The 72,089-nt window shown below is 35.7% G+C and overlaps 1 pseudogene; it reads left to right on the top strand.

The window, feature by feature from the left end:
* The first annotated feature begins 29,246 nt into the window (after positions 1-29,246).
* LOC125931387 (28S ribosomal protein S25, mitochondrial-like) lies at positions 29,247-35,035 on the top strand (annotated as a pseudogene).
* The last annotated feature ends 37,054 nt before the right edge of the window (positions 35,036-72,089 follow it).

Genomic DNA, 72,089 nt, shown 5'->3' with positions numbered 1-72,089 from the left:
AAAATGCCTGTGGCACAAGGGAGAGAGAGAGATTTACTCATCTCAGAGACAAAGGAATCACAGGGAGACCCCTCCAGGAAGGAAGTAGCTGTTATATGCCATTTCCTTCCTCCACCCCTCCGCATGCACAAGGTCACCTACAGGAACCAGGATACAGCCCTCACTCCCTACCTCATTTGCTTATACTAAGCCCTGCCCACTTTTCAGGGGAATCTGCCATTTCCAGTAATATTTGCCCCAGTCCCAGGACTGTGGGCCTTCCATCAGAAGATCAGTGCAAATAGGACCAACATTGCTTCTCCTGACCCATGTGTTTTGTAGGGCATTGGTTCCAGTGGTGGCAGTGGTGGTAGGTGTCATTTCATAAGCAGACCAATGCATAGCTTGTTAAAATGCACCCCACTCATCCAGGGACTAAACATGGCCCACAACAGGAAAAGAGAGCTTTTGCAGACAACTAGACTGAAAGGAAAAGAATCCAGGACTCATCGGCAGGGCACAAGCAATACCCATAGCAGATACTCCCTGAAGCACCAGGTCCTGGGCAAAAGGGGACACTGCACTGTAGGGCACTACAGGACCGCTTCTTCATAAGGCCATTATCTTCAAAAGCAAGAGATGTAGCTGACTTTCCTAACACACAGAAACTGACACAAAATAGTTGGACAAAATTAGACAAGGGAATATATCCCAAATGAAAGAATAGGACAAAGCCACAGCAAGAGACCTAAGTAAAATGGTTATAAGAAATATACTTGATAGAGAATTTAAACTAATGTTCGTAAAGATACTCACTGGACTGGGGAAAAGAGTTGAGGACATTAGTAAGACCATTAACAAAGAGATAAAAAAGAAACAAGAAGATAAAGAACACAATGGATGAAATTAAAACTACACTTGATGGAATAAATAGCATGCAAAAGGAAGCAGAGGAATGAATTAATGTCCTGGAAGATAGAGTAATGGAAAGTAATCAAGTTGAACAAGTAAGAGAAAAAAATATGCAAAATGACAACAGACTTAGTGAACTAAGTGACTCCAACAAGTATAATAACATTCACATTATAAGGATCCCAGAAAAAGAGAGACAAAAGGGGCAGAAATTATATTTGAAGAAATAACTGAAAACTCCCTACTCTGGGGAAGAAAACAGATATCTAGATCCAGGAGGCACAGAGATTCCCCCTGGAAATTCAACTCAAAGAGTTCCATATTAAGGGTGCCTGGGTGGCTCAGTTGGTTAAGGGTCCAACTTGATTTTGGCTCAGTTCATGATTTCACTGTTTGTGAGATTGAGCACCATGTTGAGCTCTGCACTAACAGTACTGGCCCTGCTTGGGATTCTCTCTCTCTGCCCCTCCCCCACTTGCTCACTTGTGCATGCTCTCTCTCTCTCTCTTTCTCTCCCTCTCTCTCAAAATATATAAACATTAAAAAAGAACATCCATATTACAAAACATACTAATTAAAATGGCTGCCACATAAGGGAAGGGAAACAAAAATAATATAAAAACAGGGAGGGGGACAAAGCATAAGAGACTCATAAATATGGAGAACGAACAGAGGGTTACTGGAGGGGTGTGGGAGGGGGGGATGGGCTAAATGGGTAGGAATCTACTCTTGAAATCATTGTTGCACTATATGCTACCTAATTTGGATGTAAATTTAAAAAAATAAATTTAAAAAAATAAATTTAAAAAATAAAAAATAAATAAATAAATAAAATTGAGATAGCCATTTGTTGTCTTTAATGGTCAAAAAAAATGGCAATAAGTAGGGGATGAGAGAAGACCGTAGAGGAGTAGGAGGACCCTAGGTTCATCTCATCCCTTGAACACAAGTAGATAACTATCAAATCATTCTAAATACCCCAGAAATCAACCTGAAGACTGACAGAACAAACTCCACAACTGAAGGGAGAGAGAAGCCACATCAAAGAAGGTAGGAAGTGCAGATGTGGTTTAGGGAGAAACGGAGAGCAGGTGCTGTGGAGGGGAGGGAGCTCTGGTCACAGGGAAAGATGAGAGAGAAAAGAGCATGCAGGGCACAAACAGAACATTTCCCCAAAGCCGTTGGCTGGGAAAATGAGAGAGGCTGATTTTCCTGAGTTCTTGCAACCAGCTGGGTTTAAAGACTAGAGTTTTAAAAGTCAGTAGGCTTGGTTGGGATAGGGCCCTGAGAGCAGTGCCCTACTCCTGGACAGAGGGCAGGAAACAACCCAGGGGAAGATGGCATGGTAACTGGTAATAGCAATCTGAGGAACTCCTGGGGCACACAAGGGGGAGATTATTCCCTCTTCTTGGAGCATGTCCCTGAGAGGCAGCATGTTCTCTCTGGGGACAAAGGATCTGTCTGCAGGATTTCCCTCCCCTGCCCTCAGCATAAACAAAGCCACCAGCAGGAAGCAGCACAGCCTGGACACTGGCTGCCTAACTTGCTTACACCCCTCCCCCCCAACTGCACTCTGAGCAACTGCTCTTCTCAGTCAAGCTTGGCTCAGTCTCAGTGAGGTGGGCCCCTCCCCCAGAAGACCAGCACAAGCCCCTGCCCACACCGCATCTCTAAAGCCTGGAGTTTATCAAGTCAGTAGGCACAGCTGGGATAGAGCCAAGGCACTGTGCTGCTCCTGGAGAGAAGGCAGAAAAACAACCCATGGTCAGACAGTGTGGAAACAGTGATCCGAAAAAAACACCTAGATCACACAGTGGGGAGATTATTCACTCTTCTCAGAGTGCTTCCTTGAGAGGCAACTTTTACGAAGACATCTCTCCTGGAACAAAGGAGCTGGCTGGTGCCATTTCCCTTTCCCTCCCCTGCCCCTCACCATAAACACAGAGACACCTGCAGTAAGCAGTGCATGGCCCAACCTAACCTGCTGCCTAACCTGCTACAACAAGTCCCACACCTGAGCACTCTGGCAGGATAGCCACTCTTGGGAAAACTTGCCTCAGTCCCAGTGGGGCAGGCCCCTTCCCTAGGAGACCAGCACAAACCCCTGCCTACACCAAGTCTCCAATCAGAGAGTTCTGCATGATGTCAGTTTAGTGGAAGTAATATCAGGTCTCTTTTCACAAACAGAACAAAGCACACTTAGTTAAAACTCACATTCTGGCCATGGACCAAACACTGCCCACTGCAGGCAAGGAGAACTTCCACAGATGACTGGCCTGAAGGATACAGCAGCCAAAACAGCAGCAGAGTGCACACAGCATAAACCAGAGACACTCCCTGAAACACCAGGCCTTGGATATTATATGAGCTCTTTTTTTTAATCTTTTTTTTACTTTATTTATTTATTTTGACAGAGAGAGAGAAAGCACGAGCAGGGTAAGGTCAGAGAGAGAGGGACGGAGAGAGGATCCCAAGCAGGCTCTGCACTGCCAGTGCAGAGCCCAATGCAGGGCTCAAACTCACAAACCATGAGATCATGACCTGAGTCAAAGTCAGACACTTAACAGACTGAGCCACCCAGGAACCCCTGAACTCTTCTTCATAAAGCCATTACTCTCAGAAGTAGGAAACATAACAGACTTTTGTAACACAGAGAAGAAGACAGAGACTTAGAGAAAATGCCAAAACAGAAGAATTTATCCCAAGTGAAAGAACAAGATAAGGTCATGGCTAGAGATCTAAGTGAAACAGATATAAATAATATGTTTGGTGAAGAATTAAAAACAATAATCCTAAGGGTACTCACTTGCCTTGAGAAAAAAATGGAAAACATCAGGGAGACTTTATCCACAGAGGTGAAAGAGTTAAAAAAAGAATCAGACAGAAATGAAGAATGAAGTAACTGAGATTGGAAACTGATTTGATGCAATAAACAGCAGTCTGGAAGAAGCAGAGAAACAAATTAGTGACCTAGAAGGGAAAATAATGAAGCTGGACAAAAGAGAAAGAATTATGCAACACAAGAATGTACTTGGAAACTCAGTGACTCCACCAAATAGAATAACATTCGTATTATAGGAGTCCCAGAAGAAAATGGAAAAAAGAGGGAACAGAAAATTTATTTGAGGAAATAATAGCTAAAATTTCCATAAACAGGGGAAGGAAACAGACATCCAGATCATGGAGGCACAGAGAACTCTTATCAAAATCAACAAAAGCAGGCCAACACCAACACATATTGTAATTAAATTTGCAAAATATAGTGATAAAGGAAAAAAAACTAAAAGCAGCCAAAGAAATCCTTAACTTACAAGGGAAGACCCATAAGTCTAGCTGCAGATTTCTCAAAAGAAACTTGGCAAGCCAGAAGAGAATGGCATGATATATTCAATATTCTGAATAGGAAAGAAATTCAGCCAAGAATACTCTATTCACCAAGGATATTATTCAGAATAGAAGGAGAGATAAAGAGTTTCCCAAACAAAACCTAAAGTGCTTTGTGACCACGAAACCAGCCCTGCAAGAAATATTAAAGGAGACTCTTTTAGTGGAAAGGAAAGACCAAAAGTGACAAAGACAAGAAAAAAAAAAAAAAAAAAACAGAGAAAATCTCCAAAAACAACAAGTAATAAAATGGCACTAAAACATATCTATAATTACTCTGAATGTAAACAGATTAAATGCTCCAATCAAAAGACATAGGGTATCATAATGGATAAAAAAATAAGACTCATCCATATGCTACCAATAAGAGACTAATTTTAGACCTAAAAACACCTGCAGATTGAAAATGAGGGGATGGAGAAACATTTATAATGCAAGTGTATATCAAAAGAAAGCCAGAGTAGCAATACTTACATAGGGCAAAATAGACTTTAAACCAAAACTGTAACAAGAGATGAAGGACACTATATTGTAATAAAGGGGAAATTCCAACAATAAGATATAAAATTCTAAATATTTGTGTACCCAGCCAGGAGGTAGCCAAATATATAAAAAAATTAATTACAAACATAAAGAACTCATTGAGAATAATACAATATTAGGAGACTTTAACATCCCACTTACATCAAGAGAGAGATCATCTAAACAGAAAATCAACAAGGAAACAATGGCTTTGAATGACACACTGGACCAAATGGATTTAACAGATATAGTCAGAACATTCTATTTTAGAACAAAAGAATACACGTTCTTTTCAAGTGCACACAGGACATTCTCCAGAATATTTCACATAGTAGGTCACAAATCAAACCTCAACAAGTACAAAAAGATTGAGATCATACTATACATATTTTCTGACCACAGTGATAGGAAACAAAGTCAACCACAAGAAAAAAAAATTGGAAAGAAGATAAATACACATTGGTTAACAATAAGCTACTAAACAACGAATAGATCAACCAGGAAATCAACGTGAAATACAAAATACATGGAAACAAATGAAAATGAAAACACGATGGTCCAAAACCTTTAGAATGCAGCAAAAGCAGTTCTCAGAGGGAAGTATATAGCAATACAGGCCTATATCAAGAAGAAAGAAAAATCTCAAATAACCTAACCTTACCCCTAACGGAGCTAAAAAATAGAAAAAAAAATGAAGCCTAAAGCCAGCAGAAGGAAGGGATTAATAAAGATTAAAGCAGAAATAAATGATATAGGAACTGAAAAAAAAAAAAACAACAATAGAACAGATCAATGAATCCAGGAGCTGGTTTTTTGAAAAAATTAATAAACTTTATAAACCCCTATCCAGACTTATCAAAAAGAAAAGAGAAAGAACCCAAATAAATAAAATCACAAATGAGAGAGGAGAAATAACAATTAACAGCACAGAAATGCAAACAATTATAAGAGAATAATATGAAAAATTATATGCCAACAAATTGGGCAATCTGGAAGAAATGTATAAATTCCTAGAAACATATAAACCATCAAAACTGAAACAGAAAAAAATAGACACCTTGAACAGACCAATAACCAGCAATGAAATTAAATCAGTAATAAAAAAAAAGTCTCCTAACAAAGAAAAATCCAGGGCCACAAGGCTTTACAGGGAAATTCTACCAAACTCTTAAAGAAGAGTTAATACCTATTCTTCTCAAACTATTCCAAAAATTACAAAAGAAAGGAAAACTTCCAAATTCATTTTATGAGGTATTACCTTATTACCAAAATCAGATAAAGACTCTACTAAAAAAGAGAACTATAGGCCAATATCCCTGATGAACATAGATGCAATAAAATATTAGCAAATTAATCAAACAATACATTGAGTGAATCATTCACCACAATCAAGTCAGATTTATTCTTGGGTTGCAAGGGTAGTTCAATATTTGCAAATAAATGTGATAACCACACTAATAAAAGAAAGGATAAGAACCATATGATCATTTCAGTAGATGCAGAAGAAGCACTTGACAAAGTACAACATCCATTCATGATAAAAAAAAAAAAAACCTCAAAAAAGTAGGTTTAGAGGGAATATATCTCAACATAATAAAGGCAATATATGTGAAAACCCCACAGATAATATCATTTTCAATAAAGAAAAACTTAGAGATTTTTCTCTCTGATCAGGAACAATACAGAGATGTCCACTTCCACCACTGTTATTTAACATAGTACTGGAAGTCCTAGCCACCACAATCAGATATCAAGAAGAAATAAAAAGTAAACAATCTAGTAAGGAAGAAGTAAAACTATTTGCTGATGACATTATACTCTATACAGAAAACCTAAAATATTCCACTAGAAAATTGCTAGAACTGATACACGGATTCATTAATGTTGCAGGATACAAACTCAACATACAGAAATCTGTTGCATTTCTGTACACAAAAAATGAAGCAGCAGAAAGAAATCAAGGAATTGATCCCATTTACAATTTCACCAAAAACAATGATACCTAGAAAAAACCTAACCAAGGAGGTTAAAGACCTATACTCTGAAACTATAAAAAACCGATGAAAGAAATTGAAGATGACACAAAGAAATGGTATGACCTTCTATGCTCATAGATTGGAAGGACAAATATTGTTAAAATATCTGTAATAACCAAAGCAATCCACACATTTAGTGTAATGTCTATCAAAACACCAACATCATTTTTCACAGAATGAGAACAAACAATTCTAATATTTCTATAGAACTACAAAAGACCCTGAATGGCCAAATCACTCTTGAAAAAGAAAAGCAAAGATGGAAGCATCACAATTACAGACTTCAAGTTGTATTACAAAGCTGTAGTGATCAAAACAGTATGGTGTTAGCACAAAACAGATACATAGATCAGTAATAAAAATTAGAATAGAAAACCCAGAAATTAATCCACAAATATATGGGTCAATTAGTCTTTGACAAAGCAGGAAAGAATATCCAATGGGAAAAAGACAGTCTCTTCAACTAAGTGGTGTTGGGAAAACTAGACAGTAATATGCATAAGAATGAAACTGAACCACTTTCTTACACCAGAGACAAAAATAAATTCAAAATGGATTAAAAGGCTAAATGTGAGACATGAAACCATTAAAATCCTAGAGGAGAACACAGGCAGTAATCTCTTTGACATCAGCCATAGCAACTTATTACTAGATAGGTCTCCTGAGGCAAGGGAAAGAAAAGCAAAAATAAACTATTGAGGCCATATCAAAATAAAAATATTCTGCACAGCCAAAGAAATAAACAAGGCTAAAAGGCAATCTATGGAATGGGAAAAGATATTTGCAAGTAACTTATCTGAGAAAGGATTAGTATCCAAAACATATAAAGAACTTATAAAAGTCAACACTCAAAAAGCAAATAACCATATTAAAAAATGGGCAGAAGACATGAATAGACATATTTCCAAAGAATACATACAGATGACCAAAAGACACATGAAAAGATGCTCAACATCGCATATTATCAGGGAAATTCAGATCAAAACTACAATGAAGTATCACCCCATACCTGTCAGCATCCTAAAATCAGCAACACAAAAAATAACAGGTGTTGGCAAGGATGTAGAGAAAGGAAATTCCTCCTGCATTGCTAGTGGGAATGAATACTGGTGCAGCTACTGTGGTAAATAGTGTGGAAGTCCCTTCAAAAACTTAAAAATAGAACAACCCTGCACTCCAACTACTGTACTACCATATATTTACCAAATAATACAAAAATACTAATTCAAAGGGATACATGCACCCCAATGTTTACAGGAGCATTATCTACAATAGCCAAATTTGGACACAGCCCAAATGTCCACTGACTGATGATTGGATACAGATAGAATATTACTCAGCCATAAAAAATGAATAGAATCTTGCTATTTGCAATGATATGGATGGAGCTAGAGAGTATTATACTAAGCAAAATAAGTCAGTCAGAGAAAGACAAATGCCATATGAGTTCACTCATGTGTGGTATTTAAGAAACAAAACAAAGGAGCAAAGGGTAAAAAAAGAGAAAGAAAGAGGGGCAAACCAAGAAACAGACTCTTAACTATCAATAACAAACTGATGGTTACCAGAGGGGAAGTGGATGGGGAGGAATGGGTTAAATAGGTGATGGTGATTAAGGAGTGAAGTTGTTGTGATGAGCACTGGGTGTTATATGAAAGTGTTGAATTACTATATTGTATACCTGAAACTAATATTACACTTATATGTTAACTGGAATTTAAATAAAAACTAAAAAAATTATATGAATACTAGCAATGCTATAGGTAATTTTTATGAGAAACTCCATCATAGTAGGAATTTGGGATATATTCCTTGAGATTAATGTATTAAAATAAACCTACAACTTCCAGTTTTGGTCAAGATTAAATAAACCCACTACATCCTATTTTTCCCATTGATAACAACTGAAAACTGGAAAAAAATGCAGAAAACCACATGTGTACTCTGATAAGTAAAAACAAAAATATACAGCAGGTCAAGAGAAGGGTCAAAAGAAGAGTGATGTTTCAGCTATGATGTGTTTCCTGAATATTTTCCTGTCTCCCAGCTGTGGAACAGGACATGTATCAACCATAGATAGTAAAAAGTATGAGAGAAACTCTATCCTTCTAAAGAGGACCAGGAAATAGGCCTTTGTAAACTGCAGTGTGTGTGGGAATTCCCTTCTTTTTATTTTATCTCTCTTAGTCTTTCTGAGGCAGCTAAAATCAAACTGCAGTGGTGGCACATGGGCCCCCTAAGACTCTAAAGAGAAAACCCATTCCTTTGGCTAGAGAAACTTGGAAAGAATGTTGTCTTTGTTTTCCTCACTTCAAGTTCAGGCTTAGTGTTGCAAAAATGTATGGCTGGACAAGGGGATAAATGTGTCAGAGAAGTCTCAGAATTCTAGCCAGAGAGCGAAAAAATGATCCTCTGGAAACTGGAAAGTATGACAAAAATCTTGGGAAGGGGAAAGTTGGCTAGAGGGTTTCTCTAATTTTGTATATGAACTGATACATGTCCCAAACTCATTCCCAAGTTGTGCATATGTAGAAAAAACCCACATAAATAAAGGAAAGACACTGATAACCAAAGTACAATATTAACTACCACCCAAATCTCATATGACCCCTCGAGTGGTTCATGTGAGAGGCTGGCCCAAAGAATATGGCAAATGCTTATACACTGAATTGATATTAAATCTACCACCCACTGAAGTCAAGAGAGAGAAACTTCATCTCTAACTGGATTGACTCTCTCCTAAAACAAACAAAAAAACAAAACCCAACATTCTCTAAAGGATATTAACATAACCCAGAGTGTCATAACATAATTTTCAAAATGTTCAAGATACAGTCCAAAATTACTCAACATACAAAGAACCGGGAAAGCAAAACCAATTCTTAAGGTGAAATCTAAATGCAAATCACAAGACGACCAAGGTATTGGAATTACAAAATATTTTAAAACAGCTATTTTAGCCATATTTCATGAGATAAATATGACACTCTTGAAATAATTAGAAATAGGAGTTTTCAGTCGACATACAGAAATTATTTTAAAAATAGCCAAATATAAATAATAGAACTGAAAAATACAATGTCTGTAATAAAAAATTAACTGTATGGCCTGTATGGCCTGTATGGCAGAATGGAGAGGCAAGGCTGAAATCAGTGAACCTGAAGACAAATCAATAAAAATCTGAAAAAACTGAGAGATAATGAATGAAAAAATAGAGACTCAGGAACCTGTGGAGGCATAACAAAATATCTAACACTTGCGCCATTGAATTTCCTGAAGGAGGTGAGAAAGAGGTTAATGCAAAGAAAATATTTGGAGAAATAATGGCTGACAACTTCCCAAATCTGGGGTTTTTCTGTTGTCTGCATTCTACTTGCCTTCAGGATTATTTTCCGTTTCTTAGAAGGAAAACTCACTTCTACACTGCCTGATAGGCAACTTTTTATGTATTATATACACTAATTCCATTATTATGATTATTTGTAAAAACAAACCTAAATAAGAAGAGATTCCTGTTCATCTTGTTTCCATTCCAGCAAGTACAAATTTGGAATTTTGGGGAAAAGGTCTTAAAGGTAGAAACCTTTTTAGGTGAATCCAGAATAATTTGAAGCTTTCTCTAGAGTTATATGTTTAGTCCCTCAATTCTTATGCCTATATCTCAGTGTCTCACATCACTGACAGGGCATTAATACACATAACTTGATTTAGAGTGTACACACCTTTGAGCAATATGCTAAAAATACATTAATTTGATATTTCCATAAAACAATGAGTTATGGAGAGTCAGGTAACAGAACTGGGTTTTAGAATACATGGGGTTAGATTATATTTACAGGGCCTAAGTTTTGCACTAAGGTTTTAATCCTAAATTGTATACCTTTATGCTGTAAACTAGATAAATTAATAACAAAGCAATCAATTCCAGCTTGCCAATTTGTTCAAAGCAGTGAATACCAACCGCAAATTAGCTAGCTGTGTTGGAGGACAATGATGGATCATCAAGGTCAGACAGAACTGATATAAATATGACAAAACAGTCACACAAGTGAACAACAGCACGTGTGCAGTGAGGGTCAAGGCAATAATTCCTAATTACAGGGCTTTCTCAAGCAGGATGATAACATGCAAATAGCTAATAAGCCTTGACTTAATTTTGGAAGCATAGGGAAGTGAGCAGGTACTTTTCAGAAAAGAAAGTGATATAATTAATCTGATATCCTGTTTTATATAATTAATCTGGTATGCTAATAAAACTAAATTAATAAAATAAATGCATCCAGAATGTCGGAACAATGAATTTAATAATAATGGTGTCAATTTTGTTCCTAACTGCATGGATACTTTATAGCTGTGGTTTCCCAGCTATCCACGGCTATGCTATATTATTCAATTGCTGGAAAACTATACCTAAAAATATTTTTTAGCCAGAATCTTTGGCCCTATCTTTAGCATTATATTCTGTAGGTTGCACTACATGCCAGAATCCACATAAGTCAGAAACCAGTGGAAGGAGCCAATGTAATTGAGGTATTTAGTGCATTTGCCTAGCCTGCCCCTATTGCTTGTGAGGCCCAAAGCCAAAGTACACACGGAAGCTCATATAACATATGCATAGATATTTAAAATGTACAAAGCAAGACACTGAAATATCAAATTTTAAATAAAATTTTACCTACTGTCTTGTGTTAATATACCTGCATAAAGATCTGGAAGGACAGGCTTAAATAAGAATTTCTGGACTCCCTGGAATTCCATACAAGAATGCAGTAGTGTGAGTGAGAAGTTTTCAAGTTCATCTTCCCACTACCAACTACATTCAGCAGTTGAGGGACTTCATGTGTGAGAGACTAAATATATACAGTATATGGAAATGGCCAGAATATACATGACAATAGGACACTAATCCACAGCCTTTGCAGCAACCAACCTGGGAAACCAAACCATAACCTCTGCAACAATCAGCCTCAAATGGTTAGTACTTGATTAATAACTGCCAGTTTCCTTAAGTTTTACCCCTGCTCCCACTTTTTATATAGAACAAATCAGAGAAAGCAAAATATGCTCCCCAAACCAATCATTTAGGATGCCCTGATTCTAATTAACACATAGAAAAACTTCCTCATACCAACAACCTCCCATCAGACCACACTAGGAACCTTCCCTTTTTTCACTATAAAGTTTTACCACTCCTCTGCTTACCTTTGAGTCACTGCAAACAGAAGTGAAGGTAACTGACTCCTCTGCTAAAGCAAGCTGTGAATAAATGGGCTCTGTCTGTTCTCACTTATTTTATTTATTTTCACATGTGTGTATGAGTGTGGATACTCTAGCCTGTAAAACAAAGTTTTATCCATACATGCCACAAACAGTCAAGAGGCCTGATTAGACTATGGAAGTAGACTGAGTACCATTTAAGCAACGAATTCTAGGGTCTTGAGTAACTTGAGCAGCCTAGAAGGAGATGGCACATATTCCAAGTAAACACACAGTTGGTTCTGTAGGTTCTGCAACTCACTCACCCCTTGGGAAGAGCTGCAGCTACAGTAGGGCTAGGGCAGGGTCCTGAATCTGGGGCAGAGGGCTCCTTTTGTCTAGGTGTAAGGGTGATACTGGCATTATCCCCAACCATTGTGAGCCAAGTCCTCAACTTAAAATCTATCTAAACTTTTAAAAATATGACCTCTCCCTCTCCCTTCCCCAATGGGAATTGGAAAACCTCCTCAATGTTTTTTTGGTGTCCTGTGCTACTCCCTATCATAGCATTTATGCTCTTTTGTAATGTGTGTTTGCTTGCCCTGTATGCCTGTAGGGCAGGCATCTTATTTTGTGTTCTGAAGGCTAACATAGAGTCAGAAATCAATGGAATATTATTGTTCATGAAAAATTGTCAACTATATGTAAAAACACAATACTTTTTTCATGTAAAAAGAACAAGATAGTTAAATATCAACTTGGCTTTCTTTGCTAGGTTCAAAGTCTTACTCCCTGTGTAGGGGAGAAACTGACGATTTTATACTACCCCTTTACTGCCATCGATTATAATATTCGAAGCTCGTTGCAAAATATGTTTGTGTTTTGAGGGGAAAAATGATTTCCATTATTTTTCTCTGGCAGGAGAATTAGGAGAAAGTCTGAGAGTTTTGAAAGGGGTAATATAATCACAGTTCTGAAGACTTTTTACTTTAGTTGTTAGATTTAAATTGTTTTTCTCCATAAGGCTCCTAGGGAGGCATTGGCCTGATAGGTGCAATATAAATGAGAAATATTTCTTAAATGTGGTTCTGGAGACTGATAACATGATTTCTACTATTTTGTTGTTATTGTTTTATTTTGTATTATTATGTTGTTCTCATTGTTTTCATTAGTGATTATCTTCCAAGACAATTTATATTTATTTTTTCTTGGGGCACTAAGTACACCAAAATCTCTTTTTCAGACCCACTGATTAAAAATTAATTTTAGATTTTCCTAGAAAGTAGGGCAGGTACCTCCTAAGGAATAACAGCAGGTTTTCACTTTAATCACTTGTGAGCACTTCCTGAGGCTCCACGTGTAACTTTATATAGAATTAGAAGAGTCCTGCAATGATATTCCCATGGGAAGAGAAAAGGATGAAACCACTCGTGTCAATTTTAGTCCTGGCTGGAGCTAAGACAGTAGCATTTGGAATCAATGGCATAGCATGAAGGAGAAAAAATGCCTGATAAGCGGCTTCCCATTGTTCCAGAATCATTTTGAGCAGAAAGTACAGAAAGTTCCAATTGAATAAATTAGAATCTTCTGGTGGAAATAATGTTGCTGTGGGTCGTTTCCTTTTTTGAAAACTGTCAAAAATGTACCTGGCCTTTGTTGATTAGGAAAGAACCTCCACAGACAGAAAAAGCATCTCCTTTATGTTCTTTAAAATATGCGTGCTATGTCTTTATATACTTTGAAAAATAACTCCTCTCTTCTTAATTGGTAAGGAAAATGTAGCATTGATTCCTTCCTTTTTTTGAATTGAAAGTAAGCCTAGCATTTTACAACTACAATATACAATCTCAAATGGTCATTAAGTGTAAAGGATAATTGTAACTTCATAAAAATAGTTATTTACTGAGTTGTATAATAAGATATTATAGAAATGCTTATAAAAAGGAAAGGTTTATTCATCTTTCTTTTCCCTAGTATCTCGCTCTTTCTATAGCTGAAACATTTGTCATTAAGAAAATATGTAATTTCCTTAATATTGAATTTCCAGATTTTAGCCCTCAACGTGATTGCTAGATACTCCTTGAAATCAGGTTAAAATATTCATTGTAATAAAAAAACTTCTTTAATAATTAAAAAAAAGATTATAAGTGATCTTTAAGAAAACAGAACCATGTTGGCACATTGGTTTGTTTTTTAAAAAAATACAAGATTCGAATAAACAGATCTGGCTTTTTGTCCTACCTCTGATGACACATAGCTATGTGTCCCTGAAAAAAAAAAATCATTCTCTGTTTCTCAGTTCCTCTCTCTTTCAAATCTTACAATAAAAAATTGTCCTTCCTAATTTATGGTGTAGTTATGAGGAGATATGAATTAAAATTATTATTGTTGTTTGCTTTCCATACAAGAAAACACTATGTAAATCCAAAGAATCAGTAGACTATAAAGAATGATGCAATGAATCAAACCAAAAATCTCTGTAATGAATCTCAACAGTACCAAGAGTTATTCTTTTCCTATACAACTGATAAGAAAATCAACACCTTGTATCCTACATATCATTTTTGCATTAATAGCTCATTATAAATGCCATTCAATATTCTTTTTTATTTTTTAATATGAAATTTATTGTCAAATTGGTTTCCATACAACATCCAGTGCTCATCCCAACAGGTGCCCTCCTCAATGCCCATCACCCACTTTCCCCTCCCTCCCATACCCCATCAACCCTCAGTTTATTCTCAGTTTTTCAGAGTCTCTTATGGTTTTCCTCCTTCCCTCTCTGTAACTTTTTTTCCCCTTCTCCTTCCCCATGGTCCTCTGTTAAGTTTCTCAGGATCCACATAAGAGTGAAAACATATGGTATCTGTCTTTCTCTGTATGACTTATTTCACTGAGCATAACACTCTTCAGTTCCATCCACATTGCTACAAAAGGCCATATTTCATTCTTTCTCATTGCCATGTCGTATTCCATTGTATATATAAACCACAACCTCTTTATCCATTCATCAGTTGATGAACATTTAGGCTCTTTTCATAATTTGGCTATTGTTGAAAGTGCTGCTATAAACATTGGGGTACAAGTGCCCCTACGCATCAGCACTCCTATATCCCTTGCGTAAATTCCTAGCAGTGCTATTGCTGGGTCATAGGGTAGATGTATTTTTAATTTTTTGAGGAACCTCCACACTGTTTTCCAGAGTGGCTGCACCAGTTTGCATTCCCACCAACAATGCAAAAGAGATCCTCTTTCTCTGCATCCTCGCCAACATCTGTTGTTGCCTGAGTTGTTAATGTTAGCCATTCTGACAGGTGTAAGGTGGTATCTCATTGTGGTTTTGATTTGTATTTCCCTGATGATGAGTGATGTGGAGCATTTTTTCATGTGTCAGTTGGCCATCTAGATGTCTTCCTTGGAGAAGTGTCTATTCATGTCTTTTGCCATTTCTTCACTGGATTATTTGTGTTTTGGGTGTTGAGTTTGATAAGTTCTTTATAGATTTTGGATATTAACCCTTTATCTGATATGTCATTTCCAAATATCTTCTCCAATTCGATTGGTTGCCTTTTAGTTTTGTTAACTGTTTCCTTTGCTATGCAGAAGCATTTTATCTTGATGAGGTCCCAGTAGTTCATTTTTTTCTTTTCTTTCCCTTGCCTCCAGAGACATGTATAGTGAGAATTTGCTGTGGCCGAGGTCAAAGAGGTTGTTGACTGTTTTCTCCTCTAGGATTTTGATAATTTCCTGTCTCACATTTTGGCCTTTCATCCATTATGAATTCATTTTTGTGTATGGTGTAAGAAGAAGGTCCAGTTTCATTCTTCTCCATGTCGTTGCCCAGTTTTCCCAGCACTCTTTGCTGAAGAGACTGCCTTTATTCCATTGGATATTCTTCTCTGCTTTGTCGAGGATTAGTTGGCCATACATTTGTGGGTCCATTTCTGGGTTCTTTATCCTGTTCCATTGATCTATGTGTCTGTTTCTATGCCAGAACCATACTGTCTAGATGACAACAGCTTTGTGATACAGCTTAAAGTCTGTAATTGTGATGCCTCCAGCTCTCGTTTTCTTTTTCAATATTATTTTGGCTATTCAGGGTCTTTTCTGGTTCCATACAAATTTTAGGATTGTTTATTCTAGCTCTGTGAAGAATGCTGGTGGTATTTTGATAAGCATTGCATTGAATGTGATTACTTTGGATAGTACAGACATTTTAACAGTATTTGCTCTTCCAATCCATGAGCATGGAATGTTTTTCCATTTCTTTGTGTCTTCTTCAATTTCTTTCACAAAGTTTTTATAGTTTTCAGGATACAGATCTTTTACCTCTTTAGTTAGGTTCATTCCTAGATATCTTATGATTTTGGGTACAATTATAAATAGGTTCAATTACTTGCTTTCTCTTTCTGATGATTCATTAATGGTGTATAGAAATACAACCTATTTCTGCACGTTGATTTTATACCCTGTGACTTTGCTGAATTTGTTTGGGTTTCCCATGTAGAGTATCACATCATCTGCAAAAAAGTGAAAGTTTGACTTCTGCTTTGCCAATTTGTATGTCTTTTGTTTGATTTCTGAGTCTAGGAATTCCAATACTATGTTGAGCACCAGTGGTGACAGTTGACATCCCTGTGTGTTCCTGATCTTAGGGAGAAAGCTTTCAGCTATTTCCTATTGAGGATGATATTAGCTGTGGGTCTTTCATACATGGCTTTTATGATGCCGAGGTATGTTCTTTATATCCCTACTTTCTTATGGGTTTTTATCAAGAAAGGATGCTGTATTTTGTCAAATGCTTTTTCTGCATCTATTGAAAAGATCATGTAGTTCTTGTCCTTTCTTGTATTAATGTGGTGTATCACATAGATTGATTTGCGAATATTGAACCAACTCTGCATCTGAGAAATAAATCCCACTTGATCATGATGAATAATTCTTTTAAAGTACTATTGAATTTGATTTGCTAGTATCTTGTTGAGAATTTTTGCATCCAGATTCATCATGGATCTTACTTATAATTCTCTTTTTAAGTGGGGACGTTGGTTTTGGAATCAAGGTAGTGCTGGGTTCATAGAATGAGTTTGGAAGCTTTCCTTCCATTTCTATTTTTTGGAACAGTTTGAGAAGAATAGGTATTAACTCTTCTTTAAATGTCTGCTAGAATTCCCCTGGGAAGTGATCTGGCCCAGGACTCATTTGTTGAGAGATTTTTGCGACTGATTCAATTTCTTTGCTGGTTATCAGCTTGTTCAAATTTTCTATTTATTCCTGTTTCAGTTTTGTTGTATGTGAGTTTCTAGGAATTTGTCCTTTTCTTCCAGATTATCCAGTTTGTTGGCATATAATTTTTCATAGTATTCCCTTATAATTGTTTGTATTTTAGTGGTGTAGGTTGTGATCTCTCCTCTTTATTTGTGTTTTTATCTATTTGGGTCCTCTCTCTTTTCTTTTTGACAAGTCTGGCTAGGGGATTATTAATTTTGCTTATTATTTCAGAAAACCAGCATTTAGTTTCATTTATCTGTTCTATTTTTGCTTGTTTCTATATTGTTTATTTCTGTTCTAATCTTTATTATTTCTCTTCTTCTCCTAGGTATGGGCTTTATTTGCTGTTCCTTTCCTAGCTCCTTTAAGTATAAGGTTAGGTTGTGAATTTGGATTTCTTGCTTCTTGATATAAGCCTGAATTGCAATGTACTTTCCTCTTAAGACTGCCTTTGCTGCATCCTAAAGGGTTTGTACTGTCATGTTTTCATTTTCATTTGTTTCCATGTATTTTTTTTTTAATTTCCTCTTTAATTTCCTGGTTAACCCATTCATTCTTTAGTAGGATGTTTTTAACCTCCATGTATTTGATGGCTTTCCAAATTTTTTCTTGTGGTTGATTTCAAGTTTCATAGTGTTCTGGTCTGAATATATGCATAACATGATTTCAATCATTTTGTACATGTTGAGGGCTGATTTGTGACTCAGAATGTGGTTTATTTTGGAGAATGTTTCATGTGCACCCGAGAAGAATATGTATACTGCTTCTTTAGGATTAAATGTTCTGAATATATCTGTTAAGTCCATCCTTTCCAGTGTGTCATTCAAAGCCATTGTTTCCTTGTTGGTTTTCTGCTTTGATTATCTGTCCATTGCTTTAAGTGGGATATTAAAGTTTCCCACTATTATGGTATTATTATCAGTTTATTTATGTTTGTGACTAGTTGATTTATATATTTGGGTGCTTTCAATTGGGGGTATATATATTTATAATTGTTACATCTTCTTGATGGATAGACCCCTTAATTATGATATAATGCCCTTCTTCATCTCTTGTTACAGTCTTTGTTTTAAAATCTAGTTTGTCTGACTTAATTATGGCTACTCCAGCTTTCTCTTGACCTCCGTTAGCATGGTGGGTGGTTCTCCATCCCCTCACTTTCAGTCTGTAGGTTTCTTTAAGTCTAAAATGAGTCCCTTGTAGTCAGTATATAGATGGATCTTGGTGTTTTTTTTTAATCCATTCTGATACGCTGTGTCTTTTGATTGGAACATTTCATCCATTTATACTCAGAGTGATTATTGAAAGGTATGAATTTAGTGCCATTGTGTTACCTGTAGAGTTGGAGTTTCTGGTGATGTTCGCTGGTCCTTTGTAGCCTTTGCTGCTTTGGTCTTCTTTTTTTTTCTCCAGAGAGACTCCCTTAACATTTTTTTGCAGGGCTGATTTAGTGGTCATGAACTCCTTTAGCTTATGTTTCTCTGGGAAACTCATTATATCTCCTTCTATTCTGAATGACAGCCTTGCTAGGTAAAGGAGTCTTGGTTGCATCTTTTTCTTATTCAGCAAATTGAATATTTCCTGCCACCCCCTTCTGGACAGCCAAGTTTCAGGGGACTTATCTGCTACTAAACTTATGTGTCTACCCTTGTAGGTTAAGGACCTTTTTTTCCTAGCTGCTTTCAGAATTCTCTTTACCTTTGTATTTTGCCAGTTTCACTATGACATGTTGTGGTGACCTGTTCATGTTGATTTTGAAGGGAGTTCTCTGTGCCTTTTGGACTTGGATGCCTGTTTCCTTCCCCAGATTAGGCAAGTTCTCACCTTTAATTTGTTCAAACAAACCCTCTCCCCCTTTTTCTTGCTTTTCTTCTAAGACACCTATGATACAGATATTGTTTGGTTTCATAGAATAACTTAGTTCTCTAAGACCCCCTCACGATCTAGTAATTTCCTTTCATTATTTTTTCAGCTTCATTATTTTCCATCATTTTATCTTCTATTTCACGTGTTTTCTCCTCTGTTTCCTCAGTCCTGTCTATCACTGTATCCAGTTTATTTTGCATCTCAGTTATATCATTTTTAAATTCATCATGACTACTTCTTAGGTGTTGGATCTCTGCAGCAATGGTTTCTTTGATGTCTTCTATGTTTTTTTCAAGCCCAGATAGTATTCTTATGACTGTTGTTATAAATTCTTATTCAGATATATTCCTTAAATATGCTTTGAGCAAGTCCCTGGCTGTAATTTCATCTTGACCTTTCTTTTGGGGAGAATTCCTCTGTCTTGTTATTTTGGCTAAGTTTCTGTCTTTTGTGTGTTCTAAAACTTATGTTTCCTGCACCTGAGAATACTTCTGTATTAAAAAGGGGTCTTACACTGTCCAAGCCCTGGCACTCCAGGAAGTGTTTCTGGTGTCTGCTTTGCATTTTGGCTGCTCTTTCCCACTGGTTACTCCTCTGCAGAACTCCTCATTGCTTGCAGTGCTGGAGTGCTTGGACCTTTAATTAGGTGTGCTTTGATTTGTTTGTTGAAGTAACCCTGAAAAATAAGGTGGGGAAGCCTAATCATATAAAAAGAGAAATGGAAAGGGAACAACAAAAAATAAAACAGAGAATCAAACAATTATAAAGAATATTCCAAGGAAAAAGAAAGGAAAAGAAAAAAGAAAAAAAAGGCAGAAGAAAAAAGAAAGGAAAAGAATAATAAAACATGATTTAAAAAAAAAAAGACAGAAAAGGAAATGACAAAAAACAAATATGAAACTATCAGTCTGATTCCAAAAGAACAAAAAAAGAAAAAAAAGAAAAACAATTGTCTGTTGTCTGGTGGGTGCTGGCTGTGCTGGTCTGGAGGACAGGCCAGCTGCATTGGCTCAGAGTCAGTATTTCTCCAGTTAATAAGCAGTTGCCAGGCACAGAGGGGCAGGGTTTGGTGTAAACGGGTCCTTCCTCCACTGGAGGTTGCTGTATTGCTCTCTGGGATCCCACCATGTTGGTGTTTGGTGGGAAAATGCCACCTCCCCAATCTCTTTTCCCCAAACTGGAGATCTCAACACCCCCCTGTTTAGGCAGCTCTCACAGAATAGGGAGGGCAGTCAGCTTTCCCTGCACCACAACTCTTGAGCATTTTTTTTTCTTTGGCACACAGTTGGTATTCCAAACCCAAAGTCTTAAAGGACCCAGCACAACATGGACTGCTCCCTTCCTCTGGAGTACAGCCTATCCAACCTGCTGATGAAAGGCCTTTGGCTGGCATCTGCAGGGTCTTTTGTCCTTGGGGAGGCAATAAACCCTCTTCCAAAAGCACTCCAGGAAGGGGACTGTTCTCTTCCAGTGCACCTCAAAGATCTCTACACCATGCTATGCACTCTGGAGCCAACTCCCTCCTCCCCAGGAGCACATGCACAGCTCTGCTATGGAGAAATTTGCTCACTTCCAAAACCTCAGAGTTTGAGCTCCAAATGTTGCTTGCAAAAAAGAAATGGGACACTCAGTAAGTCTTAATCCCCAGTACATGGTCCAGATAAGTTTTCCTCTTGTGCTTACTTGATGCCACACTATCTTAACACATCTCTTTTTCTCTCCCTTTGGTCTCTCCACAGAAAAGTTTCCCTTCCCTCTGTGGTCTCACACTTTGCACTTGCCAAGTTGTCTTCCTCCAACTGTGGAGATCCTTCTACCACTCCACAGATAGATTTCCTGGGAGTTCCAAGTAATTTGACCTCAATACATCTGTGATTGAGGGATGAGGAAAGTCCAGAGTACTACTTCTCTGCCATCTTAATTCCTTCCCAACTATGTCACTTTTAAAAGACATTGTCATGATGAGCGCTGGGTGATGTATGGAATTGTTGAATCACTATATTGTATATGTGAAACTAATATAACACTGTATGTTAGCTATACTGGAATTAAAGTGTAAAAAAATTTAAAAGGCACTTCTCCCCAACATTAACTGTGTCGTCTGACCAGTGAAAGAAGATGAACTATTTTTATTGTGGACCTTCCACTATGTGAATGCAGTCTAATACTTCACTATTTTTTATTTTATGTTTATCTATTTATTTTGAGAGAGAGAGAGAGAGAGTTAGAGGTAGGGAGAGAAAGAGAGAGAGGAGAGAGAGAGAAAGAGAGAGAGAGAGAGAGAGAATTCCAAGCAGGCTCTGCTTAGAGCCCAATGTGGGGCTCAAACTCATGAACCATGAGATCATGACCTATGCAAAAATCAAGAGTCAGATGCTGAACTGACTGAGCCACCCAGGTGCCCCTTACTATTTTCAAAGCAACAATACATGCTTCCTGCATTCACTCTGAGTCTATATAAACATATATTTTACATAAGCGGCTCCTAAAGAATTTCATCATTCTCCTATACTTTTGCAGTTAATTTTTACAACCTAGTAGAATCCATCACTATAGTTTTGATTTATCATTTTAGCCTGTCAGATTTTTCTATTGAATCTTAGCTGTATATTTGTATTCTGTCAAGCTATGTCATCCACAAATTTTATAAGCTTATCTACATTCTTTGTCTTAATTACAATTTCCGTAAAATGGAAATGATTAAGTCCAATATCCGAGTCCTATAGTTCTCCACTAGAGATGACCCTCCAGATACAAATTCTATCTACTTCACATTTTTCTACATTATAATTCCATTCGATTTATGTATAATAAATCACTACAGAACAACTATTATTTATAAAACAACATGATGGCCAGAATATTATATAAGGATAGTATATAAGGTTTTCTACAAAAGATGCCTGAAATCCTAGTTCATTATGGATGTGGAAACTTCTTAATCTAACAATAATGGCATATTTAATCGGATTTATATCATAAGACCCTAAACGCTATCACTTGAAAATCTTGGATCTTCAGTTCAGTATTACCATCAGCATATGCCACATTTACATATAGTACATGTTCTGAGGTAAGATGACACATAATTTAGTAAGGCTTAATTGATTTAGGTATATTTTATCCTTTTTTTCCATGTCAGGATCATTATACTTTAGTGAAGGAGTGCAAAAAAAAGTCAATAGAACTCAGGAAGGAGAGTGAAAGTATAAAGATGAAAAATTACCTATTGTGTTATGTTTTCTAGGATTTGCCCTGAGTAGCAGAGTCAAACCAAAAGTAAAACTGGGAATAATAGATGTCTATCAAAGAGAGGTCCTTTGCTTGAAAACAGACTTTTAAATGTAATGGAGTCAATTAAAGTATCTGGTGAAATATATCTCAAAGGATGTATATTTCAGAAAGCCTCCTTTAAGTACCATTTTCATAAGAGTAAAGGTTGTCCTCTGCAATGTTGAACTTTGTGGGGTTTTTTTTGAGAGAGAAGAGAGAGCACAAGCAGGGGAGGGGCAGAGAAAGAGAGAGGGAGACACAGAACCCGAAGCAGGATCCAGTCTCTGAGCTGTCAGCTCAGAGCCCAACGCAGGACTCAAACTCACAAACTGTGAGATCATGACCTGAGCCAAAGTCACACCTGGAACTGACTGAGCCACCCAGGTGCCCCAGAACTTGGTGTTTTATAGAGGCTTTATGGCATGGTCTTAGTTACATTTTTTTTTTAACTTAATGTCACTTAAACACTACTGCACATCTGCTAATGGAAAAAAATGGTTTTAGAAAGCACTAGGGAATTAGGAAACTATATTAAAGAGGAAGGTGTTTATTTCAGTAGAGCTTACCACTTTGGTTTAGGTATAGTGTTTAAAATATTTGTCAACAGATGTAGAAAAAGCATTTGACAAAATTCAAAAGATATTCATGATAAAAACTCTTATCAAATTAGGCATAAAAGGAAACTATTTCAACATAATAAAGGCTATATATGACAAGCCAATAGCTAACATTATACTCAATGATGAAGGGTTGAAAGCTTTTCCTCTAAGATCAGGAATAAGACACGGGTGCTCACTATCACCACCTTATTCAACATAGTACTAGAAGTTCTCTATTTGCAGATGATATGATTTTATATGTAGAAAAACCTATTGGATCTAACAAATGAATTGAGTAAAGTTTCTGGATATAAAATTAACATACAAAAGTTAGAAGTGTTTCTATACACTTACAATGAATTTTTTAAAAAAGAGATAAATTGACACCTTTTACAATAGCATCAAAAACAATAAAATGCTCAGGAATACATTTAACTAAGCAGATGAAAGATTTCTACTTTGAAAGCCACAAGACACTGATGAAAGAAATAAAAAATACACAAATGGAGAGGTATCCTGACTTCTTGGATTGGAAGAATTAATATTGTCAAAATGTCAATACTACCAAAAGCCATTCAAAGATTCAACTTAATCCCTATCAAAATTCCAATGGCATATTTTACAGATGTAGAAAAAACTCTTAAAATTTAAATTTTTTTTTTTAAGTTTATTTATTTTTGAGACAGAGAGAGACAGAGCATGAACGGGGGAGGGTCAGAGAGAGAGGGAGACACAGAATCGGAAGCAGGCTCCAGGCTCTGAGCCATCAGCCCAGAGCCTGACGCAGGGCTCGAACTCACGGGCCGCAAGATCATGACCTGAGCCGAAGTCGGACACTTAACCGACTGAGCCACCCAGGCGCCCCTAAAATTTAAATTTTTTAACATTTATTTATTTTTGAGAGACAGAGCACGAGCAGGGGAGGGACAGAAAGAGAGGGAGAAACAATATGAAGCAGGCTCCAGGCTCTGAGCTGTCAGCACAGAGCCCAATGCAGGGCTTGAACCCACGAATCACAAGATCAGGACCTAGGCTGAAGTCAGACGCTTAACTGACTGGGCCACCCAGGAGCCCCTAAAAAACTCTTAAAATTTATATGGAACCACAAAAATGTCCAAATAACCAAATAAATCCTCATAAAGAATGAAGTAGGAGGCACCACGGTTCCTGATTTCAAGCTATACTGTAAACCTATAGTCATCAAAATAGTATGGCACTGGCATAAAAACAGACATACCAAACAGAATTGAGAACCCAGAGAAATAAACCCAAGCATGTAAACCAACTAACATTTGGCAACAGAGCCAATAATACTCTATGAAGAAAAAATATTTTCAATAAATTGTGCTGGGATAACTGGATATTCATATGTAAAAGAATGAAGCTCAGCCCACATCTTATACTACTCACAAAAATTAACTGAAAATGGATTAAAGACTTAAATGTAGTACCTGAAACCATGAAACTCCTAGAAGAAAACAGGAAAAAAGTTTTTTGACACAGGTTTTGGTAATGCTTCTTTGGATATGACACCTAAAGCACAAGCAACAAAATAAAAAATAAACAAGTGGGGCCACATCAAACTAGAAAGCTTCTACACAGCAAAAGAAACATATCAACAAAGTGAAAAGACAACCTATGGAATGGGAAAAAATGTTTTCAAGTGATATATGTGATAAATGGTTAATGTCCAAAGAATATAAAGAACTCATACAATTCAGAAAAAACTCATACATTAGCAGAAAAAAAGAAGAAATAACAGAAAGAAAAAAGAAAGAAAAACAACAAATAACTCAATCAAAACATGGGCAAAGGACCTAAATAGACATTTATTCAAACAAGAGATGTGAAAAGGCAACAGGTATGTGTACTAGTCATTAGGGAAACACACAAAAAAAAACCATAATGAAATATCACCTCACATTTTAGAATGGTCATCATCAAGACAAGAGATAAATGCTAGCGTAGATGTGGAGAAAAAGGAATCCTTGTGCACTGTTTGTGAGATTGTAAAATGGAAAATAGTTTAGTAGATCCTGAAAAAATGAAAAACAGAACTACCGTATGATTCAGCAATTCCACTTTTGGGCATCCTAAGGAAATGAAAACACTAACTTGAAAAGATTGTTGTACCCCTACATTCACAGCAGCATTATTTACAATAGCAAAGACATTGAAACAATGTAAGTGTCTATCAGTGGATGAAAGGATAAAGAAGTCATGGCATATATATACAATGGAATACTATTCAGCCTTAAAAAACTAAAACATCCTATCATTTGTAACAACATGGATAGACTTCCAAGGCATTATGTTAAGTGAAATAATTCAGACAGAGAAAGATAATAAATATTGTATGATCTCACTTATGTGTGGAATATAAAAAAATGAAACTCATAAAAAAAGAGATCAGGCTTGTGGTCACTAGAGGTGGAATGTGAGGGGTGGATATTGGAGGAAGGTGGTCAAAAGATATAAACTTGCAGTTACAAGATAAGGCCTAGGGATAGAATGTACAATATGATGACTATAGCTAACACTGCTGTATGATATATAAGAAAATTAAGGGAGTAATTCCTATGAGTTCTCCTCATAAGGATACATTTTATCTTTTTTCTTTTTTGTTTCTTTTCTTTTTATTTTATCTATATGAGAAAATGGATGTTAGCTGAATCTATTGTGGTAATCGTTCACAACATACGTAAATCAAATCATCATGCTATATTCCTTAAACTTATACAGTGACATATGTCAATCATTTCTCAATAAAACTGGAAAAATAGGAAGAGAAAAACCTAAAAACTTCAGAAGAAATATATATTTGTCAATTGCTTGACAATAAATCGAATGGAGAATGTTCCCAAATTTATAGGTAACAAAAAGAACCAAACTTTATCTTTTTCACTCTCCTCTAAAAATCCTGGCTCAGCTCTTTGCCATTCCTAATTAGTTTTATGATAAAAAATAGAATCCGAAACTGTTGTAGTGGCAGAAAATTTACTTTTATGCTTGAATTTTCACCTCTAAAGACTATGAAAGTAAAACAACAGATCTGTCATTTTTATTGCTCTGGCTATACCTTCTATTTCCAGGATTGTTTCCCAGATGGGAGTTTAGTGCCAACCCAGATTACACCCACTTTCCATGTAGTGTGTAAGAAGGAGTCCCTTTATTGAGAAGTGAGAAACCCAGGTTCTACCTCCTCAGGTCATGAGGCCATACCACTGAAGAACTTTAAGCAAAACATCAACAGAAATAAATCTTCGCTTACCTGAATGCAAGAAGGAGCCTCCACTTGTGATCTTTGCAGACTTTTCAAGATCTATGTTGAAAATACCTTTGACACAGGTCTTACTTTAAAAATGAAACAATTACTATGAAAGTTCTATATTCAAAATATGTGCAAAACAATGTTAAGATTTAAAACTTATATGTAGTGTTTAGTATATGTCCGGCTATGTGTTAAAGACTGCACATATATTAACTCCTTTAATTCTCACAAGAATTCTATTATCAGTACCTTATCATAGACAAGGAATGTGGGACATAGAAAAGTTATTTAACTTGCCCAGGGTCACATGGTCTGTAAGTGGCAAAGTCGAGCTATAAATTAAAGCTAAATGACTTTAGACCCCATGTTCTAAAACCACTAAACTATATTGCCCTTCACGTATGGCCTCAAAAACCATTTGGCTTGATTAAAACCAATCACTAAAATATTGGTGACCATTAAATAGTTGTAACATAATTGCTGATGCAAGTAGAATTGGAACTTGCTATGTTAGGTGATAGTCATAGGAAAACTGATGTTTTTGTGTTGCTTTCTGTCTTGACAGTAGAAGATATATTTTATATGTATATATATATATATATATATATATATTTGCACTTGGCTTCATTTACATATACAATGTCACTTCGTTTCTTTCTATATGTAGGCCGTGTCCCTCAAAATATTTTCTATATATAAAAAGAGGCCAAGTGACATTGTAAAATCTAACAGGAGAAGGCCAGATCAGGTTGGCCAAATTCTTGAGTATATAAAGAGAAGGTGGCAACTCAATTATTATTAAAAAATGTTAGGATTGGTGTTTAATACATATGTGTGACTGTAGAGAGACATTTTTAAAATTAGATGATTTCCTCATAAAATCTCATTGATAACACTTTTATGTCAGAAGGCTCATGTCTATGCATAGGCATTCTATTTCTTTGAAATTTGCTAAGTATGTACGTATGCTTATCCACTTTTAAAAATTGAATTATATTTGATACATAATATTATATAAGCTTAAGGTGTACTACATGTTCATTTGATACATTTATATATTGCAATATGATTGCCACTATTGTCATTAGCTAACACCTCTATCATGTCACATAATTATCATTTCTTTTTTGTGACCATAATAATTACAATCTAAGTATCTTATCAAGTTTGATATTCATAATACAGTATTGTTGTCTATAATCACTATACTATGCATTAGATCTCTAGGACTTATTTATCTACTAGTTGTAAGTCTATACTCTTAAACATCTCTCCTATTCCCCCACCTACCCTTGGCCTCTGGTAACCACCATTTTACTGTTTTTTTTTTTAATACACCCTTTTTAGATTCCACATGTAAGTTCAAACAATGTTGTCTTTCTCTGACTTATTTCACTTCTTCTTAAGCATAGTTATGGGTCTCAGAGAAAAAGTACAATTGGTAATAGTGGATGTCATATCTCTGGAAAAAAATAGTTTGCATTCAAACTCCTAACTGGTAGCAATTTCTAGTCTTGTGGTCATAGTGTTCAAAGATGAATCAGATTCTGGGGAGTATATAGTACAAAGTCCACCCATTTCAATGACAGTAAATACCACATTATTGTGTTAACACAACTGCTACATAATATTCCGTTTTAATTATTGTCTACAAGAATCAATCAAACTATTGAACAGGATATGACTGATTTTCCAAAGTTACAAAGCCTATGAAACACAAGTCTGAATGGATCTGAAATCTCTTCATTTTGGCTTCATGTTAATTCTTTTTGACTGCCATTGCCCGGATTCAGCTTCTTTCTAGCATTATTTAGGTAATTAGTGCCTATCTCCTTTTAATAATAGTTTATTCAATAAGCAATGAGATTGTATTTCAAGGGTACTTTTAAAACCATACTTTAGTGTCTTGATTGAAAATTAAATGCTCATGTTAGTAAAATGACTTGTTTATTGTTCTTTCTTTACTATTATATAAATGAAAGGCATGGCCAATTAGCAAAACATATTTAAATATGATGGTTTAGTGCACCTTCTACATCCATAAAAAAGCAAGACTGGTGGGTTGTGTTCTTACAAACACACACACACACACACACACACCCCAAACAAAATAATTTAGAAAAAAAATGGAAGACTATGGCTCATCACTGATTAACTAAAGTGTACTGTGGCAAAGTAATACCTTAACACTTTAAAACATATCTTCAATGACATAAAATCACACTGATGCAGGAAACAGAAACAAAATTAACACATTGCAAGCTTTGATTGACAGATTCTGTCATTTTTATTGTCTACTATATACATATCAGTAGAAATACATGTCAGTATCCTAATAAAGAGATTCACTTTCTTCCCAGATTATAAAATTAGACCTAGGAGGAGGACCCTCAAAATGATAATTGAATGTAAACCCCATTTTCTATTACTATATGTGTTGTATTCAGGTGAAAGTTGATATTTTCTATTATTCTATGTGTTATATTCAGGTAAAAGTTGATATTTAAGCTTAAATTATTCATTGGTTTATATATTCCAAATCCAAGCCATAAAAGTTTCTATGAATACATATGCTAATTCAGTAGTAATTCACTGTGATTGACAGTGCTTAGAGATTCCAGAAATGGTTGACCTAAATGTGGTCTTTATTTGTCTTAATGAATATATGGAAAACGCACAGTCCAATATGTAATATACCAAATGTTGACTTCTTGTTGAGACCCCTCTCCCATTTACTTGGGTTGTCAAATTGCCACATTTTTTACGCAGAACTGAGAATAAAAGAGTTCCTGACATTTCTAGAAGATACATGAAAAGTCTGTAAGTGTGCCATTGATTAAGAAGTTTACAGAGCTGAACTGGTCTTTAAAAAATATCTGATCTACAATTATGAAAGTAAATTGTATAAGCCAGTCTATGACTATAGAGTATCTAAGCCACACTCAATTAAATGCTCAGCAAAGCACAGAAACATCTGCTCAGCACATGTTTAATTCACTAGTAATTTCTTAGTCAAAAAGGAAAAAAGTGGCTGCCTGCCACCGGAGGCATCTCCTCTGCATCTGTGCAGGAAGTGGAAACCAGCGGTGAAGCAAAGCGGTGTGAGGTCCGCTGGGTCAGCTGCGTCTGCTGTTCTGGGTCTCTCCTTGCTGCTAGATCCGCGGCTCGACACCTCCAGCGCCATGCCCAGGAAGGGCTGCTTCCGGATCCACTGCACCCTGCAGTACCTGAGCCAGGTAGCATAGTGTTCAAAGTCAGTGAAGGTCATGACTGTGAACTACAAGACGCATGGGGAGCTGGGCGAGGAGGCCAGGAAATTTGTGTTTTTCAACATATCTCAAAACCAGTACAAAAACCCTTGAGTGCAGATCATGGTGTTTAAGAACATAAGACTGTCCCCCTTCCTGCAGTTCTATCTGGATTCCGGGTAGCAGGTCCTCGTGGATGTGAAGACCAAGGGTAATAAGGATATCATGGAGCATATCAAAAAATATTGGGGAAGAACAAAGAAACCCTTGATAAAGAGGAACAGAAAAAGCAGCTTTCTCACCCGACTCACTTTGGCCCCTGAAAGTACTGCCTGGGGGCCTACATCTGTGAGGTGGAAGGGCAGGTCCCCTTCCTGGACCTGGTGCCCCTACATAAGGAGATGACAGAGAAATACAAAACAACACTGAAAGCCAGAGCCCAGGTCTCAGAATACACTCAGGGAAGTCCCTGGTTCTGTCCCTGGAGGAACACTGAAAATGTCTTTGCCATAAGAGGGCCCCCCTCATACACTTGTGTGAAAGGACATGGGAGGGTAGGTGGAGTATCTGCAGTGGAGCAAGTAGATGAATATCCTATCCATCAGGTCAATAAAATGCCTCTTGGTCTCAAAAAAAAAAAAAAAAAAAGGAAAGAAAGAAAGGAAAAAAAGAAAATAAGTATGACATCATATCGGTTTCAGTATTTATTAAAATTTTTATTTCTTTCTTGTCTAACTTAAATACTTAGGAGACAAAAATCAAATCAGTTGAAACCAATACTAAGGTTGTAAGACATGCTATTTTTAAAAAGTCTGTTATTTAATCTACTTATGTGAGTGAATCAGAATTTTCTTTCTTTAACCTAAACAAATAGAGAAGTAAATTGGATGCTTGAGGCATGAAAACAGCCTAATTATTCTCACCAAATGTATTTAGAATTAGTGTTTATATATAATAGATTTGTAATTATATAAATTTTTATATTTTATATTTTATTTATATTTGTTTTTAACTCTACATAGTTATATATAACTATATATTTTATTTATAAAATTTAAATTTTATTTCTATTTCTGTTATATATATATATTAATTTCCCTCCCTGATCACATCTCCTTCTACTCTTCCCCCTTATTTATTCAGGCCACATGGCCTTCATGTTATCATAAAATACATTAGCATATCATAGCCTCAGAATCTGTAAACTCACTGTTCCTTCTTCCTGGGATGCTTTTTTCCAGGAATTCTTTTTTTCTCAACTCTATTTTTCAGTGTCACCTTTCTCAGTATAACCTTGTTTGTCTGTTCTATTTAAAACTAATAGGAAAAGTAAGATAAAAACAGAGAGGGAGGGAAACAATAAAGGACTCTTAAATACAGAGAACAAAATGAGGGTTGCTGGGGGGAAGTGGGTGGAGGGATGGGCTAAATGGGTGATGGGCTTTAAGGAGGGAAGTTGTTGGGATGAGCATTCATATATGAAATTTATGGATCACTGGGTTCTATCCTGAAACCAATACTACACTGTATGTTAACTAACTTGAATTTAAATTAAAAAATTAAAAAAGATATAATCTTTCCGAGGGCAGGGATTTTTGTTTTTTCCTGTGAGGCCAGGGATTTTTGTTTTTTCCTGTGTTGGTCATTGTCTCCTGCTGGTACCTAAAGCACTGCCTGCAACATAGTAGGTACTCACAAAAGTGTTGAACATGAGTGATAATAATGTTTGACAATGAGAGACTGAATGAATACACAAACAATGACTAGACCATATGTGAAAATAGAACCCTGACCTATAGCCTCTGTAGCCTCCACCCAGAAAGGTCAAGACTTGGTCAATAGGTCAAGACTTGGTCGATGACTGCCAGCTTAATTTTGCCTCCAATTTCAATTAAGGACCAACCAAAGAAAGCCAAATGTGTTCCCCAAACCAATCACATAGTGTGCTCTGCTTCTGGTAAGCCCATATTCAGCTTCTGTATACCAACAGCCTCAAATCACAGCATACCTGAAGCATTCCCATTTTTTCACTATAAAGTTTTCCTACTCCCTGTCTTTGAGCTTCAGCTGAACCTAATGTATGCTGAGTGACTCCCTTGGAGACATTTTATTCACAAAGACAATACTTTTTGAAAAGTATAGAGTGTCCAATGTTAAGTTAACAACAAAGTCAAGGTGGTGAGCATCTGATTAGGTTCATTCATATGCTAAGTGACTTTACCACTGCACCAAATTTATAACATGTAAAGCATTTGCATTAGTAAAGCATTAGTAGAATTAACATCACAACATCACATGTATATTTGGTGTTGCTAGAAGGTAATTGATATGGGCAAAAGCAGATCTTATGTTGCCTACAATATTCTAAAATCCTTGAGGGGCAAGGTCATCTATCTGATTAATTGCATACCATGCACATAGTAGGTACACAATTAACATCTACTTAATGAAGAACTAATAAATTATCACATTTTCTCTATATGAAAAGAACTCCTACATGAAGTAATTGAAAGCACATTTGGTAGAATTTTTTATATCTTAAGTTGTACAACTGGGACGACACCCATTTCAAACAAATACCATTACCAAGAAGGCTATCAAACTTATTCTGATATCTAAAATTTGGCCCATTTGGGACATTGCTGTCTGTAAGTAATTCTGCCCAGATAAACAAAGTGAAAACTCTTCACAGCAAATGCACTGTATAGGATTATCTATGTAAAAGCTACTCTTATTTTGTTAAGTGTTAAATAATTATGCTAGGCCCAAAAGGGAGGCACTCATGCAAAGCTCCCTCTGTTCGCCAAAACTCAACAAAGTTTCCTTTTCTCCTGAGTGCTCTACTTTCCCAGAAATGTAACTTAGAATTGACCAATCAGAATCTGTCTGCTCAACTTAAATTACACAAACATGCGTCAACATTCTTTGTGTACCAAAGAAGGGAAACTTTATTAGTCAATCAAATCAGATTTGCTCAGTAGAGCTTCCTTAATCCTCTGTACCTCTGTCTATAAAACACCTTCACTTATCTATCTCTTTGGAACTCCTTTCTGTTTTGTATATTGGATGCTGCCTGATTCACGAATCACTGAATAAAGCTAGTAAGATCCTAATAACATGTTGGTAAACTTTTCACAATACTGAAGAACCTAATTCTTATGTCTTAGGTCAGAATTTTATTTTATTTTTTTTTAAATCAAAGGCATTGCAAAACTGATAGAGCAAGTAGATTTTAACAGAATCTTTAAAATAAAATATCAGGGTAATGGGGTGGCTCAGCCGGTTAAGCATCTGGCTCTTGGTGACAGCGCAGAGCCTGCATGGCACTCTCTCTCTCTTTCTCTCTCTCTCTCTTTCCTGTCTCTCTGCCCCTCCCCAGCTTGCATGTATGTGCTCTTTCTATGAATAAATAAACATTTCAAATAAAATATCAAGATTAAAATGTGACAAAAAACAGGAGTTTGGGTGAGAATGGCTAATGTTTTAGTCGTGTTTCCATAAATGGAATCATTAGCTTAATCCATTTTTATTGTTTGAGAGGTAGGTATCTACAGCCACGTTAGTTCTGGTTTTTAGTGGCAAGTGAAAATAGACTTAAAAGCTATATCTGTGTCTGTGATAGAAAATAACTTTTCTCATCTTCCCATCACCCTGATATTTTATTTTAACGATTCTGTTCTCAAATAAATGCACGTTAAAAATAAACTCAGAATTTCTGATAGGTTTTGCTACAGGGTTCTAAATGCATCCACTAGTGAGGGGAAGGTAAACTGGCATTGTCTCAGGCCACTTGGGGAGTTTAAATGACAAACAATGGCTTTCACTTGTATTTGTGTTTGCACATTATTGGGATCAAATTGCTAGAGTTTTGTTTGACCTAAGAAAAATAAGATTGAATAGTGGAATTTACTTCTAATTATCCTATACCATGCTTTTAAAAATGTTTCTTTTTTAAAAAGCCAGTTTGTTAAGACATACTTTCTTCATTATTCAGCAGTATGGATTAGTAGCTACTTAAAATGAGATTTTGAGAAAGTAGCATGAAACAGTGGAAACAGCAGGAGGTTTAAGTCAAGCTGAAATAAACTGAATTCTGTCTCCTGTGTGCCTTGGGCAAGTTACTTAACCAATTTCTTCTCAGTTTCTTCATTTGTTGAATGGAGAGAATGCATTGTAAATTTATTGTATGCAAAATACCTAGGAAGGCAGCACACATAATATGTGCTCAATAAATTATAGTTATTTTCATTACCTTTATTTTGTGTAGTTTGCCTTAAAGGTAAAACAGCAACATGTGATAGTTACAGGAATTTAAATCATCCCAGCAAACGGCAATTACTCTTCAAATTGCCCTCATTACTTTCCTCAATCACCCAATCACCAAAATAAAGCACAACTATATTTCTCAAATAGCTTACACAAACAAAAGCATTATACAAGGAATTCTAAAACTGGGAGAGTGTTGTAGGTAAACAGCATAATAGTTTCTTCCTTTCTTCCTTTAAGTCTAAACTGCCTTTTCTCCTTTGCTACTGAGAAACTGGGATTTCTTTCTGATTCTGCAAACCTATACATTGTGAGCACAAGCAATTGATTCATTTCAATATTCATTCTTACCAACATACTAGGAACACTGACTTTAACTTAGACTTTTTATAAAAGAATATATGTGTATATATGTACTTATATACAAAAGACATTCATCAGTTGTGATAAAATGAGTATCTGTAACAAGGAAGCACAGTCAACTTTGGAATCACAACCAAGCAAAAGTATGGATTATTCTTTTGAGGCAAGTGAAGATATTCTAAAATATATCAAAGTATCTGTTAACCAGTTAGGTTTCTGTTACCTTTAAAAATTGAGCCGTCTTACATTAGAATCTGCCATATTTTATAAGATGCTCTTAATGAGCATTTTCAGAAATTAATAACTTCTATATGTATACTATAAAAATACAAAGTAAGAATAAAGCATGGTTTAAAAAATATTTCTTTGGATGGTTAGAAGATAAGAAGATCCAAATTCTGAACCTGCTGCAATTATTTTCTAGGATTTCTAATGTGAAAATCAAAACTGTTCTTTTCAAAAGGCACATGCAGTACTTCAAAGGTATTAATTATCTTAAATTTGCAAGAATTAAGAACACAGTTACATGCCAAATTGCTATCAGGTGCTTCAAACTGTCATATTGCTAACAAAAGAACTATTTTTATGATATGCATTTTTTTTTGTTTCTGCAAAGTTGTACCACTCAACAAAGGAAAAGAATCTAATAAACTTTCCTAAACTTTTACAGTTAGTATTGAAGAAGTGTGAGGAGCAATTTCATCCTCAATATCTGCATATTTAAAGTAGTTAAATATATCTGGTAAGATTTCTTGCCTTGTTTCAGTTTTTGGTGTTCCTGAAGAGGTTGTAGAAACTGGGATGCCTACTCCTTGTGACACTTTGCAGCTCTCCAGATCATTGAATTAAACAGTTCTTGACCTGCTAATAATAATAATTTTTAAAAGCTCATTCACTGTAAGGGCTTGTAAGAGGTTAAAGGTCAGGTGAAAGTTCAAAGGTATTCAGTTGCTTAATCTGGTGAAAGTTTAAAAGTACTCTATTGCTTGATCTCTGCTCTTATTATTTAAATTAATAAATTTGTTTAATTTATTATTTAAAATCATTCTTATTCTTAGCTTTTAGTCCTGTACTATTGTTATTTTTGGCTTTTTAAGTTTTCATATTAATTCCAGTTAACCTATAGTGTTGTATTATTTCAGGTGTACAATATAGTGATTCAACAATTCCATACATCGCCCAGTGCTCATTACAGGTGCACTACTTAATCCTCATCACCTGTTTAACCTGACCCTCCACCCCTTCCCGTCTGGTAACCATCAGTTTATTCCCTAGAGTTAAGAATCTGTTTCTTAGTTTGTCTCTCTCTCTTTTCCCCCCTTTGCTTGTTTGCTCTGTTTCTTAAATTCCACATGTGAGAGAAATCATATGCTATTTTATTTGTCTTTCTGTAACTATGTATTTTGCTTAGCATAATGCTAAGCAAATACTCTCTAGCTCCATCCATGTCATTGCAAATGGCAAGATTTCATTTTTTATGGCTGAATATATTCCACTGTCTATATATACCACATCTTTTTTCTTCAGAGTTATCCTTTTTCTTTCTTCCAAGGTTTTATTTTAATTCAAGGTAGTTAACATATAGTGTAGTACTGGTTTCAGGAGTAGAACCCAGTGATCCATCACTTTCATATAACACCCAGTGCTCATCCCACCAAGTGCCCTCCTTAATGCCCATCACCCTTTCAGATCATCCCCCCAATGCACTTCTTCTCCAGCAACCCTCAGATTGTTCTCTATAGTTAAGAGTCTCTCATGATTTGCTTCTCTCTCTGTTTTTATCTTTATTTTTCCTTCCCTTCCCCTATGTTCATCTGTTGTGTTTCTTAAATTCCACCTATGAGTGAAATCATATGGTATTTATCTTTCTCTGAATGACTTATTTCACTCAGCATAATATGCTCTTGTTCCATCCAGGTTGTTGGAAAAGGCAAGATTTCATTATTTTTTATGGCTGAGTAATATACTATATATATATATATATATATATATGCCACATCATCTTTATCCATTCATCAGTTGATAGACACTTGGCCTGCTTCCATAATATGGCTATTATAAATAAGGCTTCTATAAACATAAGGGTGCATGTATCCCTTTGAATTAGTATTTTTGTGTTCATTGGGTAAATACCCAGTAGAGCAATTGATGCATCATAGGGTGGTTCTATTTTTAACTTTTTGAAGGAACCTCCGTGGTGTTTCCCACAGTGACTGCGCCAGTTTGCATTCCCAACAACAGTGCATGAGTGTTCCTTTTTCTCCACATCTTCACCAATGACTGTTATTTCTTGTGTTTTTAGCCATTCTGATAGGTGTGAGGTGATATCTCATTATCGTTTTGATTTGCATTTCCCAGATAGTAAGTGATGATGAACATCTTCACATGTGTCTGTTGGCCATTTGTATGTCCTCTTTAGAGAAATGTCTATTCATGTCTTCTGTCCATTTTTAATTGGATTATTTTGTTTTATTAAAAAAATTAACACATTTTTATATATTTTGGATACTCTTTATCAGATATGTCATCTACAAATATCTTCTCCCATTACATAGGTTGCCTTTTAGTTGATTGTATTTTTTGCCGTCTAGACCCTTTTAATTTGATGTAGTCTCAAAAGTTTATTTTTGCTTCTGTTTGCCTTGCCTCAGAAGATATATGTTGCAAGAAGTTGCTATAGCCTATGTCAAGGAAGTTACTGCCTGTATCCTTTTCCAGGATTTTTATGTTTTGAGGTTTCACATTTAGGTCTTTAATCTATTCTGAATTTATTTTTGTGTATGGCGTAAGAAAGTGGTCCAGTTTGTTTCTTTTGCATGTGTCACTATCTGGTTTTCCCAGCACCATTTGTTGAAGAGACTGTCTTTTTCCCATTGCATATTCTTTCCTGCTTTGTCGAAGATTAATTGACCATATAGTTGTGGGTTTATTTTTGGGCTTTCTATTCTGTTCTATTGATCTATGTGTCTATTTTTATGCCAGTGCCATACTGTTTTGATTATTACAGCTTTGTAATATAACTTGAAGTCTGGAATTGTGATGCCTCTCGTTTGCTTTTCTTTTTCAAGATTGCTTTGGCTATTTGGGATCTTTTGTGGTTCCATACAAGCATTAGGATTCTTTATTCTAGTTGTGTGAAAAATGCTGTTGGGATTTTGAAAGGGATTGTATTAAATGTGTAGATTGTTTTGGGTAGTATAGACATTTTTACAGTAATTGTTCTTCCAATCCATGAGCATGGAATGAGTGTCCTTCCATTTCTTTGTGTCATTTTGGATTTCTTTTATAAATATTTTATAGCTTTAAGAGTACAGAATGTTCACCTCTTTGATTAGGTTTATTCTTAGGTATCTTATGGTTTTTGCTACAATTATAAGTGGGATTGATTCCTTAATTTCTCTTTCTGCTGCTTCATTATTGATGTATAGAAATGCAACTGATTCCTGTATGCTGATTTTATATTCTGTGACTTTACTGAATTCATTTATCAGTTCCAGCCATCTTTTTGGTAAAGTCTTTTGAGTTTTCTACATATAGTATCATGTCATCTACAAATAATGAAAGTTTTACTTCTTCCTTACTAATTTGGATGTGTTGTATTTCTTTTTGTTGTCTGATTGCTATGGCTAGGACCTCCAGTACTATGTTGAATAGAAGTGGTGAGGGTGGACACCCTTGTCTTGTTCCTGACCTTAGGGGAAAAGCTCTGTTTCTCCCCATTGAGGATGATATTAGCTGTGAGTTTTTCATATATGGCCTTTATTAGGTTGAGGTATGTTCCCTCTAAACCTACTTCATTGAAGGTTTTTATCATGAATGGACATTGTACTTTGTCGAATGCTTTTTCTGCATCTATTGAAATGATCATATGGTTCTTATCCTTTCTCTTATTGATTTGATGTAACATGTTGATGGATTTGTGAATATTGAACCAGCCTTACAACCCAGGAATGAACCCCATTTGATCGAAGTGAATGATTTTTTAAATGTATTGTTGGATTTGGTTTGCTAGTATCTTGTTGAGGATTTTTGCATCTGTGTTCATCAGAGATATTGGCCTGCAGTTCTCTTTTTTCCTGGTGTCTTTATCTGGTTTTGGTATCAAAGTAATGCTGACCTCATAGAAAAAATGTGGAAAATTTCCTTCCTTTTCTGCTTTTTTAAGAAACTTTGAAAGAACAGGTATTAACTCTTCCTTAAATGTCTGGTAGAATTTGCCTGTGAAGCCATTTGATCCTGGACTTTTGTTTTGGCACAGAGCCTGACATGGGGCTCTATCTCATGAACCATGAGATTGTGACCTGAGCTGAAATGAAGAGTCAAACATGGGGTGCCTGGCTGGATCACCCAGTTAAGTTTCTGACTTTGGCTCAGGTCATGATCTCCTGGTTCGTGAGTTAAAGCCCCATGTTGGGTTCTGTGCTGACAGCTTGGAGCCTGGAACCTGCTTCAGATTCTATGTCTCCCTTCCTCTGTGCTCCTGCTCACAGTCTGCTCACACTGTCTCTCTCTCTCTCAAAATAAATAAACATTAAAAAAGCATCAAACATTTAACCCACTGAGCCATGCAGGTACCCCTCAGTGAGTATCCTCATGATCACTACTTTAAATTCTCTATCAAGCATGTTATTTATATTGGTTTCACTTAGATCTCTGGCCATGGCCTTGTCCTATTTTTTTTTTTTTGTTTTTTTTTTTCATTTGAGAAATATTCTGATGTTTTCTCATGTTGTCTAAGTCTCTGTGCCTGTTTCTCTGTGTTAGGAAAGTCAGCTATGTCTCCTGTTCTTGAGGACAATGGCTTTATGAAGAAGGTATCCTATAGTGCCCTGCCATGTAGTGTCCCCTCTGTCTCAGAACTTGGTGCTTCTGAGAGTGTCTCCAATATGTGCTGTGTGTACTCTGCTGTTTTGTCCTGGCCACTTTATTTCCAGGCCAATCATCTGCAGAGGCTCTCTTTGCCAGCTGTGGGCAGTGTTTGGTCCATGGCCTGAATGTGGAGCATTTCAACTAAGTGTTCTCTGGTATTTTTGTGAAATAAAACCTGTCACCACCACCATCAGAACCGAGGTTCCACAAAACTCCTCAGTTATGAGAGGTTGTATGAGCAGGGGTGTGGGTGGGTCTTCTGGGGAAGGGGGCCTTCCTTGCTGGGACTGATGTAGGCATGACTGGGAGGGGCGGTTCTACTGGAGCATGGGGAGGCAAGGCTTTGTGTAAGCAAGTTAGGTAGCAAGTGTTGGTGCTGTTCTGGTTCTTGCAGGTGACTCTGTGCTTACACTGAGTAGTAGGGGAGGGAAATGGTGCTGGCTGGTTCCTTTGTTCATAGAAGAGTCTCTCTGTGAATGCATCCTCTCTGGGATGCACTCTGAAGAGAACAAATAATCTCCTACTCTGTGCTCCAGGTGCTCTTCAGATCCCTGTTTCCATGCTGTATGTCAGGGTGCTACTTGCATGCCTTCTGTCCAAAAGCTGCCTCAATGCCCTCTGGGCTCTATCTCAGCCATGCCTGATGACCTTTAAAACTCCAGGCTTTATGCCCCCTGGTTGTGGAAAGTTGCAAAATTCAGTCCCTCTCGCTTTCTAAGTCAATTGCCATGGGATTTGTTTTCCCCATGTGCTCCACTGTGTGCTAATCTTTCTCTTGCCATTCTTTGGGGCCACAGCTCCCTCTCCACCAAAGTGGCCATGATCAATTTCTCTCCCAAAGCACAGTCTCCACACTTTCTGCCTTTTTCATTGTGGCCTCTTCTCTACATTTAGTTGAGGAGTTTGTTCTGCCAGTCTTTGGGTACATTGTTGTATTCATGAGAGGAGGTGAGCCTACGGTCCTCCTACTCTGCTACCATCCTCCATCCTGAAATTTGCATTTTTAAATGTTTATTTATTTTTGAGAGAGAGAGAGACAGAAACAGAGTGCAAGGAGGGGAGGATCAGAGAGAGAGAGAGACACAGAATCCAAAGCAGGCTCCAGGATCCGAGCTGCGAGCACAGAGCCTGATGTGGGGCTCGAACTCATGAACCACGAGATCATGACCTGAGCTGAAGTCAGATGCCCAACAGACTGAACCACCCAGGCACCCCTGAAATTTGCACTTTTATAAGCACCTGTCACACAGCCAATTTCCTGAGGTGACTCACAGCCTCTCAATTATAGGACATGCAAAGTTATTTCCAAATTTGAAATTCCTAAATAGTCTAGCAACTATTAGTTTAAAAAATAAGTATCTCTAATACATGATACTTTAATGTTCTGTAAGAACATCCAGTTCAGTTTTCTTATTGACTTCCAGAAGATGCAAAAGTTTAGGTAAATAAATATCCTCTTTCCTTCTGTAATTATTTTGATTTGATTTATTCAACAAACATTATGGAAGATGTACTGAGTATCAGATATCTAAACTAATATGGATGGGTCCCTCCCCCTAATTTCTGTTGAGTAGTATGCAGATTGGGAAAATATATTCCCTGAAACTAGTAGCATGATCATAAGATATCTTCCTTGTGCCCCTTGAAGAGTGAAATACTGCCTTTTGAAGCATGTTGCAGTAGAACCATACAAGCCACCTGGCATACAACAGTGTCTTTGCATACTTGACCATAACTTACTTAGGGGTAAATGCAAAAAGAGCACAATACCTGCTATAGCATATTAATGTGCATAAGCATTAAAAGTATGCTGAACAATGAAATTAGGAAAGTATATTTTTCTATTACTCTGGTACTTTTATTTGTTATGTAACTTACATGTTTGTATAATTAAGAGAAATATGCTTTGCAGAGATTGTCCTCAGTCTAATTGAATTTGTCCTCCTGTCAATCATGAACTTAGTGAGAAACTAAGAATACAATACAATCACCATTCCTTCATCAAAAGTTTCACACCTTTTAAAAAGTTTTATGAAAACAGCTATCATTGGTTTTATCCAAAGGAATTCAGGTCAAAATTACTCTAGGAATGTCTTCAAAGTAAAAGACTGCTTTGTCATTGTTTTTTTTCTCTATTCTCATCATTATTGCTTGTAAAGAATTCCTCAGTGAAATATGCAGCTGTTTATTTTTCTGATATAGATGAAGGTATCTCAAACCATCAAGGATTTCTTGTCATGAAATTTTACTTGAATATTTTCTTCCTTAAACAACTAGTTCTCTTAGCTTATTCCAAAATATAAATACTTGTTCAACCACCTTGGTGAACCTATAATGGATTAATATATGTTCAGATCTTGTCATAGCACTCCAGTTCATAACAGTTCTTGAGCTTTGAACTAAAAAGGACACAAATTACAAAATTTGTCTTTGGAAGTCTGTTGAATATAGAGAAAGCTTATTCACCTTTAAGATTTATTCAAAATGTGATTTTTCCTTTATTATTTCCTTCTGTGTGATGTAAAATTTAATTAAAAGTATACTAAGTATTTGACAACCTTTAATGAAGTAAGGTTCAGTTGTGTAGGTTTACTTTTAGGAGATTAACACTATTTGTCAACTCCCATAATACTTGTCTATATGGTGTTGTCTGTACATATATACAGTTGTGTAAAACATGTACACAGAGTTTATACATGAAAATACCTTATAAGAATCTAAATAGAACCTTTTCTTTAGCTCTGATTTGGAAAAGAAAGTGGATAAAGTTTTTCATTACACTCATGTTTCCCCCAGAATGTCCAACATGAAATACATTTCTCCCTCCCTCCAAGTCAAACCACATCGTGGGTCAATTACTCCTCCCCCCTCGATTTACTATGGGTATAATACAACTTTACCTATTTTTAATGTGAATGAATACATTTTACTTATAATTTAAGCAAGGAAAAAAGGACAAAAGTTGGATGGAAAATTAAATTATTTACCAAGTAGTGTATTTCACAATTGTGAAAATCCATATATACACTGGCCTAACAACTTCAATGTGTTCTTCCCTGGACCTACTACACTACCTAAAATGAGCTAAACATTTGATTAATCTCAAGTTTCTAGTTGCTAAGGTGATATACAGTATCCAGAAGTTTGTATACAACTGGATATTCAAAAATGCAGAGTCAAGAATCAGGGAATAATTCCTATAGAAATTGATTCTTGAAGGCAGTTTAACAGGCATATATAAAGAGTAGGCTTTATCAGCCTGATAGACTACAGCTTAGGGGTCCGAGTTTACCACTTAATTATTGTGACTTTACCAGAAAGGATGGCAGGATATATTCAGTGTGCTGAATCAGAAAAATATGCAGCCAAGAATCCTGCATCCAGCAAGGTTGTCATTCAAAATAGAGAGATAGAGTTTCCCAGACAAATAAATCTAAAGGAAATCATGACCACTAAACCAGCCCTACAAGAAATTTTAAGTGGGACACTTTGAGTGGAGAAAAAACGAAACAATACAAAAAAGACCAAAAGCAACAAAGACTAGAAAGGAACATAGAACATCACCAGAAACACCAACTCTACAGGCAACATAATGGCATTAAATTCATATCTTTCAGCACTCACTCTAAATGTCAATGGACTTAAAGCTCCAATCAAGTCATAGGGTATCAGAATAGATAAGAAAACAAGACTCATCTATATGCTGCTTACAAGAAACCCATTTTAGACCTAAAGACACTTGCAGATTGAAAGTAAGGGGATGGAGAACCATATATCATGCTAATGGTCATCAAAAGAAAACTGGAGTAGTCATTCTTATATCAGGCCAACTAGATTTTAAAAGACTGTAACAAGAAATGAAGAAGGGCATTATATCATAATTAAGGGGTCTATCCACCAAAAAGATCTAACAATTATAAATATTTATGCCCCCAATGTGAGAGAACCCAAATATATAAATCAATGAATCACAAACATAAAGAAACTCATTGATGATAATACCATAATAGTAGGGGACTTCAACACCTCATTTACAACAATGGACAGATCACCTAAACAGAAAATCAACAAGTAAACAATGGATTTGAATGACACACTGGACCAGATGGTCTTAACAGATATATTCAGAACATTTTATCCTAAAGCAATGGAATACAAATTCTCAAGGGCACATGGAACATTATCCAGAATACATCACATACTGGGCCATAAATCAGCCCTCAGCATGTACAAAAAGATTGAGATCGTACCGTGCATATTTTCAAAACACAAAGCTATGAAACTTGAAATCAGCCACAAGAAAAATTTGGAAAGGCCACGAATACTTGGAGATTAAAGAACATCTTACTAAAGAATTAACTGGGGGCGCCTGGGTGGTCAGTCGGTTAAGCGTCCAACTTCGGCTCAGGTCATGATCTCGTGGTTTGTGAGTTTGAGCCCCGCGTCAGACTCTGTGCTGACAGCTCAGAGCCTGGAACCTGCTTCAGATTCTGTGTCTCCTCCTCTGTCTGCCCCTCTCATGCTCACGCTCTGTCTCTCTCTGTCTCTCAACAATAAATAAACGTTTTTTTTTAAAAAAGAATTAATGGGTTGGGGTGCCTTGGTGGCTCAGTCGGTTAAGTGTCCAACTTCGGGTCAGGTGTTGATCTCATGATTCGTGAGTTTAAGCCCTGCATTGGGCTGTCAGTGCAGAGCCTGCTTTGGATCTTCTGTCCCCTTCTCTCTCTGTCCCACCCATGCTCCTGCTCTTTCTAAAAAATAAATAAACATTAAACAATTTAAAAATTTAAAAAAGAACGAATAGGTTAACCAACTTATTAAAGAGGAAATTAAAAAGTACATGGAAGCCAAAGAAAATGATAACATGACAGCCCAAAACTTCTGGGATGCAGCAAAGGTGGTAATAAGAGGGAAGTATACAGCAATCCAGGACTTCCTAAAGAAGGAAGAAAGGTCTCAAATGCACAACCTAACCTTACACCTAAAAGAAGTCAAAAACCAACAGCAAATAAAACCCCAAACCATCAGGGAAATAAATACTAGAGCAGAAATAAATTATATGGAAATAAAAAAATCAGTAGAACAGATAAATGAAACCAGGAGCTGGTTCTTTGAAAGAATTAACAAAGCTGATAAATCCCTAGCTAGACTGATCAAAAAGAAAAAGGAAAGGATCCAAATAAATATAATCACAAATGAAAGAGGAGAGATCACAGCCAACACTGCAGAAATATAAACAATAATAGAATATTATGAGCAATTATATGCCAACAAATTGTCCAATGTGGGAGAAATGGACAAAGTCTTAGAAACATATAAACTACCAAAACTGAAACAGGAAGAAATAGAAAAATTGGATAGACCCATAAACAGTAAAGAAATTGAGTCATTAATTAAAAATCTCCTAACAAACATGAGTTCAGGACAGGATGGCTTTCCAGGGAAATTCTATCAAACATTTAAAGAAGAGTTAACACCTATTCTATTGGAGGTGTTCCAAAAAATAGAATTGGAAGGAAAACGTTCAAACTCTTTCTACAACGCCAGCATTACCTTGATTCCATAACCAGACAAAGACCCCACTAAAAAGGAGAAGTACAGATCAATTTTCCTGATGAACATGGATGCAAAAATTCTTAACAGGATACTAGTAAACCAGATCCAACAATACATTAAAAGAATAATTCACCACGATCAAGTGGGATTTATTCCTGGGATGCAGTGATGGTTCAGTATCTGCAAATCAATCAATGTGATATTTCATATTAATAAAAGAAAGGATAAGAACCACATGATCCTCTCAATAGATGCAAAGAAAGCATTTGACAAAATACAGCATCCCTTTCTTGATAAAAACCCTTGAGAAGGTAGGGATAGAAGGATAATTCCTCAAATCATAAAGCCATATATGAAAGACCCACAGCTAGTATCATCCTCAATGGGGAAAAACTGAGAGCTTTCCCCATAAGGTTAGGAACACACAGGGATGTCCACTCTCACCACTGTTATTCAGCATAGTGTTGGAAGTACTAGACTCAGCTCAGACAACATAAAGAAATAAAAGGCATCCAAATCAGCAAAGAGGAAGTCAAACTTTCTCCCTTCATAGACTACATGATACTCTATGTGGAAAACCCAAAAAGACTGCACCAAGAAACTGCTATAACTGATACATGAATTCAGCAAAATCACAGAATATAAAACCACTGTACCAAAATTGGTTTCATTTCTGTACACCAATAATGAAGCAGCAGAAAAAGAAATCAAGGAATCGATCCCATTTACAATTGAACCAAAAACCATAAAATACCTAGGAAAAAACCTAAGAGGTGAAAAATCTATACACTGAAAACTATAGAAAGCTTATGAAAGAAGATGAAGAAGACACCAAAAAATGGAAAAAGATTCCATGCTCCTGGAGAGGAAGAACAAATATTGTTAAAATGTTGATACTACCCAAAGCAATCTACATGTTCAATGCAATCCCTATCAAAATAACACCAGCATTCTTCACAGAGCTAGAACAAACAATCCCCAAATTTGTATGGAACCAGAAAAGACCCCTAATAGCCAAAGGAATCCTGAAAAAGCAAATGAAAGCTGGAGGCATGACAATTCCAGACTTCAAGATATATTACAAAGATGTAATCATCAAGACAGTATGGTACTGGCACAAAATCAGAAACATGGATACAGGATAGAGAACCCAGAAATGGACCCACAGACTTATAGCTAACTAATCTTTGACAAAGAAGGAAAGAATACCCAATGGAAAAAAGACAGTCTCTTCAGTAAATGGTGTTGGGAACTCTGGACAGTGACATGCAGAAGAATGAACTTGGACCACTTTCTTACACCATACACAAAATAAACTCAAAATGGATGAAAGACCGAAATGTAAGACAGGAAGCCATCAAAGTGCTAGAGGAGAAAACAGGCAACCTCTTTGACCTCAGCCGCAGCAACTTCTTTCTTGACATGTCTCTGGAGGCAAGGGAAACAAAAGCAAAAATGAACTATTGGGACCTCATCAAGGTAAAAACCTTCTGTACAGTGAAGGAAACAATCAACAAAACTAAAAGGCAACCGACAGAATGGGAATAGATATTTGCAAATGACATATCAGACAAAGGGTTAGTATCCAAAATCTATAAAGAACTTATCAAACTCAACACCCAAAAAGCAAATAATCCAGTGAAGAAATGGCAAAAGATATGAGTAGACACTTTTCCAAAGAAGGGATCCAGATGGCAAAAAGATACATGAAAAATTTTCAACATCACTTGTCGTCAGGAAAATACACATCAAAACCACAATGAGATACCACCTCACACTTGTCATAATGGCTAAAATTAACAACTCAGGCAACAACAGATGTTGGCAAGGGTGAGAAGAAAGAGGAACCTTTTTGCACTGCCGGTGGGAATGCAAATGGTACAGCCACTCTGGAAAACAGTGTGGAAGTTCCTGAAAAAATTAAAAACAGAACTATCCTATGACCCAGCAACAGTGCTACTAGGAATCGATCCAAAGGATATAGGAGCACAGTTTCGAAGGGGCACAAACACCCCAATGTTTATAGCAGCACTATCGACAATAGCAAAGTATGGAAAGAGCCCAAATGTCCATCAACTGATGAATGGATAAAGAAGATGTTGTGTATATATGCAATGGAATATTACTCAGTGATCAAAAAGAATGAATCTTGCCATTTGCAACAACATGAATGGAATTAGAATGTATTGTGCTCAGTGAAATAAGTCAGTCAGAGAAAGACAAATATCATATTATTTCACTTATATGTGGAATTTAATATATAAAACAATGAACATAAGGGAAGGTAAGCAAAAATAATATAAAAACAGAGAGGGAGGTAAACCATAAGAGACTCTTAAATACAGATAGCAAACTGAGGGTTACTTGAGGGAGTGTTGGGTAGGGGGATGGGCTAAATGGACAAGGGGCATTAAGGAAAACAGTTGTTGGGATTAGCACTGGGTGTTATATGTAAGTGATGAATCACTAAATTCTATTCCTGAAAAAGAAAATAATTGTGACCTTAGGCAACAAGTCATTTCATCTTTCTGAGCCTCAGTCTCTTTATGAGTAAAACTATGATACTGGTATTTGCCTTACAAGTGTTGTAAGAATAAAATGAACTAATTTGTATATAAAACATGTAGTATAGAATCTTGCATATCATGAGAACTTAATCATTGGTTTACACATTGGGTGGGCCAATAGTAATTTTTCATGACTTTTGCACTAGTGTTCAGTTCAGCTCAGTCCCCTGAACACTAAGTACCTACACAGTATAAGACCCTGTGCTAAAAAACTCTGGTAGTACAAAGATAAATTAGATATGATTGTTGCCAAAAATCTCACTGTCTATAATAATATAGACACATAAACAGGCAATTCTGATAGAGAAAGATGCATGCAATGGCAGTGATATACTCATAGTATGGCAGTAGAGCAGAAAGGGTAGTTTGAGGGAGGTAAAGGAAGACTTCTGAGTGGAAGGAAAACATCTGAACTGAATCTTAACTTCTTAAACTCTGGAATGTGATGATACTAACATGGAACTGTGAATTAACTAATCCTAAGGGAATGCAGTCTACTGGATAAGCACACTGTCTCTGGAGCCAGAATATCTGGATTCAGCTCCACCGCTTACTAGTTATATGACCCAGGGCAGGTTACTGAATTTCTCTATCCCTCATTTCTCCATCAGTAAAATGGAGATAACAAGAGTACCAAACTCATAGGGTTGTATTGCAAGTGCTTATAAAACAGCTTGATAAATAGTAAACATCATACAAGTGTTATTTTAGCTGTTCCTATTATAGAATATTTAAAGCAGAAATAGGAACAAAAATGAAATCATTCACATCTATATACACCTTGCCTGACAAAAAAGTAGTTTCAAATTTGCCTATTATATTAGCTTGTAATTGTGCATTGTTTACTAGTGATAGGGGATGCCAGAAATCAGGACAAAGTTGCATATTGTACCTGACTCTAAAGCCTAGAAACATTTTTTTAAATGAGAAATAACATTGTTAAAGAAGTGAGCTAAAAAAATTCTATTCTTATATATGTATCCAAACCACTGATTGTAACTTCACCTCATTATAAAAACTAAATTTCATAATTGAAGCATATAATTGTAGGTAGATATGTACTTTTTTAACCAGTGATTTTCAAATTGCTCTCAGGTTCTTTGGCAATGTTTCAGGAGTGCTACAACAAGGAAGTATTTTCTGCCATCTACTGAAGATTTGAACTGCTCATTCATTGCCTTAACTAAAATGATAAATAAAGGCTCTATTTTAAAAATCTACTGGGAGATCGATTTAAAAACTAAAAAAAAATACTTTCATGGCTTAAAACATTTGATAATTACTTTTTAAAACTTTCAGGTATCACTTTTATTACCCTAAACCTTGCTATTTATTGCATCACTCTAATAAACTTACCAAGTGACTTATGCTAACAGAAAGATGATGTCATTTGTAAACTATTCTTTACTGAAGAAAAACCACAAGATGAACTTTCTATCAAGACTTATATGAAATTAAGTAATTACTACTTTATTAAACATAGACATTCTTCTCAAAGGCCACACAGCAAAAAGAAATAGACTTTTATTTTCAAGATTCAGACTCTTAGAGCAGTCTGCCTTTTTTGGTAATGGAGAATGTTTAAATATGCTATACTTAACCATTCAAAACTCTACACATGTTATAATGTATCGTGAAATAAAATACATAAAAAAGTGATCCACAGAGTGTTTTAGTTATCTATTGCTGTGTAACAAACTATCTCCAAACTAAGCAGTTTAATAAGGCACATATTTATTATCTTACATACTTTCTGAGAGTCAGGAATCTATGAGTGGCTTAGCTGGGTAGTTCTGGCTCAGAGTCTTTCATGAGATTATAGTTAGAATATTTTCTGGGTCTACAGTCATCTGAATGCTGGAGAATATACTTCCAACTTCACTACATGATTGGTGAGAGGCCCTCTGTTCTTTGGCAGCTGTTGACCAAGGCAATGATTAATTAATTAATTAATTAATTAATTAATTCTACAACTCATGAACCTCCCCATAGCACTCTTCACAATATAACAGAGCTCCAAAAGAACAGGGGAGGAAGGGAGCAATAATACCGAAAAAATGGGGTCATCTTGGAAGTGATTGCCACACCATGTCTCAGAAATCACATGTGGACTACTAGACCTACAAAAAGGTCTCAGAAAACATCTCATATGTCTTCTTACTTTAAGGTAAATGATTTTAAAATTTTTGAACCTAGGATTGTTTATTCTCTCCTTGAATTCTTTGGGATTATACTCTCAAAATTATCCTTAGTAACCGACTCTAGTGTTTTATCCCCCTCATGGTCAAGAAAATCTTATATTGAGTTTCAATTTCATCTGCATTAACTGGAAAGCATTTTCTGCTCTGGAAAAGTTCATATTAACTAATAAAATGTGCTCAATTATATATCTACTTTAGTTCAAAGCTTACCGTGTATATCATTTTGAATTTTTTATGCAATTAGGAAACAAAGCAACTAAGTGAATGGACCAAAGTATAATAACTAGTTTCTTTGAGAGTGCACCTGATGCCTTCTATTTCTAGTTTAGTGGCACAGTTGGAGAAAAGTAAATTTTTTATTAATATTCCACTGTCTATTTGAGTCAGCTCAGAATCTCTTTATCAATGTTATCATTAAACATTTATTCATACACAAAACATTTTTAGATTAAAAAACTGCACATCATCTTCATTATTCTCACTGAGTTTAAGTTGAAGATGCTTCATTGTCTTAGAAAGTTCAGTTCATCAACACAACTAGAACAGTACAACCTCTAAGTGCCATTGGAGCACTTTTTTATTTAAGGCTTATAATTTATAGGCTTTGGAAGAGAGCATTGTAGCAACCAGGTTGGTCTGCTGCTAATAGCATGTGGGCAATTTATCGCAAAGAAATGAAAATCAATGATAAGTTCAAATCACAACCATTAGCTATTAACATTTTCTGTTGTAGATGAATATCTCTGGGCTTTGCATGGCTCATTTATTTCCAGTATTCCCTGTTCTCTCATCATGGGGTCTGTTTTATATTGTTCTGTTTTCTTAGTCCTCAAGTACAGAACTCTTCTGAGGTAGGGGTTGCGGCAGATAAACACATTATTTAAATTATTCACTCCATAAAGCAATCAAATGACAAATCTAGTTTATAATATATGTTTTGTGCTGAGAGTTTACTTAAGTTTCTTTTAAAGCATTACATTATACCATATATTCAGGTACACTCCAGGTCAATGTATTGCTTGGTGTACATAATGGTGTGTGAGAGCATATTCCTTTATTATGATGAGATGTCCCTGACACTAGACATTATAAATGGATTTACCATCTGAAATTGACCAGTGTGATAACGAAATTGAGATTATGAGTGAGCATTTTTAAAGGAGGGTTACATAAATTCTTTTTACCCTTGTTGAAAAACAGTTTAAGTATTAGTGTAATTCTGTATATTTGAAGTTAAGCAACCATAATGGAATTGCTAATTTAAAATCTTGCAATGGGTCATAGATCATTGTTTTAACAACGATTACTATACAAGACAGTAGAGCTAGACCAATAGAAGTGAAAGGAGACTAGGTAACTTGTAAAAGAACCAGATATATAGACATATAGCTTCTTGATTATGTTTGTCAGCAAACACATACATACATACACACAAAAAACCCCACAGACTTAGCTCTTATTTTTAAAAACTACAAAATAATTAAATGTAAAGTCAAATTCTGTAGTGCACACATATATATGAGTATAACTCATGCATTTTCATTGGTCTGGAGAAAAGTTTCCTTGAATAAAAATAAATCAACATTAATTATTACCACTTATTGGGGCTTTCAGACTATCATCTTCATTCTAATATCCAGATAATATGAAGCCTTAGAGACAATATAGTGCATGTCCTTTCTTCTTGTTTTAGTTATAAAAGAAATTTGATGTGTGGACAAATACAGGAGCATTTGACAAATTAATGGCCCAATAGAGAACATTTAGGGCCTAATTCATAGCAGTAGAACTCCCTGCAGAATAAATCACAATAAATCTTTTTAATGTATGTCAAGAAGGCATGTAATAACTTTGGTAAATACAAAATAAGATATGTAGATACATTTTCATTAAAGTTTTATTTATTATTTATTTTTGAGAAAGACAGAGTGAGATCAGGGGAGGGGTAGAGAGAGAGGGAGAATCTCAAGCAGCCTCCACACTGTCATTGCAGAGCCTGATGTGGCGCTCAAACTCATGAAACTGTGAGATCATGACCTGAGCCCAAATCAGGAGTCTTATGCTTAACTGACAAGCCACCCAGGCACCCCGATACATAGATACATTGTAAAGCATAATGTTACACAAACATCTGGTTTCATGCATATCATGAAAAAATGAGACACTGGGGAGACTCATTGTAAATCAGGTGGTACCTTAAGGAATTAATAAAAACCCCATAAAAGAAGAGACATTCTGACTTTCCTCCTCGTTGTGAGGCAAAGTTAGCCAATGATTGATTCGTGCACTCATGGAAGAAGATACAATAGTGTTATCTATTCTATTATCTCCCTAACATTTGAGAATATTCAAGATATAAACTTCACCATGCAGAAAACAACTGAATACTGATAACATCTTGTTCATTAATCCCTTTCTGCCTCCTCAGAGAAAGCTTTCATATATTTCAATAGGTCCAGAAATTAAGAATTTCCTTTGTAAAACTATTCCTCCTCCACTGTACAATAAATCACACCAGCATGCCCTCTTTTTCCAAATAGTTGCCTAATTAAAGACTTGTGGGTCATCTTGGGGTTATCCATCTTTCTTACCTCTCACTTCACCATCAATCACAGAAACTTATTCATTCCTTTTCCTAATAATAATAGCAGGCTATTGATTTACCTCTTTGATTTCCCCACTATTTTTTTAATGTGGACATACATTCTTGTACCAATCGTGGCATTATTAATGTTGCTTTCTAGATCTTTTGCTTTTCTGAACTTACATTCCTTCTGATCCACTCCTATGACTTTTGCTAACATTTATATGCTAATAACTTCAAAATTTATATATCCAGCTGAAATCTCTGTCCTGAATTCTATACATGCACATCCGATTGTTTCTTAAATATATCCATTTGGATGTCTCACAGGGACATCAAACCCATGTCATGAACTGAAATCAACTCTTGCTTTCAAATCTCTTCTGGTTTTCCTAGTTTCAGTAAATGGCAAAATTACCTACTTAGTTATCCAAGCCAACACCCAGGGATTATTCTAAATAAATTCTTTCAAGTATGTTATAGGAAAGAATAATATGCTATGAGATAATAGTATTTTTCCAGCAAAAAAAGTATTTTAGTGGTATTTTTCTCCTCATATTTATATTAAATATATAGCCAAACAAAATGCTAAGCATTTTAAAATAGAGCGTGTGTGGTATTTGGTAATCTTCCTCTAAATTTTATCTAACAATGAATGATGGCTGAATGTAATGATAGTCACTCTACACATGAACACAAAAATAACCTTTGTGCTAATGTTTATATTAATAATTTGTCTCTTTGATGGAGGTTTATCTATGCTATGTATTTATATCTAATCCTTTTAACATATATTTGTGCTATTGTTCAATATTTATTATATTCTAAACTTTTCATTTTATAAAGTGTTTCTATATACAGTGGAAAATTATTTCCATGTATATTATATCTGAATCAAACAAAAAGTTAGAATACTAAAAATTGGGCATTTTTATTTTTAAAAAGTCAGCAGATGAGTATTCCAAGATAAAATAAGTAATGGTTTTTTGCAGCCTAATTCAATAGTACCTAGATACTACAGAACATGGAGTTTAGGACATTTTGTTTTTTTTTTCAAGTTTATTTATTTCGAGAGAGAAACAGAGCACATGAGCAGGGGAGGGATGGAGAAAGAAGGAGAGAGAGAATCCTAAGCAGGCTCCATACTGCCAGTGCAGAGCCCAAAGTGGGGCTTGAACCCATGAACTGTGAGATCATGACCTGAGCCGATGTCAAGAGCCAGACATTTAACCAACTGAGCCACCCAGGTGCCTCAACATTTTCTTGACCACAATGAACAGGTAGTAAATGGGATTTTCATATTAATCTGCTAGGAAAACAAAATATGTGAATATATTTGATGTACTCATATAAGGATAGGACTCAAAAACTCAATAATTTATTTCCATTAAAAGAGATTGTGGATAACTATAAAACAATATTCCTATACCTTAATTATTTTAATTTTTCATCTATTATTTTATAATATAAATATTTTGATGTTATTCCAATGTTTTTATCTTAAATATAATAATATTACAATAACTAACGTTCTGTTTTGAAATTATTATGAATCATATTTTCATCATGTCATGCAACAAACTTCTCTGAGATTGTCTTATTATTTGCTTTAAGCCAAGTACCTATTTCAGTTTGGCTTAAAACTCTTAAAACTCTCTTTGGTATCCTGTCAATAAATTATTACTTAAGAAGTGTTCTGTCGTAAATTAATTCAGGGAAATGTTCTAGAATTTTTTTTTTCAAAATGCAAATACTTTCATACTCTGATAAAAGTGCTTAAGTTGCTCTCATTTCCCTCAGAGTAAATTCCAAATACCTTATGGTAAGGTACATTCTGATCTGGCTACATCTCAGCCCTTTTCTGTCACCTTCCTCCCCTAGTAGAGCTATACAAAAATATAGTTTCATGAAATTCTCACATTTTTATTTTTTAAAGTGTATAATTTAGTGGTTTCTCTCTTTTTTATATTGTAAAATACAGTGTTTTTTAATATATAATATTCACAATGTTGGGCAACAATTACCAGTACCTATTTCCAGGATATTTTAATCATGCCAGAAAGAAACCTGGAACATGTAAGTAGACATTTCCCATTCTTTCCTCTATCCAGTCCCTGGAAAACACTACTTTCTGACTTCTATATCAAATAGAAAACAATTTCAAGCAAAAAATATATTTATATTGTTTTTTTCAATTTCCTATGTAGTTAAATTTATTGCTGCTCTTTATTTTTTCATTTAGAATTGAGTTACTGTATAGTATTCTTTTATTTAAGATGTATGCACTACAATCTGTAGGAGAGGTCTGCTAGTGATGAACTTTACATTTGTTTAAATATGGAAACTCTTAATTTTTCTTTATTTTTAAAGATAATAGAATTTTTAGTTGGTATTTTATTTATCACTTTGAATATGCCACTGTTTTCTGAACTCTATGTTTTCTAATATTTCAATTGTTAATCTTATTGAGATTTTCTTGTCGGTGGTGAGTTGCTTCTCGATTACTGCTTCAAGATTCTCTCTTTGTCTTTACTTTTGGCAGTTGATTATCATGTATATAAGTGTGGATGTCTTTGAGTTCCTCCTAATTGGAATTAATTGAGCTTCTTGGGTGCATAAATTAATATTTTTCATGATATTTGGAAGTTTTTAGCCATTATTTCATCAAATATTCTTCTTGCCCCTTTCTCTCTTTCCTGTACTTCTGAGACTTCCATTATGCCTATGTTAATATTCTTGATACTGTTCCATAGAGCTCTGAGGCTCTACTTGTTTTTCTTTATTCTTTTATCTTTCTTTTCCTCAGACTTGATAATCTCAATTTATGCATATTCAAGTCATTTGATTCTTTCTTCTGCCTGCTCAAATCTGTCCTTGAACCCCTCTAATGAAATTTTCAATTATAATTTTCAAGTTCAGAGTATCTATTTGGTTTTATATTTTTATTGATAGTCTCTTTTTGATGAGGTATCACTCTTACACTTTCCTTAAGTTCTTTAGATATGATCTCATTTAGTTCTTAAATATATTTAAAACAGCTGATGTAAATCCCGCCTAGGAAATCCAGGATTCCTCAGAAACGGTTTCTATTGAATTCTTTTTCCCCTCATATAATGGTCAAAATTTCATTTATTTGTATTCCTCATAATTCTTTCATTGTAGAACATTTGGAATTTTATATAATATAATGTGGCAACTCTAGGGGCACCTGGGTGCCTCAGTTAAGCTTCTGACTTTGGCTCAGGTCATGATCTCACAGTCCGTGGGTTTGAGCCCCACATCAGGTTCTGTGCTGACAGCTCAGAGTCTGGATCCTGCTTTGGATTCTGTGTCTTACTCTCCTTTTGCCCCAACCCTGCTTACATTCTGTCTCTGTCTGTGTCTCTCTCAAAAATAAACATTAAAAAATTTTAATATAATGTGGCAACTCTGGAAATCAGATTCTCTCTCCTCTAAGAGTTTGTTGTTGCTGCTGCTTGTAATTATTATTGTTTGATTTTATGTCACTTTTTTGAACAAAATCTATGAATTCCATATATTTTGTTGCATGTGGCCATGGAAAACAATACTCACTGAGTTTAGTGTCAGCCAATAATCTGACAGATTTCCTTAAACAACTGGGACCAATAAGTCTCCCAGTCTTTGCTGATGGGCCCTGTTTGCATTTTGGACAATGCCTTTCAACTATCTGCCAGTTTGTTGACAACTCTAACTTAGCTTCCACTTTATGATTGCACAGAGCCTTAAGGTCATCCAACAGTAAGATCTTAAGACCTTTTCAGGACTTTTGTGAGTAGGTGTACAACCCTAGCTATTTTCACAGCCATGGGCGCACATATATCACCTTCTAGATTCCCAGTGATATGTTGGAACTTTCCAAAGCCTTATGAACATTTCTTTCCTCACCTCCTCTTTTTAAGATTTTTTATTAGTTCATTGTTTGCCCCAATGTTAACCACTGCCTCAGGAAATCATGAGGCCAAAACATATTCTAATTGTTTTCAACAAGGCTTTTCCATGGAGAGGCTTTTAGTATTGGTTGAGTCTAAATCAGGTCAAATAAGGACAAGCTTTCCATGTGGGGTTTTCCAGGGAAACATCAGACAGGTCAAATAATGGCAATGATCTATGAATGGGGCTTTGAAGGTGCTCTAACTCTATTCCATTCCCTCACATGTTTACTGAGTTTTCCATATGGCTTTTTAACTTTGCTAACCACTGTGGTAGTGGGGTGTGAAGATCTATCAAAATGTTAGATGTTTTCTCTGTCCTTAGATGTTTGTAGCATAGTTCAGGAAAGATAATAATCTCACACAAAACAATTGTAAAACTATATAAATCAGTTAATAATACTAATACTTAACTATTATTGAGCAATTACTATGTAGCAGCACTGTTCTAAGAACTTTATATCTATTAACTCATTTAATACTCACAGTTATCATATGAAGTAGGTGCTATTATTATCCTCCTTAGAAATGGGGAAACTGAGGTATATAGAGATTACATAACTAACTCATAGTCACAATGCTAATCAGTGCTAGAGATCCAATTTGAACAACTGCTGTATGACTTCAGATCCCATGATCTTATGCTTTGACTTCTGCTTTGAATTAACCATATGATTAAGCATAGACTCTGGAGAAAAATAGAAGTGTGTTCTGCAATGATTATCCACTTTTATGACCTTAGGCAAGTTACTTAATTTTTCTAGGCCTCAGTTTTCTCTTGTATAAAATGAAAATCATAAGACTGAGGAAGTACACAATCACCTAGGAAAGCAATGTCTAGATAGAGTAGCAGAAGTCCAACGACTTAGTTGTTGGGTATTCTCACTTTTAGTATAGGAGGAAGAGCCATCAAAGAAGACTGAGAAGGAGTGGGAGGTGTTGTGAGAGGAAAGAAAAGTTCCCATTGTGTTTGGTAACAAGGAGGTGGTTGGCAACTTTGAGAGAAGCATTTTAATAGAAAGATGAGACAGAAGACAGGAGGGCATAGAGGAATGAATACAAAGTGGGCAAAGAATTTCAATCTCTTTTGAGAAGTCTAGTTGTGAAGCAGAGAAGAGAAAATGAGCATTGGTAAATACGTGGTTAAGAGTTCTTTTTATGATTTGAGATTCCAGAACATGTAGAGATAAAGAAGTTAATGACACATGAAAAGGGTGATAACTAAAGGAGAAACCTTGAGAATAGGAAAAGAGATGTGATCCACAATTAAATGAAGAAATTTGTTTTTGATAAATAGAAAGATCCATTGTAGCAGGACGGAAATAAGAAGTGATGCATGAAAATGGTGGATATGGGTGCAGATGATTGTGGGAATGTGAAAGGTCTCCTGACTAAAGACCCTTTTGTTTCAATAAAACATGATACAAAGTCATCAGGCGTGAGAATATTTGTAACACTTATAAAGTTGTTGCAAGATGAACTACATTAATCCACATGAAGCAGTTCAAATTGCATCTGACATATAGTGATTATTATTAGGAAGTTTTCTCTTACTCTTATTATTACAGGAGTTCAGACAGAACTTACTATAGACATTTCTATCTCCCTAGTTTTGTGGAAATAGAGAACATATACACAAATGATGTTAAATTCATCATTAAAAATGGCAGTAGGAAATGAACTCATTTTATCTTCTATACCAAAAAAATTTTCTCAACTACCCCTGGAGATATACTATAAATACGTAAATAGGTTTTTTTAATGTACTTTCAATTTATTTTTTATTTCACTCAATTCAAAGGATGCCCAGTGACTTCAATCTAGCTGTCAGAAGTCAGGGATTTATACCCTGTCACCTCAATGAGGCTCTGTATCTATGGGACTCATGAGTAGTCAATATATCAGCCACATCAGAATCTATTCCATCACTGATTAGAGTACACATTCTCAGGTTTTACCTCTGTGATACTGAAATGAAATATTTTACATTGGAGCCTAGGAATCTACATGTTTAACAAGATGATCAAGTGATTGTGATGTGACTACCACATTTGAGGACAATGCTTTGGGATATTCCAGCCTCCTGAAGGTCTGTTCTATTAAATCTCTAGTAAAGTATCTTCTAGACTAATTTTATAAACAAATTTGGCTCAAAGAAGACCATGAGTATTAAGTGATTATTTTGTTACTTCCCTCAGCTAATGTACAGAAACATTCAATGCCTAAACTCAATTGATATATTATTAGTAGAAATTTCAGGCTATTTCAGTTGTTCTCAGATTGGCTTCATATAACTTTATTTAGGCAAAGGGAATGGATTAGTCAACACAGAGGCAAGCAAATGGACTCTAAACAGTAGTTTATACTTATGGACTGTAACTCATAACTGTAACTCCTATCATTTCTTTTCTGAAAGCTCCATATGTAGGACCACAGAAGTATTGAATGTTAGAGTTCAAAGGACCCAAGTCTAACTAGAATTCAACAAATAAAATTACTGATTTTGAACAATAATCTCTGTTATTTAAGCAGTGTTCTATGAACAGAAAGCACATGATCTTTAAGATTATAGAATATCTTAACACTGTACATACTCAGCTTTCTTATCCACTGTATGCACAAGTAGGAATTTAAAGCTGTAGAGACATCTAGATCCATTTCACTTCTGTATTAACTAACTCAGCTATTGAAAGCTTAGTTTCAGGGTTATTTCCACCTGAGATATTTTCTAGATAAGAAATTTTATTTTAATAGAAGCCTATGTCTGTCTCCAGCTTACATACTCTATGAATTTGCCAACTGCATAGCCAATATTTATGTCAATTGACTCTTTAATATAATATTAATCTCACATAAGTAATTTAAGTTTCTGTAATAAGCTAAAGCAACTCTCAAATATTTCTAAGTAAATTCAGAGCATAGGCTTCTCTTGTTCCTTCTCAAACAGTCCTACTGAAGCACATCCTAATGTAAATGTTGCTAAATCCACGACAAAATATTCTTTAGTGATAGGAGATCTTTGAGGTATAGAAAATAGGAAAAGTTATGAACTTTATTGTTAGAAGGGGAAAACACAAGGGCTTTTTGTACTTAGATATATATCAACATTAATGTAAGGATAGTCATGCTTACAAATTTTTATATAATATGTTGTAGAAGAGTGGTTTTAGTACTTTACTACTATATTTCCCATCATATTCTCTAAAAAATGTAATTAAAGAGACACACAAAAATTACATGTGCTACAGTATAAAACCAAAAATTTAGGGAGCTCATTACAGCACATCTAAGTTCTAGAAATAGGGCAGTGGGTGGGCTTTCTGGAGGAAGTTGAGACAAGGAAGATTCTTCAAGATTATCACTTGTGTAGGGGTGCCTGGGTGGCTCAGTCAGTTAAGCATCCGACTCTTGATTTCTGCTCAGGTCATGATCTCATAGTTGTGGGATGAAGCCCTATATTGAGCCCTGTGTCAGGCTCCATTCTGAGCAAGGAACCTGCTTAAGATTCTCTCTCTTTCCCCCTGCCTGTCCCCCGCTCATGCATTCACTCTCACTCTGTCTCTAAAATAAAAAAATAAAAAGCTTATCACTTGTTTAAATGGAGGTGTGTACCTCATAAGAAGACTCTGGAAGATGATATTTTGTGAAGCTGGGTAGGATGTATAATTTCATAATGATTGAACACTAGTTACATTAGAACTTTGATAAAAAATTCATAATATCTTTTTGTTTTCTTAAGATTCAGTCAAACTTTATTATTTAAAAAATTTAAGTTTTTATTTAAATTCTAGTAAGTTAACATATAGAGTAACATTGATTTCAGGAATAGGAGTAGAATTTGGTGATTCATCACTTACATATGACACCCAGTGCTCATCACAAGTATCCACCCTTAATATGCATCGCCATACCCACCTCCCCTCCCAGCATCTCAGTTTGTTCTCTATAGTTAAGAGTCTGTTATGGTTTGCATCCCTCTCTTTTTTTTTCCCCTTCCTCTATGTTTATGTGTTTTGTTTCTTAAATTCCACAAATGAGTGAAATCATTCGGTATTTGTCTTTCTCTGATTGGCTTACTTAGCTTAACATAATACTCTCTAGTTCCATCCACATCATTGCAAATGGCAAGATTTCATTCATTTTTATGGCTGTGTAATATGATATATATATCTTTATCCATTCATCAGTCAGTGGATGTTTGAGGTCTTTCGATAATTTGGCTATCGTTGATAATGCAGCTATAAATATTGAGGTGCATGTGTACCTTCAAATCAGTATTTTTATATCCTTTGGATAAGTACCTAGCAGTGTAATTGACTGGTCATGAGGTAATCCTATTTTTAAATTTTTGAAGAACCTCCATACTGTTTTCCAAAGTGGCTGTACCAGTTTGCATTCCCACCAACAGTATAAGAGGGTTTCGCCTTCTCCATATCTTCGCCAACATCTGTTGTTTCCTGAGTTGTTAATTGTAGCCATTAGAATAGGTGTGAGGTGATATCATGTTTTGACTTGTAGTTCCCTGATGATGAGTGATGTTGAGCATCTTTTCATGCTTCTGTTCGCCGTCTGGGTGTGTTCTTTGGAAAAATGTGTATTCACGTCATCTGCCCATTTATTAAGTGGATTATTTGTTTTTTTGAGTGTTGAGATTGATAAATTGTTTATAGATTTTGTATACTAATCCTTTATCAGATATATCATTTGAAATGTCTTCTCCCATGCTGTAGGTTGCCTTTTGTTTTGTAGATTCGTTCCTTGGCTTTGCAGAAGCTTTTTATCTTGATGAAGTTCCAAGAGTTCATTTTTGCTTTGGTTTCCCTTGCCTCAGTAGATGGGTGAAGTAAGAAGTTGCTACAGTCAACATCAGAATGGTTGCTACCTGTGTTCTCCTCTAGGAGTTTGATGGATTCCTGTCTCGCATCTAGGTCTTTCATCCATTTTGAATTTATTTTTGTGTATGGTGTAAGAAAATGGTCCACTTTCATTGTTTCAGATTTTGTTGTTGAGTTTTCCCTACACCATTTGTTGAAGAGACTTTTTTTCCATTGGATATTCTTTCCTGCTTTGTTGAATATTACTTGACCATATAGTTGTGGGTTTTCTATTCTGTTCCATTGACCTATGGTCTGTTTTGGTGCATGTACCACACTGTCTTGATGACTATAGCTTTGTAATAAAGTTTGAAGTCCGGAATTGTGATCCTTCCAGCTTTGCTTTTCTTTTTCAAGATTGCTTTGGCTATCCGGGGTCTTTTGTGGTTCATACATATTTTAGGATTGTTTCTTCTAGTTATGTGAAAAATGCTGGTGGTATTTTGATAAGCATTGCGTTAAATGTGTAGAATGCTTTGGGTAGTATAGACATTTTAACAATATTTGTTCTTCCAATCCATGAGCGTGGAATGTTCTTTCCATTTCTTTGTGACATCTTCAATTTTTCTTAATGTTTATTTATTTATTGAAATAGAAAGAAAGAGAGAGAGCATGAGCATGGGAGGGGTAGAGAGAGAGAATTCCAATCAGGCCTCATGCTGTCAGTGCAGAGCCCAACATGTGGCTAGATCCCACTACCATGAGATCATGACCAGAGCCCAATCAACAGTTGGATGCTTAACTGACTGAGCCATTCAGGTGCCCATTCAATTTCTTTCATAAGTGTTCTATAGTTTTCGGAGTACAGACCTTTTACCTCTTTGGCGAGGTTTTTTCTTGGCATTTTATTGTTTTTGGTGCAACTGTAAATGGGATTGATTCCTTGTTTTCTCTTTCTTCTGCTTCATTACTGGCATATATAAATGTAGCCAATTTCTGCACATTGATTTTGTATCCCGTGACTTTGTGAAATTTGTGTATCAAGTCTAGCAATTTTTTGGTGGAACCTTTTTGGTTCTCTATACAGAGTATCATGTCATCTGTGAAAACTGAAAGTTTCACTTCTTCCTTGCTGATTTGGATGCCTTTTATTTCATTTTGTTGTTTAACTGCTGAGGCTAGGACTTCCGGTATTATGTTAAATAACAATCGGAAGAGTGACCTTAGGGGAAAAGGTTTCAGTTTTTCCCCATTGAGGATGATACTTGTGTGTCTTTCTTATATGGCCTTTACAGTGTTGAGGTATGTTCTCTGTATTGCTACCTTGGTGAGGGTTTTTATCAAAAATGGATGTTTTTATTTGTCAAATGCTTTTTCCACATCTACTGACAGTATCATATGGTTCTTATCCTTTCTTTTTTTAATATTGTGTATCACCTTGATTGATTTGTGAATATTAAACCACCTTTGCAGCCCGGTAATAAATCCCTCTTGATCGTGATGAATAATTCTTTTAATGTACTGTTGGATTCTATTTGCTAGTGTCTCATCGAGAATTTTTGCACCCATGTTCATCAGGGATATTGGCCTGTAATTCTCCTTTTTAGTGGGGCCTTTGTCTGGTTTTGGAATCAAGCTAATGGTGGCCTCATAGAAAGAGTTTGGAAGTTTTCCTTCCAATTCTATTTTGGAATGGTTTGAGAAGAATAGGTATTAACTGTTTTTAAATGTTTGGTAGAATACCCCTGGGAAGGCATCTGGCCCTGGACTTCTGTTTGTTGGGAGATTTTTGATTACTGATTCAATTTCTCTACTAGTTATCAGTCTGTTCACATTTTCTTTCTATTTCTTCTTGTTTCAGTTTTGGTAGTTTGTATGCTTCTAGGAATTTATCCATTTCTTCCAGATTGCCCTATTTGTGGGTATCTAAATTTTCATAATATTCTGTTATAATTGTTTGCATTTGTGGTGTTCGTTGTGATTTCTTTCATTCATGATTTTATTTATTTGAGTTCTTCCTCTTTTCTTTTTGGTAAGTCTTGCTGGGGTTTTATGAATTTTATTAATTATTTCAATGAACCAGCTCCTCCTTACATTAATCTATTCTAATGGTTTTAGTGTTTCCATATCATTTATTTATGGTCTAATTTTTATTATTTCCCTTCTTGTGCTGGCTTTAGGCTTTATTTTCTGCTCCTTGTCTAGCTCCTTTAGGTGTAAGTTTAGGTTGTGTATTTGAGACTTTCCTTGCTTCTTGATGTAGGCCTTTATTGCTATATACTTCCCTCTTGTGACTGCTTTTGCTGCATCCCAAAGTTTTTGAAATGTCATGTGTTCATTTTCATTGGCTTCCATGTATTTCTTTATTTCTTGTTTAATTTCCTGTTTAACCAATTCATTCTATAGTAGGATGTTCTTTAACCTCCATGTATTGTGGTATTTCTAAATTTTTTCTTGTTGATGACTTCAGATTTCATAACATTGTTGTCTGAAAATATGCATGGTATGATTTCAGTCTTTTTGTACTTTTGAGGCCTGATTTCTGTCCCATTTTGTGATATATTCTAGAGAATGTTTCATGTCCACTTGAAAAGAATGTGTATTCTGCTTCCTTAGGATGAAATGTTTTGAACACATCTGTTATGTCCATCCTGTCCAGTATGTCATTCAAAGTCACTGTTTCCTTGTTGATTTTCTGCTTAGATGAGTTGGTCATTGCTATAAGTGGGGTGTTAAAGTCCCCTACTATTATTTTACTGTTAGCAATGACTTTCTTTATGTTTGCTATTAAATGGTTTATATATTTGGATGCTCCCATGTTTAAGGCATAAATATTTACAATTTTTAGATCTTCTTCTAAAGAAGGGGTTGGATAGACCTCTTTATTATGATATAATTCCCTTCTTCATCCCTTGTTACAGTCTTTGGTTTAAAATCTAGTTAGTTTGTTATAAGTATGACTACTGAAGCTTTCTTTTAATGTCCATTAGCATGATTATTGGTTCTCCATCCCCTCACTTGCAATCTGCAGGTGTCTTTAGGTCTATAATGAGTCTCTTATAGGCAGCATATAGATTAGTCTTGCTTTTTATCTTTTGATTGGAGCATTTTGTCCATTTGCATTCAGAGTGATTTTTGATAGGTTTGAATATAGTGCTATTTTATCACTTGCTAAGTCTTTGTTTCTGGAGATTTGCTCTGTTCATTTCCAGTCTGTTGCTTTTGGACTTTCTTTCCCACTCAAGAGTCTCCTTAAGATTCCTTGCAGGACTGGTTTAGTAGTTACAAACTCCTCTAGTTTTTATTTGTCCGTAAACTATCTCTAATATTCTGAAGGATATCTTTGCTGGATAGAGTATTCTTGGCTGCATATTTTCCCATTCTGCACATTGAATATTTCATGCCACTCCCTTCTGGCTTGCCAAGTTTCTGTATATAGATCTGCTGATAACTTTATTTGTCTTCCCAAGTAGATTAGGGATATCTTTTTCCCTTGTTACTTTCAGGATTCTTTCTTTATCTTTGTATTTTGCAAATTTTACTATGATATATCTTTGTGTGGGCCTACTTTTGTTGATTTTGATGGGAGTTCTCTGTACCTCCTGGATTTGAATGTCTGTTTTTTCCCCAGATTATGGACGTTTTCAGCTGTAATTTGCTCCAATAAACCTTCTACCCTCTTTTCCCTCTCATCTTCTTCTGGGACTCCTATGATAAGGTTATTAAGCTTTATGGAGTCACTGAGTTACTTAAGTCTACTTTTGTGATCCAATATTTTTCTTTCCCTTTTCTTTTCAGCTGTATTATTTTCTATCATTTTATCTTCTATAACACTTATTCATTCCTCTGCGTCTTCCATTCTTGTGTTCATTGCTTCTATCGGTTTTGCTGCATCTCAGTTATACCATTTTTATTTTGGCCTGAGTAGTTTTTAGGTCTTTCATCTCTGTGGAAAGGGACTCCCTGGTGTCTCCTATATTTTTCTCAAATCCAGCTAGTATCCTTATGATTGTTGTTTTAACTTCTGGATCAAGCATATTACTTATATTTGTTTTGTTTATATCCCTGGCCATGAACTCATCTTGTTCTTTCTTTTGGGATGAATTCCTCCATCTTGGCATTTTGTCTAGGTCTCTTTCTTTTCTATGTTAGGAAAACCTGTTATGTTTCTTGTTCCTGAAAGTAATGGTTATATTAAGATGAGGTCATATAATGTCCAGGAACTGGTGCTTCAAGAAATGTTTCTGGTATATGTTGTGTGCACTCTGCTTCTGTGTTTTGGCTGCTCTTTCCCTCAGGTCAATCCTCTGCAGAGTTTCTCCTTGCCTGCTATGGGGAGTGTTTAGACCTTGGACACTGTATGGTGAGTTTTAACTAGGTGTCTTTGGTCTGCCTGTTTAAAGAGGCTAGATCCTATTTCCCATAGAGCTGAAGCTTTGCAACACTTTATAGTCAATAGACTTGGTGGATGTGGGGGGTTTGTGCCAGTCTTTTGGTGGAGGAGTCTGCTGATGCTCTGACTCTCAGCCATACTTGCCCTAGTAAAAAAGCACCTGAAAAATCTGGAGGGGGGAAAGACTTGGTGTAAGTGGCTCAAGCCTCCACTGTGGGCACTGTGCTACTCACTGAAGTCAGTCTGCTGATGAGCAGTGGGTAAAAATGGCATCAGCCAGATCTCTTGTCCCTAAAGAAGAAATCTTGTGCCCACTGCTGTCCTGGAAGCCCTCACAGAAGAGAACAATCTCCTGTCATTTTTCCCAGTCATCCCTCAGATTCCTGACTTCACCCTGTCTGTGTCCAAGCCTTCTGCTCACCCAGCAGCACAGTGCTCCTTTGTTTTATCTCACACTGCTGGTTTCAAAAGTCCAAATTTCAGGGAATCAGCATGGCACAAACCCATGCTGATCCTCTGGAAGAGGGTCTTGCCACACTGTAGCTGGTACCCATTTGTCTCAGAAGTCTAGTTGCATGAACATGCAAGGGCTTGCAACAACAACAATAAGAACAACAACAAAACAACAGTATTCAAGTTAGCTGCCCTCAGTAGGCGTGTCTGCATGAATGTTAAAGAATGGGGCAGGTCAATGGTGCCCACTGGTTCTTTTGTCCCTGGAGAGGTGGTTCCACCTCTTCAAAAGCACTCCCAAGAAGAGGAATTATCTTTGCCAATGTGACCCAGGGGATCCTCAGACCATGCTGTTTGCTCTTGGGCATCTGTCCTCCTTTTCCACAGGAATACTTCTACTCTCACCAGGCTCCACCCAGCAATGGCACAGCTTCCAAAACTTCAGACATTGACCTCTGCTGCTTGTAAAAACTTGTGATTATCAGCCCCTCTCATTTTCCCCATTAGTGGTTTTGGGGAAGTGCTTTTCTTGTGCAATGCTCTGCACTCTGTTCTCTCTCTCTCTTTCTCTCCCCTGTATAATCTGGGTTCCTTGCCCTTCATAGCACAGGTGGTTCTTTTCTCTCCCAAATCACGTCTCTGCACTTCCTATCTTCCACCATGTGGCCTCTTTTCTTATTCTAGTTGTGCAGTTTGTTCTTTCAGTCCTCAGATTCATTTCCTGGGTGTTCAAAAGATTGGATATTTATCTAGCTGTGTATGAAAGATGAGGAAACCATAGGGTCCTCCTACTACTCTACCATCTCAACACTTCTATCAATATTCATAACACCTTAAGTCATCGCTATTATGATTCTTCAGGAACTCCAACCTTCCTAGAATAGCATTTTCTCTTCTTTAAAGACCATACCACCAATTGGAAAAGAATGGCCTCATTTGTCTTCTGTCACTCTAGAACTTTTTCTACAGATATCCCCAAAATTGCATGATTATGGAAATAGGTCTTTTTTCTTAGTCTTGATTAACTCCTCTAGATTAAATCAGTTTTGTCTTCTAACAGTCTTTATAAATTGATAGAACTTTCATTAAAGATGCAGATTAAATTACCCCTCCCCCAGATTTCTAAGCCAGTTTCCTTTATCCTCACAGGAAGATATAAGGTCCAGGGGAGCCAGTATACACTAGTAAAGGCACACTAATAGTTTAATGTGGAAGCTCTTCTAAAAGACCGGTACCCAAGCATGATTTACTGAGGCTTGTGTTATGCTACTTGTTAAATATTTTAAATATCACTTTTGCCAAAACACTAATGGCAAGTAAAGTTACTTAAACTAAAAATATATTAGAGGCTGGCCAATGTTACATATTACTATATCTCATAAATACCTGTTTGGCATTTAACACTATCTATTTCTTTTAAAGGTTAGGCTTGAGCTCACATGTATTCAAGGAGATCATTGGAGACCATTTATCTTGTAGCAAAATATTCCTCATATGAAGCCAGAATGTTTTGAGATTTTATAAGTAGTGCTGCTCCATTTCTATATACAGAAAAGAAAGTAATTGTGCTTATGTCCATGAGACCCACAGATGATAGGAAACAAAGAAACAGTTCTTAATGGAAATATAAGGACTTCCTGTAACTATCCCTTCAGGGGTCAGAGGTGAAGGAATAGACAGAGATGCTCAACTTCCAGTCTTTACCTGAAAAAGGCCTATTTGCATACTTTGAAAGCTGTTGCCTAAGAGTCAGGCCTCTAATTTAGCACACATTTAGGAGCTGATGGCAATCCTCCCTCTGACCCACTCAAAGTCACTGGTGTTGCCCTGGAAGGAGACTTTACACATGTCTGATGCACTAGCTTTTATGGCTGCCACCCAGAGAATGCAACTCTTGGTTGCCTGGCTCTGGTGGCCACCAGGACTTGCATTCATGAGCCCCACAGGACTACAGCAAGGAAAGAAGCAGTTCTTAACCAGTTATTCTCCTATGGCTCAGCACAGAGAGAGCAGACATAAACACTCATCTCCCAGTCTCTCCCTGAAAGAAGTCTAGCTTCATACTTTAAAAGCTGTTGCCTGAGGGTCTGGCTTTCAATCAACCTACATCTGGGTACTGACTGAGATGCTCTACTTTGGGACACTGACACGTCTTGACACACCTTCAACCACTGGGGGCCACTAAGAACACAGACAATGTCAAAAGTTTGAGAGACAAGAGCTTGGGCTGGGCTAAACAATAAGTTTTATCTCCTACATAAGACCAACCTGTCAAAACTGAATGAGATGAATGTTTTATCTAATGTGCAGAATCCAGCACAAAGAGTTAAGGAAAATTAAGAAACAGAGGAATATATTCTAAACAAAAGAACAAGATAAAATTCCAGAAACAAAGATAAATAATTTACCTGATAAAGAGCTTAAAATTATGGTTATAAAAATTCTTACCAAGGTCAGGAGAATAATGAATGAACAAAGTGAGAATTTCAACAAAGGTACAGAAAATACAAGAAAGTACCAAACAGAAGTCACAGAGGTGAATAATACACTAACTAAACTGAAAACTTCAATAGAGGGGTTCAACAACAGATTAGATCAAGTGAAAGAAAGGATCAGCAACCCCAAAGATACGGGCCTGAGATTCACTCAGAGGAGAAAAAAGAAAAAAATAGTGAAAAAAAGGAAGATAGCTTAAGAGACTATAGGGCAAATTCAAATACACCAAACTTTGTATTCATAGGATCCAGAAGAAAAAGAAGAAGAAAGAAGAAGGGGAGGAGGAGGAGGAGGTGAAGGAGGAGGAGGAGGAAGAAACAAAGGAAAAGAAAGCTTAGTGAAAGGAATAATGGATGAAATTTTCCCTAATCTGGGGAAAGAAACAGGAATCTAGATCCAAGAAATCCAGAGAGCTCCAAATAAGAGGAATCTAAACATATCCACACTGAGACACATTATAATTGTCAAATATTAAAGACAAGGAGAGAATCTTAAAAGCAGCAAGGGGAGACAAATTGTTACATACAAGGGGATCCCCATCAGTCCACCAGCAGATTTTTCAGTAGGCCAGAAAGTAATGGCACAATCTATTCAAAATGCTGAAAGGAAAAAATTTGCCAGCCTAGAATATTATACCTGGAAAATTTATCTTTCAGAACTGAAGGGCATAGATAGACGATTCCAAACAAGCAAAAGCTGTAGGATTTCATCACCACTAGACCAATCCTGCAAATGTTAAAAGGACTTCAAGCTGAAATGAAAAGGTACTAATTAGTAACAGGAAAACATATAAAAGTGTGAATCTCACTGGTAAATGTAAATATATAAATTCATCATACTCTAGTTTTGTGATGGTGGTGGGCAAATCACTGCTAAATTTAGTATGAAGATTAAAAGACAAAAGTATTAAAAATAAATGCAACTATAATAATTTATTAATGGAGACACAAACTAAAAAGAAGTAAATTGTCATATCTAAAACATAAAATGGGGACAAGAGTAAAAAAGTAAAGCCTTAATATGTGTTCGAAGTCAAGTTTTTATCAGCTTTAAATGGACTGTAATAAATATAAGATGTTTTATGTAAGCCTCATGGTAACCACAAAGCAAAATCCTACAGTAGACACATAAAAGACAAAGAAATCTGAGCATACCACTACAGAAAATTCATGAATTGTAGCTAACACACTGTTCAGAGGAAAATACATAGCTGTAAATATGTATACAGTAAAACCTTTGTGAACATAACTCATTCCAGAAACATGCTTGTAATCCAAAGCACTTGTATATCAAAGTGAATTTCAAGAACCATCGGCTCAGTTGTGATCATGTGACATTTGGCATCATGTACTAGTCATATTGCAAGACATTGCTCGTTTTTCAAGTTAAAATTTATTATAAATTTTGCTCATCTTGCAGAACACTCACAGAACAAGTTCCTTGCAATCCAAGGCTCAATGTGTTAGAAGAAAAAAAAAAGTTATAAAGTCAGTGACCTAAGATTCCAACATAAGAAGATAGAAAAACAAAAACGTAAATTAAGTTGAACAAAGGAAGTAATACAAATAGGAACAGATGGTATTTGTTTTTCTCTGAGTAACTAATTTCACTTAGCATTATACTCTCTAGCTCCATCATGGAATTAAACAAAACAAGTGAGCAAGGCAAATAGAGAGAGAGAAATAAAGAAACAGCCTTTTAATTACAGAAAACAAACTCATGGTTCCTAGAGAGGAGATGGATGGGGGCGGGGGAATGGGTGAAACAGGTGATAGGCATTAAAGAGTGCACTTGTGAGAGCACTGGGTGATGTATGGAGTTGTTGAGTATATTGTAGACCTGAAAATAATATAACATTATATGTTAACTATACTGGAATTAAAATAAAAGATAAATAAAAAGATAGGAGCAGATATTAAGGATATAGAAATTTTTCAAAACTGATAAAGAATAGCAAGGTCAAGAATAGTTTCTTTGAAAAGAGCAAGAAAATTGTTTAACCTTTTGCTAGACTACTCAAAAACCAAGAAAATATAAATTACCAACATCAGAAATATTAGAAAGTATACCACTAAAGATCCTACAAGTATTTAAAAGGTAATAAAATAATATTATTACCAAGTTTATGTCAATAAATTTGGCAACTTAGATCAAATGGATAGATTTCTTAAAATATACAATGCATCAAAATTGGCATAGTTTAAATATCTTAATAGCCATCTATCTACTAATAAAATTGAACTCATTATCAAAAATCTTCCCTCAAAGAATACTCTAGGTCAAGATGACTTCTGTTGAATTCTATCAAAAATTTAAAGAAAAAACAATGTCAACCCTATAAAAACTAAGAAAATGGAGGAAGCCAGATACACTGATAGCAAAACCTGATAAATATGCTACAAAAACTCTACAATTCAATAATAATTTTGAAAAATCCAGTAAAAAAAATAGAGACAAACCATTCAAACATACACTCACCGAAAGAAGCTAAATGAGGGGCACCTGGGTGGCTCAGTCGGTTAAGCCTCCAACTTCAGCTCAGGTCATGATCTCCTGGTTTATGAGTTCAAGCCCCACATCAGGCTCGGTGCTGACAGCTTGGAGCCTGGAGCCTGCTTCAGATCCTCTCTCTCTCTCTCTCTCTCTCTCTCTCTCTCTCTCTCTGCCTCTACCCCACTCATGCTCTATCTCTGTAAAAAAAAAAAAATTAAAAGAAAGATACTATATGAAAGGTCAATAATCACATAATTTATCTTTGGATATATAAAAATTAAAGCTACTACTACTGACCCTCAAATCTGGCTACAATTAAAATGACAGGCATCACCAATGTTGGTGAGAATATAAAATGGTATAGCCACTATGGAAATAGATCTGATGTTTCTTCTACATTCATCTACACTATGGCTATTAATTCTACTCCTAGGTATTTCTCAAGAGAAATGAAAGTATATGTCCTACAAAAATAGTTGTATAAGGATTTTTCATAACAAGTTTATTCATAATAGTCAACTGGAAACTACCCAGGTGTTCATCAATAGGAGAATGGATAAACAAATGATGCTTTGTTTATACTGTAGAATACTACAGTGATGAAAATAAGACACAAAGTTCTTAGTGAAATACGCCTTATACAAAAGCTACGGACTACGTGATTCTATTTATATAAAGTTCTAAACTAAGCAAAATTAATTTATGTTTAAAAAAAGTAAAAATAGTAGTGTTCGAGGTTGGGAGTAGAAATTTATGTGGTGGAAGGGGTAGGAAGAAAATTTCTGGTAGTGCTAATGTTCTATATTTGGGGTGGAGTTCAGATTACTGGGCATATTAATTTGTCACACAAATATGCCCAAGATTTGTGTGTTTCATGTGTGTAAATTTTAAATAGAAACACTATTAAGTATTGAGCCCTAGATGATATACATTATGAAATATTTATGGTGATATATACTAATGTCTACAAATTATTTTGAAATATTCCAGAAGTAAAATGTATTCATAGGTGATAAAGTTAGAAAAGATGGATAGATATTTGATAAACAACATATAGTAAAATATTATAGGTGGAGTCTAGGTGGTGAATATGTGAGTGTTCACTCTAAAATTCACTAAACCTAACTGTATGCTTGAAAATTCTAAATGCAATTCTAATTATTTATAATATAATAAATGATAAGCTGTTGAAACAACTTCAAAATCATAATGCAAATGTTGAACAGTAAAATAATATTATGTATATTACAAAATTAGAAAGGTCCATCCATGTAGTTGCAAATGGCAAGCTCTCCTTTTTAAAATAGCATTCCATTGTATTTATATACCACAATGTCTTTATTTATCAGCTATTGTGAATAATGCTGCAATGAACATGGATGCACAGATATCTCTCTTAGATAGTGATTTCATTTCCTTCAGATATATACACAGAAGAGAAATTACTAGATCTCTTGATAGTTCTATTCTTCGTTTTTTGAGGAATTGCCATACTGTTTTCCATGGCAGTTGTACCAATTTACATTG

Source organism: Panthera uncia, chromosome X (assembly GCF_023721935.1).
Source record: "Panthera uncia isolate 11264 chromosome X, Puncia_PCG_1.0, whole genome shotgun sequence".
Taxonomy (NCBI): Eukaryota; Metazoa; Chordata; class Mammalia; order Carnivora; family Felidae; genus Panthera; species Panthera uncia.
The sequence above is the reverse complement of the archived record's forward strand: the minus strand, read 5'-3'. Positions and strand labels throughout refer to the sequence as shown.